Source organism: Equus caballus, chromosome X (genome assembly GCF_041296265.1).
Source record: "Equus caballus isolate H_3958 breed thoroughbred chromosome X, TB-T2T, whole genome shotgun sequence".
Lineage (NCBI taxonomy): Eukaryota > Metazoa > Chordata > Mammalia > Perissodactyla > Equidae > Equus > Equus caballus.
The window spans coordinates 100,772,862-100,839,573 of NC_091715.1; the positions used below are offsets into that span (position 1 = coordinate 100,772,862).

Here is a 66,712-nt window from a genome sequence, read left to right on the forward strand (position 1 = left end):
TTAAGGTGTTGGTGGAGGTTTTTTTCACTTTTGACAAAATATTAATTTTGAAATGTTGAGATTTTTTTAAGGAATAGAGGTTATCAAATGGGGTATTTTTCATTTTTGAGACTCGGTGACATTATAGTTTACTGAATACAAATATCCTTAAAATGGTTGATTTTGAATGATGGAGAAAAAATAAAGCGGCATATTCATGGTCAATTTCTGGATCTGGGTGAGTAAATAAGAAAAACGCTGAGGACATTTCCGCCTGTAGACAGCAAACTTCAGCTCTGAATATCATTCCTAAAAAAAGAAAATACATGCTTACGTTAAAAATTATTTAAAACATGCCTTTTCAAATCTACAAAACCCAAAGAAAATGAAGGCCTTAATGTATGTTTAATGGTATTTATACAAATGAGTGTTTAAAGCCTTCAGAATTTAAAAGATGATTGAAAACACAGAAGGCTAAGCTTATCAGTAAGCCTTGTGTATACTATCAAGTAAATGAAAAAGACAAGAGTATGTTGAGATTTTTTCCTAATTGCTAAATGACTCTTGTGAAAAAATTTTATCATTGCCATATGTTGTTTCATATTGTGTGGCAAAAGAGAAAATGGCATAACAGCTGCTGGAATATATGTGTTGCCAGTAGATTTGGATATGGTGCATAGAATTTTTGGTTAAAAAAGGCAAATAAGTTAAAATGATCATAACATGTAACACAATATCTCATTGAATTTATTTTGTTATAGAATACATTTATAGTCTGGTATATATTTTAAAACCCCAGTTGATGAAAGTTCTGATAGTGCATGTTGTATGACACCTTCAGTTTATGTTTTATATCTATGGTGAGATAATTTTATGTATGATTTGCTTGCTAATTAAAATGTAAATTCACACATAAATATATTAGATATTCTTACAAGATTGGAATAATGCATCATTGATCAATATAAACTGAAAAACACTGAAGGAATCATAAATAGTAAAGCAACCATATAACAGGAATTTTACCTCAGTTATTAAAAAGTTATGAGGTAATACAACAACCGTGAAAATGTACCACTCCAATCTCCTGTGGTAGAGAGAATTGTTTACTGATGGCCCCAGCTGCTGACCCTCTGAATCCACCAACACATTTGTGCTGAGGCTATGCATCCCATTGGCTGATCCCTGCCAAGAATTGGTACTAATGCAGTTGCATTTCTGTGAGATGTGAGACTTCTCTAACCAGACTCTTTGGCTCCAGGACTCCCCTTCAGCCTAGCTGAAACCCCAGAATGGCACTACAGTCTAAGTCTCCACGTTAAATCTTCCTTCCTTTCCTCCTTTCCTTCACCAATATCAGACCTGCATTGCCATCTGAAGGCTCTCCCCACCTTCTCCCACTCTTTCCCTTTTATACTTGACAGTGTACCCCAATTAATCTCTTGCACATATACTCTCAGTTGGGTGGCTACTTCTCAGAGGACCACTGTTAACACAAGTGGTGTTGGAATTGTCCAAGAAAACTGGTGGTAAGGTGGGGTTTGAGGACTGGCTCACTTACCACCCAACAGGCAAATACAACAATACCCTGAGTGCATGGGGACACAGAGAGTCCCTGGCACAAAGTTGTGGCCAAATGGCTAGAGATTTCACCTGTCTTGAGCAGGAAAAAAAGTCCTGTATGAGGAGAACACCCTTGCTGGTGTACAGGCATTTAAAAGATCGGGGAGGGATAATGCCTATCAAGACAGTGGATTTGGCTAGTTACTAGTTGGCTGTTTTATTGATGTTCTGTGGAAGGATAATGAGAAACTGAAAGTTATCAACAAGCAAATAATGCTAAGTATGAGAATCTGAGAGCCTTTCTGGTAGCTTTTAAAGAAGCTCTTATCTTTTCAGTGAAAGAGCAGAAAGAGCTGAGTAGCAGGCTTGGGACCTTACAGAGTTGCAGAGCTTTGGAGACATTTAAGTAGCCAGCCAAGGCAGGTATGTTATATTAATGTCAGGACTCTGGTTGAAAAAATCTGGGATCTGGAAACAGGGAGTGAGGACATCTGGATGGATGCCCCTGAGGACATCTCTGAGGATGTTGATTCTGCAGGTTACTCTGAACTCTTAGAAGTTTCAGAAATGGCCCATGATTATCTAGTAAGCATAAACACCTCCCCTATACTACAGAGGCCTCGCCCTAGCAATGCAACAGGTACTGCCCTCAGGAGCTGCCCCTTCTTCCTCACAAGACTACCAGACCATTAATTAGTGTTAAGGCATAGCAGGACCCAGCTGGAGACATTCTGAACCTGATAAGGAAGTGAAGAATTTATACATCAAACTTGCTGCCTGTAAGAATTACCAGGCACATGCAAGCAGGAATCAGGGAAATACTTTCAGGATTGGATTTTTCTGGTACGTAATGAAGGTGACCAGAATATAAGACTGAACAAGCAAGAATTCATTGATGTGTGAACACTTTCTGGAGACATGAGATTTGACACTAGCAAGAATTTCAGTAGATGGGGAAAATTTGTGCTAGTGGGGTTTTTAGAAGCCTGGAGAAAGCAATGGCCCATGATAAATGTATAAATGCCTGAGGTACCCTGGTATACAAGAGAGAAAGAAATACAAAGTCTCAGAGAGGTGGCCAGGATGGAATGACTATTTTATGGGAGACTAGAAGACTCAGCTGAGGATAGTGTTCCATGGGAGGGCCCAGAGGACACACCATTCATGTAGGCCATCAGAAATGTGCTGGTAAGAGGGGCACCAGCATCACTAAGAAGTTCAGTGGTGGCTGCCTTCTGTAGATCATGAATGATGGTAGGAGAGGCAATCACAGAGCTGGGCCCTTTAATATCCATGAGGATGAAGGCACGTCCTAACTGCCTAAAGCCAGGAGGCCATAATTATCATAACAACCAGCAACAGTAGTGGGACAGCCAAGGTAGCTTTACCCACAGGGAGTTGTGGAGATAGTTAATGGAACATGGTGTCCCTAAAAGGAACATAGCTAAACAGCCAAAAAAGGGTGTTACTCAATATCTACAAGCAGAAAAAGACAAGAGCACAGGAGAAGGAGGCTGAGGAAGTTTTCCCCAATAAAACATCATAACGTTTTGCTCAGTTTCTGGATCTAACCTAATTTTCAGACCCAGAGCACATTTATTAAAGAGGGAGCCAACTCTCTAGAAGGAAGAACCCTGCAGCATCACACTAAGTATATCCTATAATGATTTTGCTAGTCCTGCACCAAAGGGAACTATAGCTATTCACTCCCATGATTGTATACAAGGAAATGAGAATACCTAGACATTTCAACAACTATTGAACACAGAACCTGAGTTTGACATTGATATCTAGATACCTAAAGCATCATTATGGCCCAACTGTTAGAGTGGGGACATACAGGAACCATGTAATAAGTCAACTCCTGTGTAAAATCTGACTCACAGTGGGTCCACAACTTCCATGGTCTTTTCCCCCACTCCCTGATTGTATAATTGCAATTTATATATTTGCTATTTGGAATAACAGCCTATTGAGTCATTGGCCTGTGGACTATGAGCTCTCATAGTGGAGATAGTCAAGAAGAAACTTATGAAAATGCCCTTCTCCCTGGCCAAGATAGTAAATCATTAATATAGTATCCTTGAGATAAAGAAGAAAATTAGTGCCACTGTTAAAGACCCTAATGGATTCAGGGGCTATGGTCTCTATCATATTTCCACTTACTTTACTAGTCTCATGCTTGCAGAAACTTATTGAATCCTAGAGAAGAACAGCATAATACCACAAGTTCTACCAAGAGGTAGCCCCAATCAGAACTGCTGTGCTGGATGTAGTATTATCATTAGAGCAGATAGGCCTAAGGTACATGGTACATAGCTATTGATTTGGTGGATGTGTTCTTTGTATCCACTTAGAAAAGAGGATCAGAGACAGTTTAAATTTGCAGAATGACATCACAAAAATGGTGAAATAGGAGTGTTCTATTGTCTTCTCCCCAAAGAACACTGATTTTGACAATCACTCATGGACAAGAGTGCCTTTGTGGAAGTCCAGGAGTCCAGCAGGCATGTTCCAATGTATTGTTGGAGCAAAAACAAAAAAAATACACCAGGATTTGATTCAATGAAGAGGGTAAGAAGAACAGTTTCACTTTGCCCACATAATCCCTCCCCAACGCAGCACAGCTCAGTGCCAAGAGAGACTTTCTGGGCTCCTGATTTCACTCAGGGGGAAAAGTAAGTGTGTGAGTGAGCACTCAGTTTCCCCAGCTGTGTGGGTTGCTGCCAAAGGACCTACTTCTTTCTCATCCCATCCAGAAAACTGAGCATACTGCATGACTAGGGGGCAAGGAACAGCTCGGGGAACAGCAGCCAGGGCTCTCAAAGTTCATCAAAGGGATGCAAATCCTACTAACCATTTCATGGACTCCATCAGGAAGCCTGCTCACAAGCTGCTGGGGATGCCTCACCTGCAGATCCCCACAACTGGTCTATGGGAATCACTAGTGCTCCATGTACCTCATCCATACCCCCCTCCACACATTGGCTGGCTCCCTGTTCATGCCCCCACAGGGCAGTGAGAGTGAGTCTTTGCAGGTGGGGAGTGAGCATGTGCAGGAAGCTGCCCAGACCCTGTGGGATTAGGAGAAAGCACAAAAACTTGAACATTCAGTGTCACCACAAGGAAAGCAAGCAAATAGGAAGTTACAGCATCTGGCTTGGAATTGTAGGATCAAGAGAAGGCATACAATCTTAAGAATTCCCCCTGAGGAGAGAAAAAGTGTAGAGAAGACATATCCATAGAAAAGTTCTGAGAAACCCTCAGAATTCATAACAAAACTGATGGAAGGTATTTCTCTCCTGATACCAGTCACTAAAGTCTGGAAGAGGTGACTCCTCCTTCAAATGTGAAGACAGCAATCCTAGACATCAAGGAACATGAAACATGAAGGAAACATGACACAATGAAAGGAATACAATAATTTTCCAGTAACTAACGCCCCAAAAATGGAGATTTGAAATTTGACCAATAAAAAATTCAATATAGTTGTTATAAGGAAGTTCAGGGAGTTACAAGAAAACACAGAAAGACAATGCAATGAAATCAGGAAAATTATACACGAAAAAAACCCAAAAATTTAACAGAAATAGAAATCATAAAAAACAACCAAACAGAAATTCTGGAGCTGAAGATTACAATGAATGAAGTGAAAAATGCAATAGAGAGCATTAACAGCAGACTGTGCCAAGCATAAGAAAGAATCTGTGAAGTAGAAGATAGGACCTTTGAAATTATCCTGTCAGAGAAAAAAGAAAAAAGAATGATAAAAGAGTGAAGAAAGCCTACACAAAATATGGGAACCATTAAAAGAAATAATCTATGCATTATTGTAGACCCAGAAGGATAAGAGAGGGAAAAGGGGACAGAATGCTTATTTTAAAAGAATAATGGCTGACAACTTCCCAAATCTGGGGAAAGAATTTGACATCCAAGTTCACGAGGTTAATAGGTCAAAATTTCAACTTTTAACCCCAAAATAATCACCTTTAGTACACATTATAATAAAATTACTGAAAACCAAACACAACAAGACAATTTTAAAAGGAGCAGGAGAAAAATATTCCTCACCTATAAGGGAAGCCTCATAAGGCTGCTAGTGGATGTCTCAGCTAAAGCCTCGCAGGCCAAGAGAGAGTGGAGTGATATATTTATCATGATGAAAGAAAGAAATTTGCCAACCAAGAATACTTAACCAGCAAAGTTATCTTTCAGAAATAAAGACGAGAAAAAAACTTGGCCAAACAAACAAAAGCTGAGTTCATTATCACTAGACCTACCTTACAAGAAATGCTGAAAGGATTTTAAGCTGAAAGGAAACTAATTAGTGATATGAAAACATATGAAAATATAAAACACAAAGCTAAAGGGAAGTATATAGTCAAAATCAGAATACTCTAATACCGTAATATGGTGATATGTTAACCAATTAATTCTAGTATGAAGGGTAAAGGACAAAAGTATTAAAAACAACTATAGCAACAATAATTTGTTAATGGATACACAATATAAAAAGATAAGTTATGACATCAAAACATAAAGTGTGTTGGAGGGATAAATTGATAGAACTTTTGTATGTGATTGAAGTTGTTATCAGTTTAATACATACTATTATATCTATAAGATGTTTTATGTAAGCCTCATGGTAACTACAAAACAAAAACCTCCAGTAGGTACACAAAAGATAAAGAGAAGGGAATGAAAGCATACCACTATGGAAAATCATCAATTCACAAAGGAAGACAATCATAGAGGAAGGAACAAGGAAACTACAAATTAGTCAGAAAAAAATAAGATGGCATTAACAAGTTCTTACCTACCAATAGTTACTTTTAAATGTGAATGGATTAAATTCCCTAATCAAGGCATAAAGCAGCTGAAAAGATAAAGAGACAAGACCTAACTATATGCTGCCTACAAGAGACTTACTTTATCTTTAAGGAAACATACAGGCTCAAAGTGAAGGGATATAAAAATATATTCTATGCAAATGGAAACCAAAACTAAGCAGGGATGGCTATACTAATATTAGACAAAATAGACTTTAAGTCAAAAAATGTAACAAGACACAAAGAAGATCATTATATAATGATAAAGAGGGCAAGTCATCAAGAGAATATAGCACTTGTAAATATATATGCACCCAACATCAAAGCACCAAAGTATATTAAGGAAATACTAACAGATCTGCAGGGAGAAATAAACAGCAATGCGATAATAGTAGGGGACATCAATACCCACTTTCAGCAATGGATAGATCATTCCAAACAGAAAAATCAATAAACACTGGACATGAACTATACTTTAGACCAAATGGACCTAATAGACATACAGTCATGCACCACATAATGATGTATTAGTCAATGATGAACCACATATGCAACGGTGGTCCCTTAAGATTACAGAGGAGCTTAAAAATTTCTATCACCTAATGATGTCATAGTCGTCTTAAAGTTGTAGTACAATGTATTACTCACGTATTGTGGTGGTGCCAGCATAAAAAAACCTACTGCACTGCCCTTCATATAAGAGTATAGCACATACGATTATGTACAGTACATAATACTCGGTAATGATAATAAACAACTATGTTACTGGTTTTTGTATTTACTATACTATACTTTTTATCATTATTTTAGAGTGTTATCTTTCCACTTAAAAAATTTACTGTAAAACACTATGCCATATTACGTTGGCAGCAGCCTCATACAACTTGTGTTTACCATGTCTCTTGATTGCATCATTTTCTCTTGTGCTTGATTTAATCACGTGTTGTTTTGTTCATCACGACCCCTAAGCATACAAAATCCCCTCTTAATGTTGCCAGCAAGAGACCATATTGAGTGATTGAGCTTGAAACAAAATTAAAAGTTATTAGCGACTATGAAGGTGGAAGACCAGTGATGGTTAATGCTTGCCAGTCAGGTATGCCTCATTCCACCATAGCTATGATCTTGAAGAACAAGAACAAAGTGATGGAAACCATTAAAGAATCTACTTCATTGAAGGCAATGAGACTAAAAAAATTTAAGAAGGGCCTACATCAGATAAGGAGAAACCTCTAATGACCTGGATTGAAGACCAGACACAGAAGCATATCCCTCTCAGCACCATGACAATCACAGCCAAAGCAAAAAGTTTTCTTGCAATGGTGAAGAAAATGCTGGACCCGACTATGATGTTGAATTTACTGCTAGCTCTGGGTGTTTTAAATGATTCAAGAATTGTTATTCATTACATAATGTGAAGGTGAGTGGTGAGTCTGCAAGTGCTGATGTGAAGGCAGCTGAAGAATTTTTGGAAACTCTAGATAAGCTGATTCTGAAAAAAAAATACTTGCAAGAGCAAATATTCAATATGGATGAAAAGTCTCTATTCTGGAAATGGATACCTGAACAAACTTTCATCCATAAGGAAGCCAAGTTAATGGCAGGTTTCAAGATTTTTAAAGACAGTATAACAATCTTGCTTGGGGGCAGTGTTGCAGACTACAAATTGAAACCCTTTGTGATCTGGCACAGTGAGAACCACAGGGTCTTGAAGCATATCAGTAAGCACACACTGCTAGTGTACTATGGGAGCAATAAGAAGTCGTGGATGACCCAGCTTCTCTTCCAAGATGTCCTCCTGAATTGCTATGCCAGCAAAATGGAGAAGTACTATTTGGAAAATAACATGCCTTTTGAAATTTTGCTTATTATTGATAATACTCCCAGGCATCCTCCTTTTATTGGTGATCTTCATCCCAATATCAATGTGATGTTTCTCCCTCCAAACACAGCCTCTTTGCTTCAATAAATGGATCAAGGAATTATAGCAGCTTTTAAGGCTGGCTACCTGATGAAGACCTTTGCCTAGGCTATTGCTGCGACTGAGAAGACACTGATGCAATTCTGGAAGGAGTACAGCATCTACGATTGCATTGAGAATCTTGCTTGGGCCTGAGGTGATGTTACGAAGGAGTGTATAGATGGCATCTAGAAGAAGACACTCAAAAGGTTTGTCCATGACTTCAATGTATTTGCGAAGAGTGGGAAGATTGCAAAAATTGACAAGGCTGTGGTTGGGATGGCAAACAACTTTAACCTCAGTGTGGGTGATGATAATATTGAGGAGATCGTAGAGATGATTCCTGAGGAATTGACTAATGAGGAGGTGTTGGGAACCCAAACAAGAACGCATAGCTGAAGAAGAGGCAAGAGAAAAGGAAACTGCAGGAGAAGAAAAAGAACCCCTTCAATAAAATTCACAGTGAAGGATTTAGTAGAAGCTTTTGCATACCTCAACAAGCTCCTTAAAAATTAAAAAACATGGACCCCAACACCTAAAGGTTTTAATTAATAGAGAGAAATGTTTATGGTGAACCATGCACTTACAAGTAAATCTATAATGAACAAAAGAAACAAACTGAGTAAACCACCATGGCCATATTTCTGACCAGAGTGACACCTCCTCAAGAAGATCCTCAGGTAGGTCCTTCAGGAGATATTCCAGAAGAAAGCATTATTATCATAGGCGAAGACAGCTCCATGCATGTTATTGACCCTGAAGATCTTCCAGTGGGACAATATGTGGAGGTGGAAGACAGTGATATTGATGATTCTTACCCCATGTAAGTCTAGGCTAACATGCGTGTTTGTCTCTTAGTATTTAATGAAAAAGTTTTAAAAAATTTAAAATAGAAAAATACTTATGGAATAAGGATATAAAAAAAGAAAATATGGTTGTATAGCTGTACAATGTGTTTATGTTTTAAGCATAATATTGTAAAAGAGTCAGAAAGTTAAAAAGTTTATAAGGTAAGAAAGTTACAGTAAGCTAAAGTTAATTTATTATTGAAGAAAAAAATACTTTTTATAAATTTAGTGTAGCCTAAGTATACAGTGTTTATAAAATCTACAGTAGTGTAATGTCCTAGGCCTTCACATGCAACTGATACCTCATTCACTGACTCACACACAGCAACTTCCAGTCCTACAAGCTCCATTCATGGTAAGTGCCCTATACAGGTGCACTATATATATATATATATATATATTTTTGAGGAAGACTGGCCCTGAGCTAACATCCATGCCAATCTTCCTCTACTTTATATGTGGGACTCCTGCCACAGCATGGCTTGACAAGTGGTGCCGTGTCCACACCCGGGATCCGAACCAGGGAACCCCAGGCCACCAAAGTGGAACGTGTGAACTTAACCACTGCGCCACTGGGCCAGCTCCCACACTACTTTTTTTAAGTATGCTTTTTAATTTTTTTTAGTGAAGAAAATTGTCCCTGAGCTAACATCTGCTGCCCATCTTCCTCTCTTTTTGTTCCCAAAGCCCCAGTACATAGTTATATATCCTAGTTGTAAGTATTTCTAGTTCTTCTATGTGGAAGGACACCACAGCATGGCTTTGATGAGTGGTGCATATGTCTGTGCCCAGGATCCCAACCGGGGAACCTCAGGATGCCAAAGCAGAGTGCACAAACCTAGCCACAGGGCCGGCCCCCAGGTACACCATTTTTAATGTTTTATACCATATTTTTACTGTGCCTTTCCTATGTTTAGATATGTTTAAATACACAAATACTTACCATTGTGTTACAATTGCCTGCAGTATTCAGTACAGTAATATGCTGTGCATGTTTGTAGCCTAGGAGCAATAGTCTATACCGTATAGCCTAGGTGTGTAGTAGGCTATACCATCTAGGTTTGTGTAAGTACCATTCTATGATGTTTGCACAATGACAAAATTGCCTAATGATGCATTTCTTAGAAACATATCCCCATCATTAAGCGGTGCATGACTGTATCAGAACATTCCATCCAATAGCAGCAGAATTTACACTCTTCTCAAGCACGCATGGAACATCCTCCAGGATAGATCATATGCTATATCCTAAAACAAGTCTTGGAAAATTAAAGAAAATTGATATCATACTGAGAATCTTTTCTGACCACAAAAGTATGAAAGTAGAAATCAATAACAGGAGGAAAACTGGAAAACTCACAAATGTGTGGAAAGTAAACAACACACTCCTGAAAAACCAATGGATAAAAGAAGAAATCAAAACGGAAATCAAAAAATATCTTGAAACAAATGAAAATGGAAACACACATATTATAACATATGGGATAAAGCAAAAGCATTTCTAACAGTGAAGTTCAGAGTGATTAACCCCTACCTTAAGAAAAAATAAAGATCTCAATTTAAAAAATCTGGATTTACACCTCAAAGAACTAGAAAAAGAACAAGCTAAGCCCAAAGTTAGCAAACAGAAGGAAATAAAGATCAGAGCAGAAATAAATGAAAAATAGACCAGATAAACAATAGAAGAGATCAATGAAAGTAAGAGCTGATTTTTTGAAAAGATAAAATCAACAAACCTTTAGCAAGACTAACTCAGAAAAAAAGAAAGAAGATCCAAATAAATAAAGTCAGAAATTAAAGAGGAGACATTGCAACTGATACTACAGAGATAGAAAGGATCAAGAGACAACTATAAAAAATTATACACCAACAGATTGGATAACCTAAAAGAAAATGGATAGATTCCTAAAAACATACAACTCACCAAGACTGAATCAGGAAGAAATAGAAAATATGAATAGACCAATAAAGAGTAAGGAGATGTGGTCAGTAAGCAAAATCCTCCCAAAAAAGAAAAGTCCAAGACCAAATGGTTTATTGCTGAATTCTATCAAACATTTAAAGAAGAATTAACGCCAATCTTTCTCAAACTCTTCCAAAAAATTGAAGAACAAGGAACACTCCTAAAATCATTTTATAAAGCCCACATTATCCTGATACCAAAGTCATGTAAGGGCATTATAAGAAAATAAAACTATAGGCCAATATCCCTGATGAATATAGATGCAAAAATTCTCAACAAAGTATTAGCAGACAGAATTCAACAGCACATATAAAGGATCATACACCATGGTCAAGTGGGATTTATCCCTGGAACACAAAGATGGTTCAAAATATGCAAATCAATAAATGTGATACACCGCTTTAATAGACTGAAAGATAAAAATCATACGATCATCTCAATAGACATAGAAAAAGTGCTTGAAAAAATACAACATCTTTTCATGGTAAAAACTCTCAACAAATTGGATGTAAAAGGAATGTACCTCAATATTATAAAGGACGTATATGAGAAGCTCACAGCTGACGTTATACAAAATGGTGAAAGGTTGAAAGCTTTTTCTCTAAGATCAGGAACAAGAGTGCTCATTCTCACCAGTCCTATTCAACATAGGACTGGAAGTCCTAGCCAGAGCAATTAGGCAAAAAAAGAAATAAAAGTCATCAAATCAGAAAGAGGTAAAATTATCCCTGTTTTCAGATGAAATGATGTTATATATAGAAAACCCTAAGGACTCCACAAAAAAAAAACCCTATTAGAACCAATAAACAAATTCAAGAAAGTTGCAGGATACAAAACCAATAAACAATAATCAGTTGCATTTCTGTACACTAGCAACAAAATATCTGAAAAAAGAAATAAAGAAAACAATCTCATTTATAATAGTATCAAAACAAATAACATACTTAGGGATAAATTTAACCATGGAGGTGAAAGATTTGTATACTAACAACTATATAATGTTGATGAATGAAATTGAAGAAGACACAGCTAAATGGAAAGATATCCCATGTTCATGTATCAGAAGAATTAATACTGTTAAAATGTCCATACTACCCAAAGCCATTTATACATTCAATTCAATCTGTAGCAATATTCAAATAGCATTTCTCACAGAAATTTTTAAAAATCCTAAAATTTCTACGGGACCACAAAAGATCCCAATCAGCCAAAGCAATCCTGAGAAAGAACAAAGCTGGAGGCATCACCCTCCTTGATTTCAAAATATATCACAAATCTATAGTAATCAAAACGGTATGACACTGGCATAGAAACAGACATATACACCAATGGAACAGAATAGAAAGCCCAGAAATAAAAGCTCATATATATGGTCAAGTAATTTTCAACAAAAGTTTCAAGAATACACAATGGGGAAGCATAGTCTCTTCAATAAGTAGTGTTGGGAAAACTGCATATCCACATGCAGAAGAATGAAATTGGACCCTTGTCATGCACCATGCACAAAAATCGACTAAAATGGATTAGAAACTTAAACATAAGCCCTCAAATGGTAAAATTCCTGGAAGAAACATACGGGAAAAGCTCCTTGACAGTGGTCTTGACAATGATTTTTTTGTATTTGACACCAAAAGCACAAGCAACAAATACAAAAATAAACAAGTAAAAATACGTTAAGTAAAAGTTTCTGCAGAACAAAGGAAGAAAATAAACAAAACAGAACGGCAACCTACGGAATGAGAGAAAATATTTGCAAACCATTTATCTGATAAGGGGTTAAAATATGAAATACATAAAGAACTCATACAACTCAATAGCAAAAAACCCCCAAATAAACTGATTTTAAAAATAGCCAAAGGATCCAAACAGACATATTTCCAAAGAAGATATACAAATAGCCAACAGATACGTGAAAAGGTACTCATCATCACTCATCATAAGGGAAATTCAAGTCAAAACCACAATGAGATATCACTTTACACCTATTACAATGGCTATTATCAAAATGACTGGAGATAAGTTTTGGTGAGGATGTGGAGAAAAGGGAGCCCTTTTACTTATTGATGATGATGTTCATTGGTACAGCCATTGTGGAAAACAGTATGGAGGTCTCTCAAATAAAAACAGAGCCACCATATGATCCAGCAATCCCACTTCTGCATATACATAGGCGAGTAATGAAATCAGTACCTCGAAAAAATATCTGCACTTCCATGTTCATTTAAGCATTTTTCATAGTAGCCAAGGTATGGAAACAACCGAGTGTCCATCAACAGATGAATGGATAAAGAAGTTGTGTTATATATGTACAATGGAATAGTATTCAGCCATAAATAGTAAGAAAATTTTGCCATTTGTAATAACATAGATGGACCTCGGCATTATGGCAAATGAAATAAGTCAGACAGAGAAAGGCAAACACTGTATCATCTCACTTATATGTGGAATCTAAAAAAGCCAAGCTCATAGAAACAGAGAGTAGAATGGTGGTTGCCAGGGGCTGGGAGATGGAGGAAATGTAGAAACATTGGTCAAAGCGTACAAACTTACAGTTATAAGATGAATAAGTTCTGGGGATCTGATGTACAGCATGATGCTGTAGTTAATGATACTGTATTATATATTTGAAAGTTGCTAACAGAATAGATCTTAAAAGTTCTCACCACACAAGAGGTAATTATGTGAGGTGATGGAGGTGTTAGCTAACCCTATGGTGGTAATCATTTGTCAATATATAGGTGTATCAAATCACCAAGTTGTATGCCTTAAACTCACACAATGGTATATGTCAATTGTATCTCAATAAATCGGGGGAAAAACAAACATTTCACATCTACCTGAAACAGATAACATATAGATTTTGCCTTAGGGCAAACAAAATCTGGACTGCCAAACCATCTCACAGAACATCACACTGATCCTTTGTATCTGTTACGTTATACTGATTGGGCAGGTAGAGAAGGAAGGAGTATTACGCTAGAGGCCTTGGTAAGATGCATGTGTTCTAGAGGGTAGCAGATAAACCCTATGAAGGTTTAGAGACTTATTACTTTATTAAAACTTTAAAAGTTACAGTGGTCAGGAGAATGCCAGGATATCTCCTCCAGAATGAAAGACAAGCTACTGCAGCTTGCATTCCCTCCCACAAAGAAGGAAGCACAGTGCTCAGGAGGCCTCTCTGGGTTTTGAAAGCAACACATTCACATCTAGGTATAGTGCTCTGGCCCATATTGGAGGTGACATGGAAGGTTTCCTGCTTTGAGTGGGGTCTTCTATGCAGGAAGGATCCCTGCAGTAGGTCCAGCCTATGGTGCAATCAGCTTTGCTTCTTGGGCCACAAGATTCATTAGGCTCTGTGGTGTGGGTAGAAAAAGATGCAGTGTGGAGCTTATGGGAAGTCCCAGGACTCTAGAGTAAAGCCATGCCATCCACAGCTGATAATTACATACCTTTTGAGAAACAGCTCGTGGTTTGATACCAAGCTCTGGTAGGGACAGAATGCTTGAACATGAGCACCAAGTGACCATATATCTGGAACTACCCATTAAGATGTGAATTCTCTCAGACCAACTAAGTCATAAAGGCAGGTGCGTTCAACAGTATTCCATCATAAGGTGGAAACAGAACATCCTGAATTAACATCCAGAAGGCACAGGTTAGGTGTATGAGCAAGTAGCCTAGATCCCCATGTTACGCATCACAATTTCACCAGTACCTCTCCCCTGGCTTGCTACCTTTAGTTGTATGGGGGATGGGGGTGTGGTCTCATAGAACCTGCTGAAGGAGGAGAGAAAACTTCAAGCTTTGTTTACAGGTGGATCAGCTTGGTATTTGGATACAAGTGAAAAATGAATGGTGATCACATTATAGCCACATTTAGGGGTGGTCCTGAAAAGCAGCAAGGAGGGAAAATCTCCCCAGTGGGTAGGGCTACAAGCAGTGCACCTGATCATCCACTTTGTGTAGAAGAAGGAGTGGCTTGAGATGAGAATCTATGGATGCCTGGGCAATGGTCAATGATCTGGCCGTCTGGTCAGGAGCCTGGAAGGATAAGATCAGAGAAAACATAGTCTGGAGGAGAGGCATATGGATGGACATGTGGAAGTGGGCATGAAATAGGATTTCTGTATCAATCCTATTTTAATGGCCACTTAAAATCATCCATGATGAAATCAAATTTTTTTTGTGAGGAAGATCGGCCCTGAGCTAACATCTGTGCCAATCTTCCTCTATTTTATGTGGGATGCTGCCAAAGCATGGCTTGATGAGCAGTGCTAGGTCAGTGCCCACGACCCAAACCTGTGAAGCCCAGGCCACCGAAGAAGAGTGCACGAACTTAACCACTACGCCACCGGGCAGGCCCCCATCCATCATAAAAGAGTGAGTGAACAACTAAGTAGACAAAGTGGCTTGGCTAACTAACACTAACCAACATCCATCTTGGTCACCTCAGGACTGGCCTGATGGGCACCTCAAAGGAGTGGCCATGGTGGCAGAAATGGAGCCTAGATATGGGCCCAATGTCGTAAAATTCTATATACCAAGACAATCTAGTTGCCTCCCCTTATGAATATCCAATCTGGGTCAACAGAGATCAAGGCTGTGTCCCAACTATGGCATTATTTATCAAGGAGACCAACAGGTCACTTAATGGCAAGTTGACTATGTTGGACCCCTTCTATCCTGCAAGAGTCAGTGGTTCATGCTCACAGGATTATATACCTATTCAGGGTATAAGTTTTCATTTTATGGTCATATCATATACTGCACTTTCCTGAAGGAGCTGATCTCAAAGAACACATTTAAAGGCACAGCTAAAGCACCAATCAAAGACAATACTGAAAAATTGTGTATCATCCTCCAGGATGCAGTATATGCATTAAATCAGAGACTGCTACGTTGGGCTTTGGCCTTAACTGGATCTGGAATCAGGGGTGGAAGTAGGAGTGTGTCTACTCGCCATCAAAATGGTCCACAGTGGGTCATAGCAAGGGTCCCATTGGCTGACAAGCGTTGGACTACTGATGTTCAGGGACCTGCAGGCAAGAAGAGAAATCACACTGTGGCATAGTAATTGACTATGATCAGTAGGAGGAGGTAGGGCTGCTTTTATACATTGGATCAGGGAGAAATACTTGTGGAACCAGGCGATCTACTTAGGTGCCTTCTGGTACTCTCTTGCCACATTGTAACTGAATTGATATGCAGCAACCCCAGTTTGTGGTGGATATTGTTGCCAAGGCTTCAGATCCCTCAGGAATGAAGGTTTAGTTCACACAATTAGGTAAGCCTTGGAGATGTGTTAAGACAATTATTGAGGGTGAGGGAAATTTAAAATGGATAGTGGAAAAGGAAGAGAATTATCACCAGTTATGTCCCAAAGACAAAAGGCAGCAATAGGGGCTGTAGTTTGTCCCACTAAGCTCTCACTTCAGAGTTTCCCTTTATGAAGGGAGGCCCACAGGAATGAGGAAGGAGGCATTCTCTAAACATGCATGGAGAAGTAGATCTGTGCAGTCCAAAGGTTAACTGTGGAGGCTATGAACGTGTGCCACTCAGACCTCCCACTATGGGGAGCATGGTTGACTGATGGCCTCAGCTGCCGCCCTTCTGGATCCACCATTGCATTCACAACAAAGCCATGCTTCCCTTGGACTACTCCCAAATAATCACTAAGTGGGAAATACTAGCATAAGTGAGGGCTACTAGTGCAGGTCCTTTATTTCCAGATGAAGACTCTTCTAACAGGCAAATTTGGCTCAAAGTATTCCCATCAGCCTATCAGAAACCTTAGAATAGCATGGCAGTCTGAAAGTCTTCCTACCTAATCCTTCTTCCTTACCCCTCTACTTTCACAGATGTCACTCCTGCATTGTGGTGTGAAGGATCTTCCTGCCCTCTTCTACTCCCTCCTCTTTTATCTTTTTCAAGTTTTTCCCCCAATTAATCTCTTTCACAGAAGTCTCATATTGGTGTCTGCTTGTTGGGCTACCTGGACTAACATAGGTACTAATAACAATATTGTTTGGAATCACATGATCATACAATGAGAAATGGCTGCATTCAAAGAAAATCCACTAAATATGGTTATATGAAATATAATGCAGTAATAGCTATCTATTTTATTAAAAATAAGGTTACTGAATGTGTTTTTTTAAAATTTATTTGTATCAAAATGTAGTTTACTATTTTTTGTTAGGCAAGTTCCAATCAGGATCCATGAACTCAGGAAGATAGTATTTTATTTTTCTAGCGGCAAGGCAATCTTATTTGAAAATATTTATGGATATAATAATTGGATGCCAAATGTGGTGTATTTGATATTTATGGCATATGTAGTTTACCAAGGTTAGAACTTGAGGGGTATGACAAGTATATTTCAATATGTCAATTTTTTTATAGGCTGTGGCCAACAAATCTATAAGTTAATGGCTCTAGCTAATATATTCCCAACCTTTTTGCAACATGTTGTATGAACTGTATTAATAAAGATAGCCTGAACAAAATAAAATTAAATATATGGTAACAACTCGTTTTTATATTTTACTTTTTATCTCAACAGACTTCCAAGACAGAAAGCCAGTCCGCTTCAGTGGTGCTGCCCAGCTCACCTCATTCACTTCGTGAAGTCAAGAAATAGAGACACTGTCTTTCTTGTCCTTTTTGGGCTCTTCTCTAATGCAGCTGAGACAAGTTATACAGGAATTCTTGGATTTAATTCATTGATTCATTTGTTCATCAAATATTGTCTGGGCATCTGCTATGTAGAACAGACCACACTTCTGTGCCAAGCACAGGCAAAATGTTAAATGAGCACATAAAATGTGGTAGGACCTGTGGCAGGCACTAGGGAGACAGAGACAGGCTTTGTTCTAAAACAGTTTATGACTGATCATAACCTGTAGTTAGGAGTGACCTCTGTGTCAGGGAAGCTTTTCCATTGTGCACAAGGGCAGGAGCAGGGGCAAGAAAATAACCCCTCGATCTTATTTGTGTGATCTGTTGACAATTCTAAACCTTCAGAGTTTCATTCTTCTGAATAATAAGATCTGACACCTGAATCTCAAAGGCTATAGACAAATCTCCTGATCAAATCCTTCTACCCTCCAAATTTACCCCAGTCTGAAGAGATTGCCTTCATTGCCTCTGCTCTGATTTCTCTGCCTGGAGCTACCATAACCATGTGTACATTTCCAGGTCCTCATGCCTGCTGACTCTCCTGAAACAGGGCAGAGGTATTTGACCTCTTTGCTCACTGTTGTATCCGCAGTATCTAGAAGTGACAGAAATGATAGCATGCTACTTCCAAGATTTGGTGATAAAAAGACTTGCAGCTTGCATCTTGGTTGTTCTCCCTCACTTTCTCTTGGATCATTCACTCTGGTGGAATCCATCTGCCCTGTCATGACAAACTCTATGGAGATGCCTATGCAGTGAGGAGATGAGGCCTCTGGCTAACAACCAGCAAAGAACTGTGGCCACTTCCAAAAGTCATGTGAGTGCACTTGAAAGCAGATCTTCCAGCCCATCGCACCTTCAGATGACTGCAGCCCTGGCAGACACGTTAACTGCAACCTCATGAAATGTTCTCAGCTGCTCCTGAATTCCTGAACCTTATAAACTGTGTAAGATAATGAATATTTATTGTTGAAGGCAGATACATTTTGAAGTAATTTACCAGGAAGTGATAGGCTCCTAACATATCAGCTCCACAAAGGCGTGGATCTTTGTTTTGTTTACCAATGTATCTCAAGTGCCTAGAACAGTGCCTGGCACATAGTAGGCATGCAACAAATATGTATTACACGAGTGAATGAAGTAACTCAAAACTGCTTCACTATCTCTGAAACAACTAATTCAAAGTTACCACTCTCTGGCCACACCTTTCCACCTTCCAACTGGCTTGCTTAAGTGGCTACTCATAATTATGTTTTAACGCCATTGGGACTTCTAGGCCATTGGCCTTTGCCTCCTCCACTTTCTTAATACCCTTTTAAAATATTTCTTCTTATATTCACACCTTGTTTCCACAATTTCATACTTTATCTTTGAAATATCTCAAACTTCCCTTCCATTTTTCAAAATAATTTTCTGTCTCCTTTGTCTCTAAGTTTTGTTTTGTTCAGTTTTGATGAAGAGATCTCAAATTTTAAGTTACGAAATGTATTTTTAATTTATTTTATTTTTTAGAACAGTTTTAGGTTCACAGAAAACTTGAGAAGAAAGTAGAGAGTTCCCATATAACTCCTCCCCAACACTCAGCGTCCTCCACTATCAACATCCCATATCAGAGTGGTACATTTGTTACAATAAATAAACCTATGTTGACACATCATTATTACCCAAGTCCATAGTTTACATTAAGGTTCACTCTGTGTTGTACATTCTGTGGGTTTGGATAAATGTATAAAGACAGATATCCACCAATATAGTGTCATACAAAATAATTTCACTGTTCTAAAAATCTGCTGTGCTCTCCGCATTCATCCCTCCATCTCTCCCAAGCCCTAGCAACCACTGATCTTTTTACTCTCTCCACAGTTTTGCTTTTGCTCGAGTATCATATAGTAGCATTCATACAGGATGTAGCCTTACAATATTGGCTTCTTTCACTTAGGAATATACATTTAGGGCTCCTCCACATATTGTCATGGTTTGATAGCTCACTTCTTTTTAGTGCTGAATAATATTCCATTGTCTGGATGTACCACAGTTTATTTATCCATTCACCAACTGAAGGACATCTTGATTGCTTCCAAGTTCTGGCAATTATGAATAAAGTACTATAAAATCCGTTTCCGGGATTTCGTATGGGGATAAGTTTTCAATTCATTTGGGTAAATACCAAAGAATGTGATTGCTGATTGCACAGTAATGTAAGTTTAGTTTTAAAAGATACAGCCAAACTAGTTTGCAAAGTGGCCATACCATTTTTCATCCCCAATAGCAATAAGTGAGTGTTCCTATTGCTCCACATCCTTGACAGCATTTGGTCAGGTCAGTGTTTTTCATTTTTGCCATTCTAAAATGTATGTAGTAGTATGTTATTGTTGTTTTAAATCACAATCCCCTAATGACATAACATGCTGAGGATCTTTTAATTAGCTTATTTTCCCTCTGTGTATCTTCTTTGGCAAAGTGTCTGTTCAGATATTTTATCACTTTTTAATCAGATTGTTTGTTTTCTTTTTGTTGAGTTTTAAGAGTTCTTTGTATATTTTCGATAACAGTCCTTCATCAGATATGTCTTTTGCAAACATTTTCTCCAAGCCCATGGCTTGTCTTCTCATTCTCTTGACAGTGTTTTTCGCAGGGCAGTAGTTTTTAATTGTATTGAAGTCCAATTTATTAATTATTTCTTTCATGGACTGTGCCTTTGGTGTTATATCTAAAAGGTCATTGCCAAATGTAAAGTCACCTAGATTTTCTCCTATGTTATACTCTAGGAATTTCACAGTTTTGCATTTTACATTTAGGTCTGTGATCCATTTTGAGTTAATATTTGTGAAGGGTGTAAAGTCTGTCTAGATTCGTTTTTTTCATGTGGGGCTGTCCAGGCGTTTCAGCACCATTTGTTGAAAAGATTATCCTTGCTCTAATATATAGCCCTTGCTACTTACCAAAGAGCAGTTGACTCTATTTATGTGGATCTGCTTCTGAACTCTCTATTCTGTTCCATTGATCTGTCTGTTCTTTTACAAATACCACACTGTCTGGTTTACTGTAGCTTTATAATAAGTATTAAAGTCAGGGATTGTCAGTTCTCCAACTTTGTTCTTCTCCTTCAATATCGTGTTGGCTATTCTGGGTCTTTTGCAGCTCCATATAAACTTTATGATTTGTTTGTTGGTATCCACAAAATAACTTGCTGGGATTTTGATTGGGATTGTGCTGAGTTTATCGATCAAGTTTGGAAGAACTGATGCCTTGATAACATTGAGTCTTCCTATCCAAGAACATGGAATATCTTCATTTATTTAGTTTCGATTTCATTCTTCAGAGTTTTGTAGTTTTCCTAATATAGATCTAGTAGATATTTTGTTAAATTTATACCTACACATTTCATTTTTTGGGATGCTCAATATAAATGTTATTGTGTTTTTACTTTCAAATTTCAATTGTTCATTGCTGGTATATAGGGGAGCAAATGACTTTTATATATTAACCTTTGCATCCTGAAACCTTGTTATTATTGTTTATTAGAGCCAGGAGTTTTTTGTTGGTTCTTTCATATTTGTCACACAGACAATTATATCATCTGTGAGCAAAGAAAGTTTTACTTCCTCTTTTCCAAACTGTATACCTTTTATTCCCTTTTCTTGTTTTACTGCATCAGCTATGACTTCCAGTACACAGTTGAAAAGGAGTGGTGAGTGGAGGCATCCTTGCCTTGCTCCTCACATTAGCAGGGAAACTTCTAGTTTCTCACCATCGGGTATGATGTTATCTGTAGGGGTTTTGTAGATTTTCTTTATCAAGATGAGGAAATTCCTCCCTATTCCTTGTCTGCTGAAAGCTTTTATCAGGAATGAATGTTGGATTTTGTCAAATACTTTTTCTGCATCTATTAATATCATGCAATTTTTCTTCTTTAGGCAGTTGATGCGAGGCATTACATTAATTGGTATTCAAATGTTGAATCAGCCTTGCATACACGGAATAAATCCCACGTGGTTGTGGTATATAATTCCTTTTATACATTATTGGATTCACTTTGATAATATTTTATTGAGGATTTGCATCTATATTCAAGAGAAATATTGACCTGTAGTTTTCTTTTCTTGTAATGTCGTTATGCTGTTTTGGTATTAGGACACTGTTGGCCTCATAGAATGAGTTAGGAAGTACTCCCTCTGCTTCTATCTTCTGGAAGAGATTATAGAGAATTAGTATAAATTCTTCCCTAATTGTTTTGGTATGATTCACCAATTAAGCCATCTGGGCTTGCTGCTTCCTGTTTTGGAAGGTTGTTCGTTATTGATCCAACGTCTGTAATAGATAAAGGCTTATAAAGATTGTCTATTTGAAATATATTTTAAGTTGTGAAATGTATAGATTTATGTGTTTGTTTTGTATATTTAACTGCTTTTGCGAGTTATAATTCACATATCATACAGTTCACCCAAACTGTACAATTGAATTGTTTTTAGTATATTCACAGATATGTGCAACTACCACCATAATCAATTTTAGGACATTTTCATCATTTTGAGAAGAAAGGCCCAACACTTGAGCCATTAACCCTTATAATTCCCATCTCCTAAGCCTTAAGCAACTGCTATTCTACTTTGTCTCTGTAGACTTCCCTATATTGGACATTTTATGTGAGCAAAATAATATAACGTGGTCTTTTGTGACTGGCTTCTTTCATTTAGCATGATGTTTTCAATGTTATCCATGTTGTAAAATATATCAGTAAATCACTCGTTTTTATTTCTGGATAGTATTCCACAGTATGGATATACTTCAATTTGCTTATCTGTTAGTCAGTTGGACTATTGGATTGTTTCCACTTTTGGCTATTGTGAATAATACTTCTATAAACATCCAAGATGTCCTGATTTTGTATCCTGCAACTTGACTGTATTCATTTATTATTTCTAAAAGTTTTTTAGAGGATTCTTTAGGGTTTTCTCTATATAAAATCATGTCATCTGCAAATAGTGAGTTTCACTTCATCCTTTCCAATTTGGACCCCTTTTATTTCTTTTTCCTGCCTGATTGCTCTGGCTAAGACTTCTAATACTATGTTAAATAAGAGTGGTGAAAGTGGACATCCTTGTCTGGTTACTGTTCTTGGAGGGATAGCTTTCAGTTTTTATCCATTGAGAATGATATTAGCTGTGGGTTTGTCATATATGGCGTTTATTATATTGTGGCACTTTCCTTCTATACCTTTTTCTTTCAGAATTTTTATCATAAAGGGTAAAAATAATGGATAAAGGATGCTGTATCTTGTCAAATGCTTTCTCCGCCTCTATTGAGATGATCATGTGTTTTTATTCTTCATTTTGTTAATGTGGTGTATCACATTGATTGCTTTGCAGTTGTCAATGGACCCCTGCATCCCTGGAATAAAGCCCACTTGATCATGGTGTATGATCTTTTTAATGTATTGTTGTATTCAATTTGCTAGTATTTTGTTGAGGATTTTTGCATCTATGTTCATCAGTGATATTGTCCTGTAATTTTCTCTTCTTGTGTTGTCCTTGTCTGGTTGTGGTATTGGGGTAATGTTGGTTTCATAGAACAAGTTGGGAATCTTCCCCTCCTCTTAAAATTTGTGGAAGAGTTTGAGAAGGAAAGGTATTAAATTTTCTTTGAATGTTTGGGAGAATTCACCAGGGAAGCAATCTGGTCCTGGACTTTTACTTTTGGGAGAATTTGATTACAGTTTCAATCTCCTTATTGGTGATTGGTCTATTGAAATTCTCTATTTCTTCTTGATTCAGTTTTGTAAGGTTGTATGATTCCAAGAATTTATCCATTTCTTCTAGATTATCCAATTTGTTGTCATATAGCTTTTCATAGAATTCTCTTATAATCTTGTATATTTCTGAAGTGACTGTTCTAATTTCTCCTCTTCCATTTCTGATTTATTTATTTGAGCTTTCTCTTTTTTTCTTGGTGAGTTAGAGGTTTGTCAATTTTGTTTATCTTTTTATAGAATTATCTCTGGGTTTTATTGATTTTTTCTATTGTTTTTTTTAGTCTCTATATGATTTATTTCTGCTCTGATTTTTATTATTTCCTTCCTTCTACTGTTTTGGGGCTTTGTTTGTTCATGGTTTTCTGCTTCCTTTAGGTGCACTGTTAGATTGTTTATTTGAGATTGTTCTTGTTTGTGGAGATAGGCTTGTATTGTTATAAGCTTCCCTCTTAGAACCACTTTTTCTGTATCCCAGAGATTTTGGTGTGTCATATTTTCATTTTTATTTGTCTCCAGGTACTTTTTTGGTATCTCCTTTGATTTATTCACTGACCCAATCGTTGTTCAGTAGTATTTTGTTTAATCTCCACATATTTGTGGCTTTTCTGATTTTCGTGCTGTAGTTGATTTCCAGTTTCATACCTTTGTGGTCAGAACAGATGGCTGGAATTATTTCAATCTTCTTAAATTTATTGAGACTTGTTTTGTGGCCTAATATGTGATCAATCCTGGAGAATGTTCCATGTGCATTTGAAAAGAACATGTATTCTGTGGTTTTTGAATAGAATGTTCTGTGTATATCGACTAAGTCATCTGGTCTAATGTGTCTAAGGTCAATGTTTCCTTATTGATCTTCTGTTTGCATGATCTATCCATTGGTGTAAGTGGAATGTTAACGTCCCCTACTAGTATTGTGTTACTGTCTATTTCTCCTTTTATGTCTGTTAATAATTGCTTTATATATTTAGGTGCTCCTGTGTTGGGTGCATAGATATTTACAAGTGTTATATCCTCTTAATGGATTGCCCCATTATTCATTATATAGCGCACTTCTTTGTCTCTTGTTACAGTTTTTGTTTTAAAGTCTATTTTGTATGATATCAGTATTGCTACTCCATCTCTCTTTTCATTGCCATTTGCATGATGTATCTTTTTCCATACCTTCGCTTTCAGTTTGTGAGTGTCCTTAGGTCTGAAGTGTGCCTCTTGTATGCAGCATATATATGGGTCTTGTTTTTTTATCCTATTGGTCACCCTATCCCTTTTGATTGGAGCATTTAGTCCATTGACATTTAAAGTACTATTGATATGTATGTACTTATTGCCATTTTGTTACTTTTTTCTGGGTGTTTTAGTAGCTCTTCTCTGTTCCTTTCTTCTTCTCTTGCTCTCTTCCTTTGTGGTTTGATGACTTTCTTTAGTATTATATTTGAGTTCCTTTCTCTTAATTATTCATGTATTTGTTATAGGTTTCTGGGTTGTGATTACCATGAGGTTTACATATAATAACCAACGTATATAGCAATCTATTTTGAGTTGATTTTCTCTTACTTTGACCTCTTTCTAAAAGCTGTACTCTTTACTCCCCTACTCCCACATTTTATGTTTTTGATGTCATATGTAACCTCTTTTTTTGGTGTGTGTGTATCCATTACCCTCTTATCATTGGAATAGGTAATTTTAGTACTTTGTCTTTTGACCTTCATATTATCTTCATAGATGGTTGTTCTGCTACCTTTACTTTATTTTGCCTTTACCAGTAATTTTATGACTTTCTTTTGGATAATTTTCTTATTCTTATTTGTGACCTTCTCTTTCACACTTAAATAAGTTCCTTTAGTATTTCTCATAGAACTGGTTTCTTGGTGATGTAGTCCTTTAATTTTTGCTTGTTTCAGAATCTCTTTATCTTTCCTCCATTCCGAATGATAACCTTGCTGGATAGAGTGTTCTTGGCTATAGGGTTTTTCTTTCAGCACTTTAAGTATATCGTGCCACTCCCTCATATCCTGTAAGGCTTCTGCTGAGAAGTCGGCCGATTGCCTTATGGGGTTTCCTTTGTATGTCACTTGTTACCTTTCTCTTGCAACTTTTAGGATCCTCTCTTTGTCTTTAATTTTGGACTTTTTAATTATAATGTGTCTTGGTGTGTGCCTCTTTGGGTTTATCTTACTTGGTGCTTTCTGTGCTTCCTGTACCTGGATGTCTGTTTCCTTCCTTAGGTTAGGAAAGTTTTCAGTTATTATTCTTCAAATAGATTCTCTTCCCCTTTGTCTCTCTCTTCTCCTTCTGAGGCATCTATAGTATGAATTGTTAGTGCACTTGATATTGTCCCGGAGTTCCCTTAGACTGTTCTTGTCCTTTTCAATTCTTCTTGCTTTATCTGTTCAGCTTGGTTGATTTCCTCTGGCATTTTGTCGAGTTTGTTGATCCCTTCTCCCATATCATCTACTCTGCCATTGAGTCCCTCTAGTGAATTTTTCATGTCCAGTATTGTATTCTTCATTTCTTTTTTTTTTATATTTTCCAATTCTCTGTTGATGTTCTGAGTTTATCCATTTTTCTCCCAAGATCAGTGAGCATCCTTATGATTTTTTGTTTAAACTATTTCTCAGGTAGATTGTTTATTTCTGTTTCACTTAGTTCTTTTTCTGGGGTTTTGCCCTGTTCCCCTGCTTGGAACACATTCCTTTGCCTCCTCATTTTGCCTCTTTCTCTGTGTTTGTATGTGTATTAAGTGGGTCTGCCATATCTCCTGATCTTGGAGAGATGGCCTTATGTAACAGATGCCTTATGAGGCCCAGTAGCATGCTTCCCTCCTGTCACCAGTTCCAAATGTTCCATGAGTGACCCCTGTGTGGGCTACAGGTGTCCTTCTGTTGTGACAGGGTTGCTCTTGCTGCAGGGGCCCAGGGTGGCTAGGCTGTCCTCCTGGCTAGCTGGTTGTAATTCTCAGCTTTGTGTGGCAGAGACCCTTTACTCTTGACCCTTCAGTCACTTTATCAGGTTTGGGGAGCCCCAGTTCAGTTGACTGCAAGGTCTAATAGCACATTCCTGCTGTAGTTTTTCTGTTAAGTGAGTAGATTCCCAGCATGGCTGGTTGTGAGCCTCAGGGGCTTACAATTGCTGTAGGTTTCTGGCCTGCAACTCTCTTGTTAGCTCCCTCAGGATTGCAGCAGAGTGGGGCTAGCCTTAACCATGGGAGCTTCAAATTTTTTCAGGTTTTGGAAGGTGGGCTGTTCTCCTATGTGGCTATTTGAGAAGCATAAGACTTTTTAAGCTGACAAGCCCCATGGCCCACAGGTCCACTCCCACTGTCAACACAGTCCTGGCCCATGGGAATGTCTCTACCCCCCGAAGTGGACCCCATCACCCCACTGCAGAGGCCCTGATACACTCCACCAACGCCCCCCTTTTCCCCCTGCTCCTTTTGCATGCCCTACCCTACAGAGGCTGACCCACTTGCCTGTCTGCAGAGGATCCAGGCACTCAGTCTATGCAGACCCACAAGTTACCCAAAGGCTTGCTGTTTGGTGGGACTGGTCCCTAGGGCAGGCTACCTGTCCTGGCTAAGCAGTATTAAATCAGCACTCTAGTTGATGAGGCAGACCCTGGGCTAATGGGCCAAAGAAAGATTTCCAATGGTGTCTGCCAGCATCTGTGTCAGTACACCTGTATTAGGTCACAATAACAGCAGCTACCAATGTCTCAGTCCCAGAGATTTTTCACCTCTCACCAAGATGCACCCAGAACCTATCAGGTGAGTCTCTTTTCACCAAAGGACTGTACACCTTTCTTTCTGGTGATTTTAGGTTGCTTTTTGCAATGAGTGAATTTGTACATGGGCCCTTTAAGAGCTGGATTTTCTCTGCTCATGTCTGATAGCTTTCCTGGGGGTATTCCTTGTTGTAGTTACTAGCCAGCAAAGACAGATGTTATGACACTCATATCAGTTGTGCTGAGTCTGAAGGATGCTTATAGCAATAATGCTCCCTTATTCAGGTCCCTGACTCCTCCAGGGAAGGCTGTGTTCCTTAGGATTTTTCCAACCTGGTTGTGAAGCTCCACAGCTTACAAAGGTGGCTTTTCTCTCTCCAGATCAGAATTTCTGCCTCTTTCACCTCAGTCAGGCCTGTTCCTTCTTGTGGGGGTTCTTTTTATCCAGTTTTCAGTTCTCTCTCAGGGGTAATTGTTCCAAAAATAGTTGTAATTTGGTTGTGTTTGTGGGAGGAAGTGAGTTCAGAGTCTGCCTACACTACCATCTTGCTATCTGTCCTACTAAGAATTTTTGTCAGGATTGTATGTTGGAGTTTCTTGAATGGTTTTACTGATTCTGTTGAAATAATTATATGACTTTTGTTTTTTGGTCTGCTGATATGGTGAATTACATTGATTGGTTGTTTTCTTTTTTCCTTTCTTTTTTTTTAAAGATTGGCACCTGTGCTAACATCTGTTGCCAATCTGTCTTTTTTTTTCTTCTTCTTCTCCCCAAAGCCCCCTAGTACATACTTGTATATTCCAGTTACAGGTCCTTCCAGTTGTGCTATGTGGGACACAACCCCAGCATGGCCTGACGAGCGGTGCTAAGTCCACACCCAGGATCCAAACAATGAAACCCTGGGCCACTGAACTGGAACGCATGAACTTGATCACTTACCACAGGGCTGGCCCGCTTGCTTTTCTTTTCTTTTTTTTTTTTTTTGCTGAGGAAGATTTGTTCTTAGCTAACATCCATTGCTAATATTCCTCTTTCTTTGCATGAGGAAAATTAGCCCTGAGCTAGCATCTGTGCCAATCTTCCTCTAGTTTGTATGTGTGATTCATCCACAGCATGGCTGACAAGTGGAGTAGGTCCATGCCTGGGATCTGAATCCATGAAACCAGGCCACCGAATCAGAGTGTGGGGAATTTTAACTACTCAGCTACAGGCCAGCCCCCTACAATAATTGATAATTGACTGTCAAACCAGCCTTACATTCTTGGACCGGATGTTTTATCCTTTTTATATATATGGATTTGATTTGCTAACATTTTGCTAAGAATTTTTGTATCTATGTCCATGGGAGATATTTGTAGTTTTAATTTCTTGTAATATTTCCATCTGGTTTTTGGTATTAGAGTAATCTTAGCCTCATAGAATTACGTGGAAAGCATTCTCTTCTGCTCCATTTTCTGAAAGAGTTTGTATTGAAATTCCTGCTATTTCTTCCTTAAATATTTGGGAGAATTTCAGAGTGAACCCACTTGGACTCAAACTGTTCTTTGTGGGAATTTTTTTAGCTACAAATTCAATTACTTTAATAGGTATAAAAGCTATACAGAGTATCAATTTTTCTTGAGTAAAATTCAATGGTTTGTGTCTTTCCATAATTTTCTACACTTCCTCTAAATTGTTGAATTTATTGGCATAAAGTAGTTCACAATATCTCCCTAATTATTCTTTTTAATACCCATAGAATCTGTAGTAATATCACCTCTGTAATTCTTGATACTGTTAATTTGTCTTTTCTTTCTTTTCTGATCAGTCTGGCTAGAAGTTGACTGGTTTAATTTATCTTCTAAAAGAATAGTTTTTGGTTTCATTAATTTTATTTATTGCTTTTATTTTCTGTTCTGTTGATTTTTCCTCTGATCCTTAATTTTTCTTTTTTTCTACTTACTTTGAGTGTAATTTGCTCCTATTTTCTAGTTTCTTAACATGGAAGTTGAGATCAAAGATATGAAAACTTTCTGCAGTTTTAATATAGGCATGTAGTTCTATAAATGTATCTTTAGGTGGCACTTCAGTAGCATACAACAAATTTGGTATTTGTGTTTTCATTTTTAGTTAGTTTAAAATGCTTGCCAATTTCTCTTTTGATGTCTTATGTGAACCAAAGTATTATTTAAAAGTTTTCTGTTTGGGGCCAGCCCTGTGGCGTAATGATCAAGTTTGGTGCACTCTGCTTTGGTGGCCTGGATTCATGGGTTCAGATCCTGGGTATGAATCTACACCACTCATCAGGCATACTGTGGCAGCGACCCACATACAAAATAGAGGAGGATTGGCACAGATGTTAGCTCAGGGCCAATCTTCCTCAAGCAAAAAGAAGAAGATTGGCCACAGATGTGAGCTCAGGGTGAATCTTCTTCTTCAAAAAAGTTTTCTGTTTAGTTTCTATATATTTGGGAATTTTTCAGGTGCTTTTCTGTTACATATTAACAATTTAATTCCTTTGTGGTTGGAGAACATGCTTTGTATAAATTCCATACTTTTAAATGTATTGAGACCTGTTTGTGGCCTAGAGTATGGTCTGGTTTGATAAATGTTTCGTGTGCATTTAAGAAGAATGTGTATTCTGCTATGGTTAGATGAAAAATTCTGTAAAAGCCAATATGTCAAGTTGGTTGATAGTGTTTTTCAAGGCTTCTATATCCTTAATGACTTTCTGCCTGCTTATCCTGTCAATTATTGAGAGAAGTATGTTTAAGTCTCCAATTCTAACTGTGGGTTTACCTATTTTCCCTTGTTGCAATGCTATTAGTTTTACCTCATGTATTTTGGAGCTATTTTATGACTTGCAAAATATTTAGATCTATTTTGTCTTGCTATATTGACTCCTTTCCCATTACAGAATTGCCTTCTTTATCCTTATCAGTAATTTTTGCTCTGACATCTGCTTTGTTTTAAATTAACATAGCCACTCCAGATTTCTTTTGGAGAGTGTTTTTATCCTTTTTTTTAACCCCTTGTGGCTTTATATAAATATGCGTTTCATGAGGGCAGAATTTACTTGGGGCTTGCTTTTTTATCCAAGTTGACAAGGTCTGTCTTTTAATTGGGATATGTAGACGATTTATTTTAATTAATGTGATTAATAGTATGTTTGGACTTAAAGATACCAGCATGCTTTTTGTTTTCTAGTTACACCATCTGTTTCTCTTACTTCTTTCATTTTTACTTTATTTGCCAACTTTTGGATTGAATATTTATGATAATTGAGATAAAACTGATGGAAAATAAAATTTGCCATTTTAATCATTTTAGGACATGAAATTCGGTGGTCTTTAGTGCATTTGTGATGTCGTGCAACCATTACAACTATGTTTCACAACATTTTTATCAACCCCCAAAGGAAACTCTGTATCCATTAAATAGTCATTCCTCCTTATGCCTCCCTCCTTCCTCCCCTTAGACCCTGATAATCAATAATCTGCCTTCTGTCTTTATGGATTTTTCTATTCTGAACATTTCGTTTAAATTCAATCATACAATATGTGTCCTCTTATGTTTGACTTCAGCCACGTCATATGTTCTCAAGTTTCTTCCATGCTGTAGCATATATTAGTACTTCATTCCTTATTATGGCTGAATAATAGTCCATTGTATGGACATATCATGTTTTGTTTATCTATTCATTAGTTGATGGGCATGTGGCTTTTTCCACGTTTTGGTCGTTATGAACATTGGTGCTATGAATATTTGTGTGCAAGTTTCTGTTTGAACAATGTTTTTCAATTCTCTTTGGTACATACACAAGAGTGGAATTTCTTGGCCAAACAGTTATTCTAACTTTAACTTTATGAAGACCCAAAAAAAAGTCTTCCACAGTAACTGCAATGTTTTCGATTCCAGTCAGCAATATTTGAGGCTTATAATTTCTCCACATTCTTACCAATATTTATTATTTTCATTTTTCTTCAATGGTCTTGATAGTGGGTGTGAAATGGTAATCTGATTATAGTTTTGATTTTGCATTTTCCTAATGACTACTGATGTCTTAAGTATGTTTCTATGTGCTTGTTGGCCATTTGTGTATCTTCTTTGGAGAAATGTCTGTTCAACTTCTTTGTCTATTATTTAATTGGGCGATATTATTTTTGTTGTTGTTAAGTACTAAGAATTCTTTACGTATATTCTGGAAACTAGTCCTTTACCAGATTAAGATCTGCAAATATTTTCTCTCATTCTCTAGGTTGTCTTCTCACTTTCTTTATAGTATTCTTTCATGTGCAATTTTTTTTAATTTGATGAAGCCTAATTTATCTATTTTTTTGTTGATGCCTTTGGTGTTATATTTAAGAATCCATCACCTAACTCAAGATCATGAAGATTTACCTCTATATTTTCTTACAAGAGTTTTATAGTTTTAGCTCTTATATTTAGGTATATGATCCATTTTGAGTTAATTTTTGTATGGCATCAAGAATGAATCCAAACTCACTCTTTTGCATGTTATTCAGTTGTCTCACCCAGGTTGTTGAAAAGACTATTTTTTTCATTGGATGGTTAGAAAGCCTTGTCAAAAATCAATTGACTGTAGATGCATGAGTCTATTTTTAGATTCTCAATTCTTTTCCATTGATCTATGTCTGTCTTTAGGCCACTAACCCACTGTCTTGATTTCTGTAACTCTGTATTAAGTGTGAATTCTCCAACATTGCTTTTCTTTTTCAAGATTCTTTTTGCTACTTTGCATCCTTTAAATTTCCATGTGAATTTCAGAATCAGTTTGCTAATATATGCAAAAAAAGCCATCTAGGATTTTAATAAAGATTGTGCTGAACTGCAAATACATTTGGGGAATGTTCAGAGATTGAGAATGTTAATTTTTGACTCCATGAACACGAATGTCTTTTCATTTATGTTTTCTACAATTATTAGAAGCTACAAGAGAACACAGATAGACAACTAAACAAAATCAGAAAAACATTACATGAAAAAAATGAGAGTTTCAACAAAGAGATAAAAAATCATTAAAAAAAGACCAAACAGAAATTTTGGAGCTGAAGAATACAAGGAATAAAATAAAAACTTCAATAAAGAATGTCAACAGCAGACTTGGCCAAACAGAAGAAAGAATCTGCATCTCAAAAACAGGTCATTTGAAATTATCCAGTCAGAGGGGAAAAAAGAAGAAAGAATGAAAAGAAATAAAGAAAGCCTACAGGATTTATGGAATACCATCAAGAGAACTAATATATGAATTATGGAGCCTTCAGAAGGAGAAGAGAGAGAGAGAGAGAAAGGGGCAGAAAATTTATATAAAGAAAATTCACAAATATGTAAAAATCAAAAAAAGCACCCTTGAACAACCAATGGATCAAAAGAGAAATATAAAAATAAATCTTGAAAGAAAGAAAAGTGGAAACACAACATACCAAAACTTATGAGATGCAGCAAAGCAGTTCTAAGAGGGAAATTTATAGTGATGAATGCCTACATCAAGAAAAAAGAAAGATTTCAAATAAACAGCCTTACTTTACACTTCAAGAAACTAGGAAAAGAAGGACAAACTAAACCCAAAGTTAGCAGAAGGAAGAAAACAACAAAGATTGGAACAGAACTAAATGAAATAGAGAATAGAGAAACAGTCATTGAAACTAAGAGTTGGCTTTTTTGAAAAGATAAAAAAAATTGACAAACCTTTAGCTAGACTGAAAAAAAATAGAGGACTCAAATACATAAAATCAGAAATGAGAGAGGAGACAATAAAAGTGATACCACAGAAATACAAAGGATCATACGAAACTACTATGAACCACTAAATGTCAACAAATAGGATAACCTAGAAGAATAGGTAAATTTCTAGAAACACACAACCCACCAAGGCTGAATCATGAAGAAGTAGAAAATATGCAAAGAGCAATAATAAGTAAGGAGGTTGAATCAGTAATCAAAAGCTCCCAACAAAGAAAAGCCCAGGACCAGCTGGCTTTATAGGTGAATTCTACCACACATTTAAAGAAGAATTAATGCCAATCTTTCTCAAATTCTTTCAAAAATTTTAAGAAGAAGGACACTTGTACACTCATTTTATGAGGCCGGCATTACCCTGATCTCAAAGCCAGACAAGGACACTGCAATAAATGGAAGTTACAGACCTATATTCTTCATGAGCATAGATGCAAAAACCCTCAACAAAACACTTGCAAACTGAATTTGACAGCACGTTAAAAGGATTGTACACCATGATAAAAGAGGATTTATCCCTGGGATGCAAGTAAGGGTCAACATACAAAAATCAACATGTGATACACCACATCAACAAAATGAAGGATAAAAATCATATGATCATCTAAATAGATGCATAAGAAGCATTTGAAAAATTTAAATCTTTTCAATATAAAACCTCTCAACAAGTTAAGTATAGAAGGAACTTACCACAACAGAATAAATGCCATATTTGACAAGCCCACAGCTAACATCATACTCAACAGTGAAAAGCTGAAAGTTTTTCTTCTAAGATATAAAACAAGACAAGGCTGCCCCCTCTCATCAGTATACTAGAAGCTATAGCTAACACCTAAGACATAAAAGGAAATAGAAGGTACACAGATTGGAAAGGAAGACATAAAACTGTCCCTGTTTGCAAATGACATTAAAGTCTATGTAGAAAATCCTAAATAATCAACAAACTCCTGGAATTAATAAGCGATTATAGCAAGGTTGCAGGATACAAAGTTAATACAGTCATGAGTCGCTTGATGATAGAGATACGTTCTGAGAAATGCATCGTTAGGTGATTTTATGATTGTGCAAACATCAAGGAGTGTACTTACACAAACCTAGACGGTATAGCCTACTACAAACCTAGGCTATATGATACTAATCTTGTGGGACCACCGTCGTATATGCAGTCTGTCTTTGATGAAAACATGGTTAGACATCACTTGACCGTCTACAAAACTCAACTGATTTACTATATACCAGCAATGAACAAGTGAAATTTAAAATTAAAAAACACGATACCATCTATATTGGTACCGAAAATATGAAATAATTAGGTATAAATCTAGCAAACTATATGCAGTACCTATATGAGTAAAACTACAATTCACTGATGAACAAAATCAAAGAACAAATAAATTGATGGAGAGATGTTCCATATTCAAAGATAGGAAGACTCAATATCATGAGGATGTCAGTTCTTCCCAAATTGATGTATTGAGTCAGGGCAATCCAAATCAAAATCGCAGCAAGTTATTTTGTGGGTACTAGCAAAATGATTTTAAAGTTTATATGGAGAGACGAAAGGCCTAGAAAAGCCAACACAATATTGAAGGAGAAGAACAAAGTTGGAGGACTGACACTACCCAACTTCAAGACGTATTATAAAACTACAATAATCTAGACAGTGTGGTATTCACAAAAGAAGAGAAAAGTGGAATAAACAGAGAGCCCCAAATAAATATAGTCAACTGATCTTTGAGACAGAAGCCACAGATAAAGAAACAACTGCCTTTGACAAAAAAGGCAATAGAATGGAGAAGATCATCTCCACAATAAATGGTACTGGGGATAACTGGACAACCATATGCCAAAAAAGGAATAGAGACACAGACCTCACACAGTTCATAAAAGTTGTGAAAATGGATCACAGACCTAAATGTAAAATGCAGAACTATAAAACTCCTATGAGATAACATAGGAGAAACTCTAGGTGACCTTGGATTTGGCAATGAGGTTTTAGTTGCAATATCAACGACATAATCAATGAAAGAAAGAATTGATAAGCTGGACTTCATGAAAATTAAAAATTTCCACTCCGCAAAAGATACTGTCAAGAGAATAAAATGATAAGCCACAGACTGGGAGAAAATATTTGCAAAAGATATCAGATAATGGACTCTTAGCTGAAATAAACAAAGAAGACTTAAAACAACGCAGCAATAAGGACACAGACAACCTGATTAAAGAAGAAGCCCAAGACCTTAACAGACACCTTTCCAAAGAATATACCCAGAAGGAAAATAAGCATGTGAAAAGATTCGACACTTCATATGTCATGAGGGAAATGCAAACTGAAACAATGAGATATCACTACACACCTATTAGAATGGCCAAAATCCAGAACCGCGACAACAGCAAATGCTGGCAAGGATGTGGAACAAGAGGACCTCTCATTCATGGCTGGTGGGAATGCAAAATAGCACAGCCACTTTGGAAGACAGTTTGGCAATTTCTTTTAAAACGAAATATGCTCACACCATATGATCCAGCAATCACACTCCTTCGTATTTACCCCGAAGAGTGGAAAACTGATGCCTGCACAAAAATCTGTACATGGATGTTTATAGCAGTTTTATTCACAAGTGCCAAAACTCAAAACTTGGAAGCAACCTTGATGTCCTTGAGTAGGTAAATGGATAAATAAACTGTGGTATATCTGGACAATGGTATATCATTCAGAGCTAAAAAGTAATGATCTAGCAAGCCATGAAAAGAATTGGAGGAAACTTGAATGCATGTGGCTAAGTGAAAGAAGCCAATCTGAAAAGACTATTTAACGGATAATTCCAACTATATGACATTTGGAAAAGGCAAACCTATGGAGATAGTAAAAACATCAAGGGCTGCCAGGGGCCAAGTGGAAGAGGGAGATGACTAGGAGAAACACAGAAGATTTTTAGGGTTGCGGAAATGATGCGGGGTTGGTGAGCCGAGGAGTCGAAAGAAAGATTTCTTAGACTCTTAAGATCTAGCAGTAGTGCTCTTTTATTTAGAGAATAGTGTAGCATGGGGACAGGACCCATGGGCAGGCAGAGCTTCTGCTGCCACCGCTTCTGCTGCCCCCGCTGGCATGGGGACAGGGCCCATGGACAGGCAGAGCTGGTGCGTGGGGACAGGACCCACGGGCAGTCAGAGCTCCTGCTGCTGCCCCGAGTTGAGGGTTAGGGCTAAATTTAAGGCATAGGTATGTGAGTCATCTCTTTACGAGACAAAGAAAAAAAGTTAAAATGGTACCAGTGCCGGTAGGGTCCGGCCATTGGGCGGTCCCACAACTTTTAGATAAGAATCAAACCGGATTGAGTAAATGGCAGAAGTCACCGCTCAAATATTATCTTCAACTAAAGACAAAGGAGGATTTTGGGGGGGGGGGGGTCAGTTGCATGAGGTTGCCAGACAGTAAACAACTTAAGTTCTTGCCTTCCCCATTAAGAGTTTCCAGAGATAAGGCCACCCCCCATTCCTCCTGGCGCAGAGAGGGAGGCGTGGAGATTTCCTTCCCAAATGCAACTGTCTCTGATCAAAGGGCAAACAAATTCCACTCCTCGGAGCCTGCTTCTTATCTGTAGTTTTAAAACTAACCAGCCTAAAAGTCCTCATCATAAACCGTTTTAAAATTAAGCAGCCTAAAAATCCTCATCAAAACTACTGTGTATGATACTACATTGTTGGGTACACGTTGTTATACTTTTGTCCAAAACCACAGGCGTACACCACCAAGAGCAAATCCCAATGTAAACTATGGACTCTGAGTGATAACGGTTCATCAGTTGTAGCAAATGTCCCACTCAGGTGGTACACGTTGATAATTGGTGGAGGAAGGCTATGCAAGTATGGGGGCTGGGAGCACATAGGAAATTTCTGTACCTTCTGTTCAATTTTGCTGCAAACCTAAAACTGCTCTATAAAATATGTCTACTAAAAAAAGACAGTTTAACTTATGTAAATTTAGTGCTAATAGAATTTCAGGCATCACTGGGGAGACTCTTTTAAACAAAGCAACTTTTCATGAGGAAACAAACTAGTGTCATTCTGGGTACTTTTTCTCAGAAACAAACCAAGTAGAAATCTGATTTTTTAAAAAGGGAGAACAATTTCTGGTATAGAGAAACATACACTTCATGAATGTACAATTTGATGTTCAAATCAAGAAAAATATACCTAACCATTTCTCTTCAGTTTTGTGTGACAGCATTTTGTTTCACAGTTGTGATTACTGAGGCAAATATCAGGAGAGGATGAGGAAGGTATCCAGAATTACTATTTATTAGTTTTATACACTCTTCAGCTAAGCCGTGACTTTACTGGCCAAGACCCCTAATTTCCTCTTGGACCTGGAGGGTGGGGTGAAGTTTCCTTAGGCTGGAAAGTTCTTGGACCTCTAATCCACAGCTTCCTTTCTCAACATCCACATGCTGTGCCAGATTGTTATACACAGTTCACGATTGACACTAACAAGGCAAAGTTTGGGGTGAGAATTTGATCAAATTATAGTCTTGTTTTATGAAAAAATGTTAACGGGTTAAAAAATTAAGTCAAGATAAAAGAGCAGGATGGAATAGTATAGTGTAGAAACATCTTTTCAAACATAACATGTTTTTCCAAAATTTGGAAGTGGGCCAATCCAGGGTCCTCACATCAGTGTGGTAATTGGCAGGTGGAGTGAAAAACTAGGAGGAAAGAGTGGACAACATGAGTGCCCTTAGAGTCATCTATTCCAGAATCCTCAGGTTCTAGACGCTCTCCAAGGCTCAGAATTGGATTGTAATGAGGAACATGCCCGGAATTCAGTTGGAAGAACTAAACCAAAACCTAGGCTCCCTCTCAGACTAACGGTCTTGCTCCTTCGCCACGCAACTTCTATGATCAGCCATTTTAAATGACTCTTGGTTTGCATATTCGTAAATAAGAGTTTAACAGCCTACTTTGTCTCCTTCACATTGTGTGGAGGATTCACTTAAACAGAAGAAAAAAGTCATCAAACACAATTCTGTAACCCTTTGGTTCTTCATTTCTAAGGCTACACGTGCAGCAGGAGGTGAAACAAGCAAAATGGTCATTTAAAGGTTTTTTCCCCCCATGGGGAGAAAGGATGACAGGTGGACGGTTCCTGGCGTGTGGGGGTGGAACAGGACTGGAGAAGTTTAACTCCAAGCTCCTGAGGGGCTTCGAGCCTACGAAGAAGGGTATGAGCCCAAGGCGTCCTCAAGGGAGATCTTTGCCTCCCTCCTCTATCATCTGATGATGCGTCCCTGCTGGCCTTTCCTGCTCTCTTGGTTCCCACCATACCCTGCACACATGGCCTGGCCTGCTACCCAGGAGACTGGCCAGCCTTTGTTTTCAGGTGTTGGACTCTTCTATCTAGCAGCCTTGGCAGGGGTGCGCTCCAGGTAGGTCTCATCAACTCCATGGTTCTGTCCAACCCCTTCCTGTTGATTCCCCCCTCTTGCCTTCTCCGCCATGGTATGCCCCAGGACAAGATTAGACCGGCAGAGGGGCTTCACTAACAGACGCAGCCGCGGGGCAGCCAGTCAAGGACTGGAAAGGAGGTTAGGAATCAGGGTCCTGGGAGCCGCGGGGTCCTCTTACTGCCAGAATCCAGCCGCCAGCTCTCTTTATAGCGTAAGGCGGGTCTGGGGTGGAAGTTAAGGAGGAAGAGGATCATTTCCCGACTAGTTGAAGACGCCTAGTTTTGAGGAAGTTTCCTCTTCCAGTTTGGTCAGTCATGTGCAGGGTGCCTTCTGGCAAGTCGTCCATCTCTCGGCCTTGATTTTCTCTGCTACTTGCCCAATGCTAAACTTCTTTGATTTCAGGAAAGGCAGCCCCGTTAGTCCCAAGTTATCTTTGCCCCAAGGCTGTTTGAAGACCCTAGCTGTTCCGGTGAGAGGCCCCTTGAACCTTTGTCATTAACCTCCTCAACTGGGAGCAGCAGCATCAGTCATGAAGGCACACAGTGGCCGTTGAAGAGCCTTCCTCCCCCTCATCCCTGGGTTACAGCCAGATCTTACACCACCAACAGCTTGCTTTTTTCCCCCTCAGTTCCAGATAACATCAAGATGCCCAACATTGAGGAAACTGTGCTCCAGAGTGATTCCAGTGAAGCAGAGGGTGAGGCCCAGAAGCCTAAAACACCAGGGCAGAGCCAGGAAAACAAGAGCTTCTGTTCAGATGGCCACCGTCCTGGTAGGTCTAGAATTCTACCATCACTTCCTTGGGTAGTGCTTGATACCAGTTAGGTTAAAGGAATAGACAGCCTGTGGGTTAAGTGCCTTTAAAGAGCACAGAAGGCTCATTTTTCCTTTCTCATCCTTCTGCTATTCCTCTTTTGGATTGTTCTTTTCCTTGTCTTTTTTCCCCTCTAATTTTTACATATGGGACCTAGGCCCCTGATTGGCAAGTACGATTAAAAGACATTTTGGCTCTTGAGAAAGAGGGTAACAAAGCACAATTACTTGTGTTTGACAAGACTTGGGAGTATTTGAGTTAGTTCAAAACACGGAAAATAGATTACGTTCTTGTATTTTGATTTTGTAGATTGCAAATGGTAGATCTAGGATAGATTTGAGAGAATCCAAATTATCTAGTGCTGGAATTGTGTTCTGTCCTTTTCTGGGAGTATTTTGTTGACATAAAAATTATCACTGGTCTAGGGTAAAATTCTTCAGATCTGTAATAACTGTTTTTCTGAATACATAAGGGCATGAGGTCTCTTCCACGCCTTACGGTAGGCATTTATTTGAGGTTTTGGTTTGACTAGCCCAACCTCATGGGAACTCAAATTGCAGTTCTCTTACAATAATCTCCAGTGCACTTAACCAAACATCAATCTGAAGATCTGTCAAAGTGTAGTGACTTGATCTAAACTCTTGAAGACAGACGGGAAAAATAGTTGGAAACCACGATACTAAGTTGAATCACGTATGTTCCTCTGGTGGCCACTAAGGGTCACTGCTAGTTCATAGAATAGCACAAGTCTTGGTTCACAGTGTCTCTGAAATAAATGGTTTAGTGACTTGATATAGCTGGTATATTTTAACATATGTAGCTTTTCAGTTAGGGTAGAAAGGAGGTGTCGATTGATGGTACTAACGTTTGTTGAAAGACTTTTTTAACGAGAAGTAAATGTACATAAGTAGACCATCTCCTTGGTGAGTTTTAGGATCCTTATATGTGAGTTTTATTATGTCTTGGGGATAAATAGTTCTCTCTGAACAAATTATGGAACTATATTGAAAGTGAGTGAGGAAATAGTTTTCTTGCATGTTTTGGTCGTATACCAAGTAAATAATTATAACTACTCTATGTGCTTACGATGTATCGCTCCTGTAAGTAATCTGCATAATGACCTCAGAACAGTGATTACCAAATTCCAAGCTAGTGTATGGAAAAGTTCTTACCAATCTTGAGTGAAATAAAACAAAGATATTGTAATAAGTTTTTAAAAATAAAGTTAAATCGATCCAATTTAAAGGATTACTGTATACCGACTTTATTTACTGACTTTCTGCCTTTTGGGATGTTAAAATCTACTTTTAAAATTAAATGATTATTTTGGTGATGGTAAGGCGGATGTTCTCTTTGTTTGCCTTAATATCAATATGTGGGAAAATAAAAATCAGCAAATCATTGTCAGTAACTCTTCTTTTTTGGACATTTTATTAGTCTGTGGAATCCCCAGATTTGAGAACCATGCTTCAAGCATGGTTCAACTTTAGAGCCCTCCAGGGGGATTTGTGGTGTTATCTGTAAAGAGACTCTCTTCTTGTGTATCTTCCTGTCTCATCAGAGGTAGGAAGAGGATAGCGGAAACAGTAACTTTTTGCTAAATTTTTATTTTATAAGCCACAACTTATTCATGGTTTCTTTGCTGTGTTTTACTTATGGCTTTGACAGTCCAAAAAATGGTTCTGAAATCATTTTCACATTTTCCTTTTCGTAAACTAACTTCTCTTCTCCTCATGCCTGACTTCTCTAACTTTCTAGTGCTGTTGAAGGGCAAAGAATTCAGAAAACCTCAAATACCGGAATGACTGAGTGAGTCTGAGTAAGATCTGTTTGATGAATCTAAATTCGGGGGCCTTAATTGGCTGAGTGAATCTCTGAATAAAAGAAAAATTCTATTTGTGTGGGTTCCCTGTTGACGATTGCTATACTTTTTTCTAGAGCGCCAACCTGAAGTGCTTTCTGTCACAGAGCTGATAGAGACAATTAGCAAAGTTTCCAAGCTTAGCATTGCTCATGAAATCGTGGTAAACAAAGATTTCTATTTGGAAGAGAGTGTTTTACCTCCCAACAGGTACAGACTCTTGCCTTTTTTTTTCCATTTTACTCCTCCTGACATAGGCACATAGCACAAATGACTTTTAATCATGTTTGAAGCATTTTCATTAATACAATTAATGTTTGAGTATGTCTTAACTGGTACCAACAAATAAAACAGAGGAGTAATCAGTGTAATTATTAGTTCCAAAGAGTCAGAGCAGAAAAATTATATTTACACAGGAAATAAACCAAAGTAATTATCGTCAGAATGTTCCTCTTGATATCCCAGTTAACAATGGAAGACAGAGTGAATTTCAGGTCTTCTTTGACAGCTTTGGAGGAAATAGCTCCTAGCAGTTACTCTTTTAATCGTCTACAAGTTATACAGGTACAGATGAAAAGATTACTTTTCTAATAGTGATATTGCCAACTCCTCACGGGATGAGATTTCAGGGAGCATTTCTGCTTCATAATCAGCTTAATAAAGATCCTGCAAACGAAGATCAGAACCTCATTAATAAATAATGCCCCTCTAAAGTCAGACTTTACTCTGGTTCTTCTTAATTGTATTGATATTGCAATGCTTAAATAAGAGTCATTCAGTGAGTACGAAATGACTGCTTCTAATGGTTTGTTAATAGTTAACTGGGTAAATTTCTCTGTTGAAACCTATATTGTATTGCATTTCTAGTTTCCCACCTTACATGCTTCTATTTTGCCATTTAGGGATTCTATTGCTAAAGCACCTTGCTCTGTCAGTGTTTCTTTTGTTCTTCACACTCCTTAGTTTGCCCTTGCCTGTTGCCAACGGGTACTCATACCAGGCACAGCTTCCCTGAAGAAGGTTCTCACCAAAACACAGGTCTCCTAGCATCTTCCTCACCACCTTTGCTGTCCTTGGACGCCGAGTTAGATTTATTTTTCTGCTGGCAGGGGTGCAGAGAAAGTGAAGCTTGGAGAGTGAAGGTCTGTTGAAGTGGCAGGGGGTCGTGGTGGCGATGAGAGGCAGATAAATGAAGCAGAGGAAATAATACTATTTAGAGCTTAGTTTTCATTGTTTTCTTATTAACAGCCTTATTCTAGTGTAGTAGTGCAAAAAGGATACTGGGAAAGAGGTTGAAACAGAATTTGAGGTTATGTCTTATCTATAGATAATCAATGATTGGTTTTCCCCTTGGGCTTATAAAATGACACTAATTACAGCTAGAGATTCCTAAGAGAAATCTGATCTTCGTATCATTATTCAACAAATATTTATTGAGTACTTACTAGGAGGAGGGCAGAATTTTGAAGGCTGGAGACGTATAGATGAGTAAGATGCTGGCTTTGCTATCAAGAAGCTTCTGTAGGGGAGATTGTCAAATAGTAGATAGCTACTGTGCAATGATAAATTCTCTCACATCTAGTATATGGAGTTCTGGGTTTGTGCTCAGCATTCAGGAAGGCTTTCCTGATAAGACAACACTTGAGTCTTGGAGTATGAGTAGGTGCTTTTCAAGTGGTCTAGCGAGGAAAGGATTCTCCTGGAAATGGAAATGATGTATCAGAGGCATAGAATGGTGGACGGTGATTATATATTCATTATAAGCAGATCGCTATTTTTGGAACACAGAGTGCTGGAAGGAGGAAGGCAATAAGGTAGGAGAAGTGGCAGAATAGGGTTATGAAGGATCTTGGAGGCCGTGTATCCTGCTGGTGATGGGGAGCCCCTAAAGGATTTTAAATGGGCGTGCCATCAGATTTGTATCTTAGAAAAAGAATTGATTTCAGTAAGAATATGTGGCATTGTGGGAGTAAAACTTTGTCAGGGCAGGCAGGCCATTTAATAGCATATTGCAATAGTCCAGGTGCGAGGTGATCGTAGATGGGGATGGATTCCAGAGATGTTTAAGAAGCAAAATCTCTGGAAGTTGGAGACCAAGTGGATAAAAGGAATGAGGGAAAGTGATTAAGAAGGTCTCCAGTGCACACGAGATAAATAACAGTTGGTGACATCTCACAGGTGGGATTGGTGTGTTGAGGGAGGAACTTTGATGTTTTTTCCGTTTATCTTTGTATTGCTTGTAAAATGTTTAACAAAGGCATACATTACTATAGTATTTTTTTATTGAGATTATGATAGTTTACAACCTTGTGAAATGTCACTTGTGCATTATTGTTTGTCAGCCGTGTTGTAGTGCACCGCTTCTCACTTTGTGCCCACCCCCCACTGCCCCTTTCCCCTGGTAGCCACTAATCTGTTCTCTTTGTCTACGTGATTAACTTCAACATATGAGTGGAGTCATACAGAGGTTGTCTTTCTCTATCTGGCTTATTTCACTGAACATAATACCCTCAAAGTCCATCCATGTTGTCGTGAATGGGATGATTTTATCCTTTTTTATGGCTGAGTAGTATTCCATTGTATATATATACACCATATCTTCTTTATCCAATCATCAGTTGATGAGCACTTAGGTTGCTTCCACGTCTTGGCTATTGTAAATAATGCTGCGATGAACATAGGGGTGCATGGGACTTTTGGAATTGCTGATTTCAAGTTCTTTGGATAGATACCCAGTAGTGGGATGGCTGGGTCATATGGTATTTCCCTTTTTAATGTTTTGAGAAATCTCCATACTGTTTTGCATAGGGGCTGCATGAGTTTGCATTCCCACCAGCAGTGTATGAGGGTTCCTCTTTATCTGCAAGCTCTCCAACATTTGTTCCTTTTTGTTTTGGTTATTTTTGCATTCTAATGGGTGTAAGGTGCTATCTTAGTGTAGTTTTGATTTGCATTTCCCTGATGATCAGTGATGATGGACATCTTTTCATGTGCCTGTTGGCTATCCGTATATCTTCTTTGGAGAAATGTCTGTTCATGTCTCCTGCCCATTTTTTGATCCAGTGGTTTGGTTTTTCGTTGTTGAGTTGTGTGAGCTTTTTATATATTATGGAGATTAACCCTTTGTCAGATATACGACTTGAAAATATCTTTTCCCAATTAGTGGGATGTTTTTCTGTTTCCATCCTGTTTTCCCTTACCTTGAAGAAGTTCTTTAGTCTGATGAAGTCCCATTTGTTTATTCTTTCTATTGTTTCCCTTGTCTGAGAAGACATGGTGTCTGAAAAGATCCTTTTAATACTGATGTCAAAGAGTGTACTCCCTGTGTTTTCTTCTAGAAGCCTTATGGTTTCAGGTCTTACCTTTAGGTCTTTGATCCATTTTGAGTTTATTCTTGTGAATGGTAAAAAAGAATGGTCAATTTTCATTCTTTTACATGTGGCTGTCCAGTTTTCCCAGCACCCTTTGTTGAAGAGACTTTCTCTTCTCCATTGTAGGCCCTCAGCTCCTTTGTCGAAGATTAGCTGTCTATAGATGTGTGGTTTTATTTCTGGGCTTTCAATTCTGTTCCATTGATCTGTGCACCTGTTTTTGTACCAATACCATGCTGTTTTGATTACAGTAGCTTTGTAGTATGTTTTGAAGTCAGGGATTGTGATGCCTCCAGCTTTGTCCTTTTTTCTGAGGATTGCTGTAGCAATTCGGGGTCATTTGTTGCCCCATATGAATTTTAGGATTCTTTGTTCTATTTCTGTAAAGAATGTCATTGGGAATCTTATTGGGTAGCATTGAATCTGTAGGTTGCTTTAGGTAGAAGGGACATTTTAACTATGTTTATTCTTCCAATCCACCTGCATGGAATGTCTTTCCATCTCTTTAGGTCGTCATCAATTTCTTTCAGGAAAGTCTTGTAGTTTTTGTAGTATAGGTCTTTCACTTCCTTAGTTAAATTCACCCCAAGGTATTTTATTCTTTTTGTTGTGATTTTGAATGGTTTTGTGTTCCTGAGTTCTTTTTCTGTTAGTTCGTTATTAGAGTACAGAAATGCTACTGATTTATGTAAGTTGATTTTATACCCTGCAACTCTGCTGTAGTTGTTGATTATTTCTAATCGTTTTCCAATGGATTTTTTGTGGTTTTCCAAATATATAAGATCATGTCATCTGCAAACAGTGAGAGTTTCACTTCTTCGCTCCCTATTTGCATTCCTTTTATTCCTTTTTCTTGCCTAATTGCTCTGGCCCAAACCTCCAGTACTATGTTGAATAAGAGTGGTGATAGAGGGCATCCTTGTCTCATTCCTGTTCTCAGGGGGATGGCACTCAGTTTTAGCCCATTGAGTATGATGTTGGCTGTGGGTTTGTCATATATGGCCTTTATTATGTTGAGGTAATTTCCTTCTATCCCCATTTTGTTAAGACTTTTTATCATAAATGGCTGTTGGATCTTGTCAAATGCTTTCTCTGCTTCTATTGAGATGATCATGTGGTTTTTAATCCTCAATTTGTTGATGTGGTGTATCACACGGATTGATTTGCAGATGTTGAACCATCCCTGTGTCCCTGGTATGAATCCCACTTGATCATGATGTATGATCCTTTGACGTATTGCTGAATTCAGGTTGCCAAAATTTTGTTGAGAATTTTTGCATCTGTGTTCATCAGTGATATTGGCCTGTAGTCCTCCTTTTTTGTGCTGTCCTTGTCAGGCTTTGGTATCAGCGTGATGTTGGTTTCGTAAAATGTGTTAGGACGTGTTCCATCCTCCCTAATTTTTTGGAATAGCTTGAAAAGGATAGGTATTAAATCCTCTCTGAAAGTTTGGTAGAATTCCCCAGGAAAGCCATCTGGTCATGGGGTTTTATTCTTTGGGATGCTTTTGATTGCTGTTTCAATCTCTTTCCTTGTGATTGGTCTGTTCAGGTTGTCTGTTTTCTTCTTGGCTTAGCTTTGGGAGGTTGTAAGAGTTTAAGAATTTATCCATTTCCTCTAGGTTATCCATTTTGTTGGCATATAGCTTTTCATAGTATTCTCTTATAATCCGTTGTATTTCTGTGGAGTCTTGTTATTTCTCCTCTTTCATTTCTGATTTTGTTTATTTGAGCTTTCTCTCTTTTTTTCTTTGTTAGTCTGGCTAGGGGTTTGTCAATTTTATTTATCTTCTCAAAGAACCAGCTCTTTGTTTCATTGATCCTTTCTACTGCCTTTTTTGTTTCAATAGCATTTGTTTCTGCTCTGTGTTTTACTATTTCTCATCTGCTGACTTTGGGCTATGTTGGTTCTTCTTTTTCTAATTCAGTTAGGTGTAATTTGAGATTGCTTATTTGGGATTTTTCTTGTTTGTTAAGGTGTGCTTGTATTGTGATGAATTTCTCTCTTAATACAGCTTTTGCTGCATCCCATATGAGTTGGTATGGCATGCTATCGTTTTCATTTGTCTCCAGATATTTTTTGATTTCTTCTTTAATTTGTTCAATGATCCATTGCTTGTTCAATAGCATATTGTTTAGTCTCCACATCTTTGTCCTTTTCTCAGCTTTTTTCTTGTAATTAACTTGTAGCTTTATAGTATTATGATCAGAGAAGATGCTTGTTATTATTTCAATTTTTTTAAATTTGTAGTGGCTTGCCTTGTTTCCCAACATATGGTCTGTCCTTGAGAATGTTCCGTGTGCACTGGAGAAGAATGTGTATTCTGCTGTTTTTGGATGGAGTGTTCTATATATGTCCATTATGTTCAACTGTTTTAGCTTTTTGTTTAATTCCACTGTTTCCTTGTTGATTTTCTGTCTGGATGATCTGTCCAACAGTGTGAGTGAGGTGTTGAGGTCCTCTACTATTATTGTGTTATTTTTGATATCTTCTTTTAGGTTTGTTAATAGCTGCTTTATGAACTTTGGTGCTCCTGTGTTGGGTGCATAGATATTTGTAAGCATTATTTCTTCTTGATGTAGTGTCCCTTTGGCATACTACTCAGCCATAAGAAATGATGAAATCCGGCCATTTGTGACAACATGGATGGTCCTTAAGGGTATTATGCTGAGTGAAATTATTCAGCGGGAGAAAGTCAAATACCTTACGATCTCACTCATAAGTAGAAGATAAAAACAATGAGAAAGAAAGACATAGCAATGGAGATTGGATTGGTAGTTCCCTTTGATCATTATATGTTGCCCCTCTTTGTCTCTCTTTACCTGCCTTATCTTGTAATCTACTTTTTCTGATATAAGCATTACAACACCTGCTTTCTTTTGTTTGCCACTAGCTGGGAGTATCATCTTCCACCCCTTCACTCTGAGCCTGTATTTGTCATTGGAGCTGAGATGTGTTTCCTGGAGGCAACAAATTATTGGATCTTGTTCTTTACTCCATCTTTCCGCTCTGTGTCTTTTTACTGGAGAGTTCGATCCTTTTACGTTGAGGGTGATTATTGATGTATGAGGACTTAATGCTGTCATTCTGTCACTCGTTCTCTGGTTTTCCTGCATTTCCTTTGTTTCTTGTCCTGTGTGTTTTGGTGTACCCATTGATTTCTGCAGTTTCTTATTCTGTGTTTCTTAGTTTTTTCCTTATTTACTTTTTGTGTCTCTGTTCTGCTTTTTAGTTAAGTGGCTACCCTGAAGTTTGTATTCAGAATGTCATGCATACCATAGTCCATTTTCTGATGCCTTCTTATTTCCTTACTCTCAACTTACTCAGTTCCTTTCCTCCTCCCCTCCTAAGTTAGAATTCTCCTATCTTATTTCAACTTGTGTTGTGAGTTGGTGATTAAAGTGACAAGGTTGTCTTTGTTTTTGGTGTTTTCCTTCCCTTTATCCTAATGCTATAGTTGAATATTTGCTATCCTATTCTGATTCTATGTGTCTCCCTACTCTGTGTTTTGTGACCCCTTTCTCCCTTTTTTTCTGTTTTCAGGTATGAGGACCTTCTTGAGAATTTCTTGTGGGGGAGGGGGGGTCTCATGGCAATGAAGTCCCATAGCTTTTGTTTGTCTGGGAAAGTTTTAATTTCTCCCTCATATCTGAAGGATATTTTTGCTGGATAGAGTATTCTTGGCTGAAGATTATCTTTTAAAGTTTTGAATATGTCATTCCATTCTCTCCTAGCTTGTAAGGTTTCTGCAGAGAAATCTGCTGAAAGTCGGAGAGAGGTTCCTTTGTAGGTTATTTTCTTCTGCCTTGCTGCCCTGAGTATTCTTTCTTTGTCATTCATTTTTGCCAGTTTTACTACTATATGCCTTGCAGTAAGTCTTTTTACATTGATAAATCTAGGAGGGCTGAAAGCTTCCTCCACACATATTTCTCTCTGATTCCCTAGATTTGGGAAGTTCTCTGCTATTATTTCTTTGAGCATGCTTTCTGCTCCATTTTCTTCTCTTCACCTTCTGGGAATACCTGTAATTCTTATGTTGCATTTCCTCATTGAGTCAGATATTTCTCAGAGACTTTCTTCATTTCTTTTCAGTCTCAGTTCTCTCTCCTCCTCTGTCTGGAGCAATTCAAGATGTCTGTCTTCGATTGTGCTGACTCGCTCCTCTATGGCGTCCACATCAGCATTCAGCGAATCTGTATCTTGTTTTATCGCTTCTGTTTTGTCTTTCATCTCTAGTATTTCTGATTGATTCTTCTTTACAGTTTCAATCTCTTTTGTGAAGTAGCTCCTGAACTCATTGAATTGTTTCTCTGTATTCACTTTTACCTCATTGAGTTTTTTGACGATAGCTCTTCTGAATTCATTGTCGTTTAGTTTACTCATTTCTGAGTCTTCAGGACAGAATTCTGTGTGTGTATTTTCTCTCTGGTCTGGAGTTTTGATGAACCTTGATGCTAGAGCTACGTGTTTTTCCCATTGTGATATTATGTGGTTGCCATTACAGCCTATCGCCACTGGGTGGGGGTCGAGAGTCATATATTTTGAGCCCCCCCTCCCTTCAGGTGAGATGGCGTGGCACAGCGTGGGCGAGGGGAGGGGGCCATTTTCTCTAGCAGGCAGTGCCCGGTTTCTGGATCAGCTCGCCCTGTCTGGTCTGGTCTCCTGGCTTCCTGGCTTGATGAGGTCACCCCACATGAAGGCTTTTGCCCAATAGAGGGCTTCCCTCTAGGCTGCAAGGGCGCTAGGGAGTCCTGGGTGATCCTACGGTCACACAACCCATCCCCCACTCCTTCCCTCATGGATCCTCCCGCGGCAGCAATCCCAGTCTTTAGAGGAGGAAGAAAAGTTCTCTCTTACCCCATTCCAGCTCCTCCGAGGGGGATTCCAGCCTCTCTGCCCTCCGTCGTTTGGCTGCTGTGACTCTCCGAGGATTCCTGTGCTATTACGATATTTCCTGTTGGAATGTGGCTGCTCCTTTTTGTTATATGTTAGAGGGGAGAGAGTCCCAGGAAAGCTCACTCCACCATGATGCTGACATCACCCTTCACTGTTGTATTTTTTAAGAGGAAAAGGGCTAAGCTTTCTGGTTTGCAAGAACAAGGAACAAGTTTAAAAGGGGAAGATTTTATGAATTCAGTTTCAGCTTGCTGAGTTTAAGGTCCACGTAAAACTTTTAAGATGGGTGCACGTTACCAAAAAGAAAAATCCTTTCCTGGATTTCAAGACTGAAGGGAAAAGATCACCTAGTTCAAAAGTCTAAGTCTATGGACTAAAGGCACACGTTTAGGTAGGGTGCAGAACCAAGGCTAGGACTCAGGGGCTCAACCCCTAGTTCATGGTTCTTCCTACTGCAGGAGGAGAGCTTCTCTGGAACCATGAGGTACCCTTCTGAGAAGATTTGGCCAATGCCTTCGTATCCGAGACTAAACTCAGTTTATTCAACTCTGCTCATGTTTAAACACAGCTCCTGGCTTGTCAATCTAATGGTCTTTGATGATCTTAAATGCTGTTCGGGATTTAGGGGATTATGATCCTATATCAGTTCTCATGATAAAGAGCAATTTGCTCATTTAACCTTCTTATAGTCTGGAAGGCAGGTTCGTGGACACAGTGTACAAAGCTTTTTGGGACCATCTGAAAGAGCAGCTATTGAGTACTCCCCCTGACTTCACGTGTGCTCTTAAACTTCTAAAAGAAGTTAAGGAGGTGAGTAACCAACCTCCCGTTTGTAGATGGTGTTTCTGGGCATCTCAGACCTTTGGGTTCTTGATGGCTACCAATATCCTAAGTAGCATACTTCCTTTCTGAACATGGCCCACTCCTTAAATAGATAATATGGAGAAGCTTCCGTTTTATTTGTATGAGAAGAAGCTTGAAAGTTGGGATCTTGTTATAACAACATGGTTTATCATTCAATTAAATATTTTCACTGAACCCTCACTATGTTTCATGTGTTTCAGAAGCACATAGATGCATAAGAGAGCCCTTGCCCACAAGGAACTTATACTTTCGAGTCAAAAGGCTGTTTTAAGTGACCCTTAATGGTTGCTTTTCCTATTTCATCATTTCCCTTTGAAGTAAAAGTCTAAAGATGTCCTTATCCCTTATTAAGCTTGTCTCATCACCTTGTGGTGGTGTCTTTTATATTTTATATATTGTGTTAATTTTATGTTTTTATATCCTCCACTTCCTTTATCACACTCTTGTTTTTATTCATACCTTTATCTCATTCTGCTCAGAAAATAATACGGCACTACTGTTATTACTGATTCCAATGAAGCCTTGAATTATATTTGGCCCCTAAACCGAGAGAGATAATAAATATTCTCTGTAAGAAATTTAGAGACCTAGTTTCTGGACCCCCAGAAAGACACAGGCTGGGATACCTTTGTCTTAAGAGGGTTGTTTATTGGGGAATGTTTGAGGTTCTAAACAGCTTGGCTCTATTGATTTTCTTTTCTGGGAAGATCTTGCTATCACTGCTATTACCACGCCAGAACCGCCTAAGAAATGAGGTGGAAGAAGCTCTGGACATGGATCTCCTCAAGCAGGAAGCAGAACATGGGGCCCTGGATGTCCCTCATCTCTCTAACTACATTCTTAATTTGATGGCCCTGCTATGTGCACCAGCCCGAGATGAAGCAGTGCGCAAACTAAAGAGCATAACAGATCCTGTGCAGTTACTGAGGTGAGAAACTAAATGTACTGTCCCTGAAATCTGCCTTAGACATGGTGCCAAAAAACTCGGGGCCAGATACTGTGTTAGAGCCCCTGCCTTGTCTAGCTCTTCTGTGCTGAAAAACTGACTAATACCTCTTTTCTTCCTCCCTGGACTAGTGGCTTTTATTTTCTGAGGACAGTCTCTCAGGGCCTGTCTGATGATCTTTAGGTCATTCGGACCCCTATTAAGAAATGCTGTTAAGACATTAGAGCACAGTAATTCTTTCTTCTAGAGATTCCAAACAGCCCTTTTCCAGATGTTCTCCTACGTGTCCTAACTCAAACCCTGTGAGGGGACATGAATGAGGATTATCTCTGTTTCCCAGTTAGAAGAACCAAGACCCAGAAAGGTAAAGTGATATGCCCAATGATTTAGAAATTCAGTCACCATCATTCCCACTACCTACAGATAGTTGTTGGGACTTTGGTCATTTTCCTTCCACTGACTACCCTTTTTGCTGAGAAGACAGAGTGGCTACGGTGGAAAGAGCTCTGGACTGGTAACTAAAAAGGCAGAAGATGTCTCTGTCCGTAGCTTTGCCAGCAGCTCACTCTGTGGCCTTGGGTCCCTGGCTACTGTGTCTTTATCTGTAAATCGAAGTAGGGTTGTTGTTTTTAAGGCCCCTTTTCACTCTAAAGTCAACAATTTTAGGACTCCTCGCTTGGCTTCCACCCCTCTGCACCGGCTTTCCTTTCATAGTGTAAATATTTGATTTCTCTCTATGACAGGGGTATCTTCCGTGTTCTGGGCCTGATGAAAATGGACATGGTAAACTATACCATCCGGAGTCTTCGACCTTACCTGAAGGAACATTCCGTCCAGTATGAACGAGCTAAATTCCAGGAGCTCCTCGACAGGCAGCCCAGTAGGTTTAAAATTTAAAGGCAGGAGAGGGAAGATTTGACCTTGGATCTGCCCTCTTACAGTGATAGAGTATTTTGTATTTTCTGCTTAGAAAATTTCTTCCTTGGGTAAGGGATAGGGAGAAGGAGCGTTTCTCTAAGACAGAAAGACCTAGAAAATCACTTCTTTATTGACCTAGAGAGTATCTTAAAGCCTTCCTCTTGGAGTCTTGGAGTTTGAAGATACTCACATGTTCCCTTCTATGTCATAGATCTCCTTGAATGCACCACAAAATGGCTAACCAAAGCAGCAGCAGACATCACTCCACCATCTTCGAGTTCTCCTGACTCTCCCGGCTCCTCCACTATGGCCTGTGCACTTCCAAATTGGGCAGCTGACAACTCGGAGCTCCCCAGTCCCACAATGGTGCTATACCAGGGTTACCTGAACCTTCTTCTCTCGGATTCTGACAAGGAAGAATTCCCTGAGGTAGGAATGTGTGTTAGAGCATTGCCTTTTGGTTTTGTTTTCAACAACTTCACTAGAACCCTTTTCTCCTGGCAACCTGCTCTTCCGTGCTTCACCAGACTTTGCTGATGGACAGAATCCGGCTGCAGGAGATGGAGTCCCAGTTGCGCCAGTTAACCATCCTGACCTCAGTCTTGCTAGTGGCCAGAAGTTTCTCTGGTAATGTTTTATTCAACTCACCTGAATTTCTGGATAAACTGAAATGCATAACCAAGGCCCTGACAGAGGAATTTAACTCCAGGTAAGCTTCATAGATCTTTCTTAAAGTTGAAACTAGTATGTGGTCTTTGGCACACAGGCAGGTAATGTAGTATGGCTTCTACTTCATCACAAACCACACAAAGGACTTTGGGAACGATCTGCAAAGATTGCTGATGTCTTGTGATAAGTTCTATTGAGGCTTGGGATAGAAAAAATAAAACTTCTTTCCAAAGAGCAGAGTGTGGCTAGTTTGCTACAAACGATTCATTATGTTTGCTAAGAATGGGTCCTTATGTACTTGAATGGGTGACTGATTTGTGTATGTATAACTGGAAAGTGATCCGTTGGTCGGTAACCGATTGATCATTCGCTGTATGCAGGGCACCATAACCAAAGTAAAAAGAGGATTTAGAAGTCCAAGTCTCTATGTATTTTCAATTTAATTGGCAAGGTAGGAAAAAAAGCCATGGAAAATACCAAAGGAAATCTTAAAACAATATTTAGATCAAATTTATGGGACTAAAGAGTACTGAATGGGTCCAAGGATGGAGCTGAACCCTTGTCCAGTTTGTCTTGTGTTCTTTGAAGCAGAATATAGTACTGTATGCACGAATTAGCTGGAACCTTGAGGGTAGCTATGAAGGTATTTCACCTACACACTGGGTCCTGTTGTTTAATCATGGTGGGGAGCTGAAATTCGCCTTTGAGTGGATCTGGCTTCTGCTCCGGGGCTCTCTGGCTTTGCCCTTCTGCCAGGGCCACTTTGCTTTCTGTCCTTCATTTCCAGGCCTGAAGAGGCTATGCTGAGTGTGAGTGAACAAGTGTCTCTGGAAATCCAACAAGGCCTCAAAAGCATGGGTCTCTCTGCCCTGAGCAGCAAAAACACAGCATCTCTTACAGGCCAACTCCAGAACATTGCCAAGAAGGAGAACCGTGTTCGTACCATCATTGGTAAGAGTCTCATGGTGGTGGTGGGGAGGGATGGCAAGAATTTGGAGGGTGCGCAGGTAGCCTCAACCCTGAAAGTCAGTTACAGAACCATTTAAAAATGGAAAAGCATGATCATTGGGAAAATGTTTTGGCTTTAGTTTCCTTATCTATAACGTGCAGGGTTGAAGTAGATTTCTTCCAGTTTGAAGAGTGAATGTATGGTTTTAAGGTGGATCTGCAGCTAGGATATATAACTTGCAGGTGTGAGATACTGTCCCACCAACCCTACTGAGTCACCCCTGATCATTCTCTACTTGTAGTCCAAGACCTATGTTGGGAAACCCTGTCTCTATGCCATGCTTTAAGTTACCACGCAGGCCCCTACTCCTCTCCGAGGAACTGATGCTGTCTTAGACTGTAGAACATGTTCCATGCTGGAGGGGAAGCAGTGAACTTGGCCAGCTTGCTTCTAACTTTTGCATCTTAACATGGTCAGATTTGGGTGTGTGGGCCTGAACTTGGCATACTGGCTGCAATGTGTGCCCTTGGAATTTCAGGTACAGTGTCTAGGATCCTCTTGTTAGGTCAGATGCACACCAGGAGCTCACTTGGAGCCACGTAATCTTATGAACAGCCAGAAATTTACTAGCTCAACATCTTTTGATCGTGCACTGTCTTTGGGAGCTTGACAGCATTCGCTCTTCCAAAACACAAGGAACAAATCTCATTTATACGATTTACCCAAATGAGTGGGTTGGTCAGTGAGTATCTCAGTTAACTTAAACTTTGATGAGCAGAGAGTGCAAAGGGCAATGTGAATTTCTCCTGAAACCTCTTTGATCTTCCTCTTTTCATTGTTTTTGCTTGCTCACAGATCAGCGGATCCGTTTGTTTCTCAAATGCTGTTTAGTCCGTGGCATGCAGGAATCTCTGCTAGACTTCCCTGGAGGCCTTATTCTCATCAAGGGGGAGTTGGCAGACCTGGGCTGGAAGTTTGTCAATCTGATGCGTCACAATCAGCAGGTATATAGCCCCTACTATGCTGAAATCCTAAAAAATATCATCCCTCCGGCTCAGGCAGGAGAAACAGAAGTGGAATGTCTCTGATAATGCTGGACCCCAGCTGTGGCAACAAGGACCCAGGAGAGAGGGCTCAGCCTGTTCCTGGGATGACGTCACCTATGGCCAGCAGAGCAACCAGTCCTCTTCCTAACTACAGCCAGAACACATGGCTTCAGCGTTCAAGCATGTAAACACCAACTGGCCCAATCCCCTTCGTTAATAAACTTCTGAGCTGCAAGCAAACCTCAGTTCCTTCTGTGCTGCAACTGAATCCAGCTTCTGTGGCATTATCCTTAACTAGCTGTGAAGCCCGTGAGCCCTCAGTTTTCACTTCCCTGGCTGATCATTCTTCAGTATTCTGGCTTGGGCAGGCATCAGGTGCTAGCATTATTTTCCCCAATGGAAAATCATTTCCGTGAGGCCTATAAAAACTTTGTAGTGTTACCCAGAGCGTGAGCATGAGGGCTTCTGGAAGTCAGAAATTCACTGAGTTATAGATCAAGAGAAGACACAGAATCCAACTTCCTGTACCAAATCTTTCCGTAATTTTGGAGGATGCAGCAGTAGTAAGAGGCCCCATCTCCTTTGCTGGTGTGTGGCATAAACAGTATGAAAACTGGGGACCGGATGAAAGTCCACATTGTCTGCTAACAAGCACTGAGTTGAGAACAGTTCTCAGCCTCCATGGGATTGTTTTCCCTCTCCCTCTCAAGTGATCTTGGGGGTCAGGGTTGGAGTCCCTGATAGTGACACCAAATCCAAGCCGTTAGGTCAGTGGCCGACTCATGTCAAGTTCATCCTTGGTCCTGTTCTATAGCTGAACGATTCTCTGTTTTCATATTTCTAGGTTTAGAGCATCCCGTGATTCTTGACAGAAGTTATGTAGGTGTTCAAGGGTGGGGCAGCCACCATGCTTCTTCCCACTTGCAGTCTGGAATTCTAACTGCCAGATTATGATTTTCAGCTCTGTCGGCATCACAAATGACAGATGTTCTGGGTACACGAGAACCTGGGCTTGTTTTCTGAGACTGTAGAGATTCTTCCACTCCTTCTCAAGCCAACTGCAATAGACCAACCACAACCTAAGAAATTAGGGAAAATGTCAGTTTGGATTTGAACTTGTTTGGAATGGACAGGAGAAAAGAGAAATTTACTTAAGGAATATTATAACTGGGTGAAAAAAAATGTCCTCACCATTTCAGGGGATGAGAAGAGCTAAGTATAATTTACTTAACCCAAGAAGAGTAACAGATTGGATTTGAGTTTCCTTTGTCCCAGGACAATTTCTTTAGAGGGTGGATCCCAGGTGGTTGACACAGCTAGGTGAATAGAGTGATACTTTTACTTTGGCCGGATGTAGGGTACACAGAGAAACTGGGGAATGGATCATTCAAGGGTTTTAATCTTGTGATTTAGATAGTTTCAGGAAAGAGACCAAGGCTGGTGAATGTGGTGTATTGAATAAACAGGCAGCGAAATTTGTCTAGTTGAATTTTCTAATCTGATTGCCAATATTAACACAATTTTTTTTTAAACCTTAATTTTGGAAGCCTGATTATCTTATAGAAAAATGTGCTCTGAAGGAACCCCTGTGGAGATGACTGAGCAGGTGGTGGATACAGACATTGGACGAAATGAAAATTTACTTTCTACTTTATAATTGAAGTTTGGCATGATTGATTTCTTCGAGATTCTGAGTTGGCTCTCTATCTCCACATAGAGACGATAGTGATGAGGATTTTTAGGCTGCTTAATGTTAAAACGGTTTATGATGAGGATTTTTAGGCTGGTTACTTTTAAAACTGCAGATGAGAAGCAGGCTCTGAGGACTGGAATTTTGCTTGCCCTTTTGAGAGACATTTGCGTTTGTGAAGGAAGGGGGGATGACCTTGTAGGGACCTGAAATTGGCCACCCCAGGATGTGTCTCTTTGGCATCGGGACTGTTTGGGGCTGATTGCTTTTGATAACAGGGACAGGGAAGGAGGCTCTGGGGAATGGAACTTGCCCTTGTTGGGACACATTTACATTTGTAAGGTAAATATCTGTAAAAGGTGCCTCCCTCTCTGTACCAGGAAGAAGAAGAGAGATGACCTGATCCCTAGAAACTCTTAATGGGGAAGGCAAGAACTTAAGTTGGTTGCTGTCTGGCAAGCTCATGTAACTGACTTAGGGTGGTGGCTTCTGACCTTTACTTAATCCGATTTGATTCTTGTCTAAAAGTCATGGGATCAGCCAACAACCAGACCCCACCTGCACTGATACCATTTTAACTTTTTTTCATGTTCTTTCCTTTGTCTTGTAAAGAAATGATTCACATACCCATGCCTTATAAAATTAGCCCTAACCCTCAACTCGGGGCAGCAGCAGGAGCTCTGACTGCCCGTGGGTCCTGTCCCCACGCACCAGCTCTGCCTGCCCATGGGTCCTGTCCCCATGCCAGCGGGGGCAGCAGCAGCAGCGGCAGCAGAAGCTCTGACTGCCCATGGGTCCTGTCCCCATGCTATTCTATTCTCTAAATAAAAGAGCACTACTGCCAGATCTTGAGAGTCCAAGAAATCTTTCTTTCGACTCCTCGGCTCACCGACCCCGCATCAGATAGGAATCTTAATCCTAAACAAGGAAAAGCAGCTCCATTCAGTCCTGCTCACCGTTTAGGGGGAAAAAAAGAATATATATAAATTGGTAGTACATGCACATGATTAAAAAAGATATATGGTGAAAAGTCAATTTCTTCCCTACCCCTATGTCTCATTTCCCTACCCAGAGGAAAGCAGTGTTGCTAGATTTTTGTGTATCCTTCCAAAGATAGTCTATGCAAACGCAAGGACGTATTATAATAATAGATAACGTTTATGAGCACATGTGTGCCAGGCACTCTTTTAATCTCTCTCTCTATATGATTTCATTTATTCCTCCACAGTTTATCTCCAGTGTTAGTGCACTGTGGCACAAGAAGCTCTAATTGGGAGTTAAACCTGTTTTCTGTTTGTCTTCTCTGGCTGAGTAAGGGAAAATCTTTTCACTTTTCTGGGATTTTATTTTTCATCTGTAAAATTGTGTATTGGAATAAATCAGTGATTTTATTGTTTAATCCTGTCCAGTCATTTTTTTTAAAAAATGAAATATTTCCATAAGGCCATGAGTGAGATAAAAACTGAACAGCTTCGGTTAAAGCAGAGCTGGAACAAGTAGTTTTGAGGATTGTTTGAAAACCACTGGACTAGATGATCTCTAAAGATACCTCTGTTGTTTTCTTATGGCTGCTGTAACAAATGGCCTCAAACTTGGTGGCTTAAAACAACCTGCTTTTATTCTCTTGTAGTCCTGGAAGTCAAGTTCAAAATCACCTTTACTGGGTCAAAACAAAGGTATTGGCAGGGCCACCCTCCCTCTGGCAGCTCTAGGGGAAAATTGGTTGACTTGCCTTTTCTACTTCGAGTGCTGCATTCTTGTATTCCTTGGCTCCTCCATCCTCCAAACCAGCAGCATAGCTTCTTGCTTCAGTCATTGTGTTGCCTTTTTCTTCTGCGTGAAATCTCCCTCTTCCTTTCTCTTAATAAGAACACTTATTATTTCATTTACTGCCCACCGGGATAATCTCCCCTTCTCAAGACCCTTAACCTAATCCCATCTGCAAAGTCCTTTTTGCCAAGTAAGATTACATTCACAGGTTCCAGGGACCAGGACATGAATATCCTTGGAGGCCATTTGTCAGCTTACTATAGTCTGCCTTCTGACCCCCAAGGATTTATATCCATCCTACACGCAAAATACACTCACCCCGTCTCAGTAGTCCCCAAATCTCAACACGTGGCATATCAATTCAAGCCCAAAATCTCATCTGTAAATCATTTTATCAGGTCTGCAAGAAACCGGGTAGGATCCTCCCTGGGGCAGAATTTCTCTCCATAAGTAGACCTGTGGACTAGAAAAAAAATTAGTTCCTCCCAAATTGCAGTGGTGGAATAAGCAAAGGATAATAGTTACTGACATTCCCACTGCAAATGGGAGAAAATGAAGAAAAGAGTTTCAGCTCCAAGTAATCTTGAAATCCAACCAGGCAAATTCCATTAGGCTTCAAGGCCTGGGAATAATCCTCTGTGGCTGGAGGTTTTGCCCTCTGCACCTGAGGCTCCACCCTTTACACCCAAAACTCTGTCCGCAGAGTCACCCTCCATTTTTCCTGGAGGATGGTGAATGTTTGCGGCTGAGTACTTTTATCAGCCTGTGTCCTACCTGTAGAATTTTAGGAGTCCCACAGCCGCCTTTTATTTGATTTTCTCTCTGTCTCATTCACTTGAAGTTGGCAGTGTTCCTGCTGATAGAACATTCTCGAAATGCTTGTGAGTCTACTGTGTATGAGTCAAGGACCCCATTTGACTGGAGGATCTTTCACAGATCTTCCCTGGATAATCCTATCTCTATTCCTGGATTCTGCTGAGATGGTCGAGGGGATCCATGAGTCACATGTTTAATCTCCTCAAAGAGCCCTCTGTGTGAGTGAATATTCTGATCTTTTCATCCTCCCGAAGCTCTAGCAAAAGGGTGTCCAGCCACACCCTTGGCTTTCCCTTTAGGGCATACTGTATCTCTTGATTTTAGCATCTTTTGTAATCTGAATAGGCTGAAAATTTCCCAAATTATGAAGTCCTGGTTCCTTTATGTCTAATAGTTCTTTCCTCAAATTATGTCTTTCCTCTTGTCTTTTTACTAAAAGCAGCAAGAAGAAATCAAGTCACACCTTCAGCAGTTTTACTTGGAATCCTCCTCAAATAAATTATCAAGTTCATCCCTTACAAGTTCTGCTTTCTACACAAATATCGGACACAACTGAGCTAAGCTTTCTGCCACTTTATAACAAGTTGACCCTTTCCTCTAGTTTCCAAAAACATATTCCCTGTTTCCTTCTGAGCCCTCACCAGCAGTGCCTTTAACATCCATACTTCTACCAAAAGTCTGTGACAATTGAGGTATTCTCTAAAATGATGCAGGCTTTCTCTGCTGTGCAAGTCAATCCCTCCTGTTATATTTTTCACTGAGATATACTTCACAAACATAAAATTCTCCATTTTGAAACATACAATTCAAAGGTCATCAGTATAGTCATTATGTTGTACAATCATCACCACAATCTAATTCAAGAACATCTCCATTATCCTGAAGAGAAACCCAGTACCTATTAGCTGTCAGTCCCAATTCCCTGTTGCCCTCATCCTTGGCAACTACTAATCTGCATTTGCAGGGGCTCCTCTGTGAGCTGTGTTCCCTATGGCCCCATCGTGGCTTAGCCCTGGGATAAGCCTAGCAAGCAAAGGGAGTACAGCACTGTGGCTGACAATTGTCTATCTTATGCTGGAGTGGCAGTTGTCTTCCCAAGGCAAGAAACTCAGCAGTGGGGTAAGTAGTTAGAGGACAGTTTATCTGAAAGGCAAGCTGTCTGGAAGTGTGAGAAGACTTACTTTGCATGCAACCTCACCCCAAGACCTTGAATCCCAGAGCTAGAGGGAAGATAGAAAGTCTTGGTGACTGGAGTCTACGTATTGCAGGTTTCTTCATGCAAACTTGAGTGTTCAGCACTGGTTTGGAAGATTTGGTTGCAAGTCTCCAGCTGCAGAGTGCTCATTGCCCTGGACTTCTGGGCCTTCAGGGCTAGCTGACAAGCCACCTTAAATGTGAAAGTCAGCATGATCTTCCAAGTCAGATCCTGGGAGGAAACATCACAACCAAAAACTTCTGGGATTTAGGAGCTACTTCTCTTTCTCTACCACCTTTCCTGTCTTCCATAACCCTACAAAGAGCGCAGGTGCGGGCATCATCTAGATGAGAAATTACACTGACAATATGAGCTACAGTTACATGATCTGTAACTAAATTACCCCATTTAATCTTCAGAACACTTCCATGAGATTGAATCTGTGTATGTGTCAAAGACTCCATTTTTTTTTTTAAAGATTGGCACCTGAGCTAACAAGTGTTGCCAGTCTTTTTTGGGTTCTTTTTGCTTTTTCTCCCAAAATCCCCCCAGTACATAGTTGTATATTCCAGTTGTGGGTCCTTCTGGTTGTAGCATGTGGGATGCCGCCTCAACATGGCCTGATGAACAGTGCCATGTCCGTGCCCAGGATCCGAACCGGCAAAACCCTGGGCCACCGAAGTGGAGCATGCGAACTTAACCACTCGGCCACAGGGGCGGCCCCCTCAAAGACTCCATTTGATCGGTTATATTACGTCCTCCTTTTTACAGATGAGGAATAAGGCACAGTGTGAAATTAAGTTGCGTAAGATCATAGAGCTAGAGAGTGCTAGAATCTGGAATCAAACGGGCAGTCTGTTACCAAAGCCTGTACTCTTAACCTCACTGACACAAGGCAAGTGGTAAGGTTTGGGAATACAAATAGAAGTTTGTTGTCTCACGGTTCTGGAACCTAGATGTCTGAAATCAAGGTGTCAGCAGGGTTCATTCCTTCTGAGAGCTGTGGGCGAAGGATCTGTTCCAGTCCTCTCTTCTTGGCTTGTCTTATCCTGTGGTTCTTCACATCCTCTTCACTATATGTGTCTCTCTGTACAAATTTCTCCCTTTTATAAGGACACTAGTCATACTTGATAGGGATCCACCCTACTACAGTGTGACTTCATCTTGACTACACCCGCAACAAATCTATTTCCAAATAAGGTCACATTCTGAGGTACTGGGGAGTTAGGATTTCAATATATGAATTTTGGGAGGGGACACAATTTAACCCATAACAGAGGACATCCTCGCTTCATGGACTCTGTCATTATATCTCTTCCATCTTGTTATGGGGTGTAAGGATGTGCCCCCACTTCAGAGAGGCCAGTGGCATTCATAAACAAGCTGGAGCAGAAATTTGAGGAAAGAAAACCTGTGGCCAGGAAAGGCATAGGTGCCCTCAAGAGGACAATGTGGAGGCATTTCAGATAAACTGTCAGACTGGAGGTTTGGTAAATAGAGGCAGCATGTTGACAAAGAGGAAGTCTGGGCAAGATCAAGGCTTTGCCTGACCTAGGAAATACTTTACTAAAAGTTGGAAAACCTTCTGCCACTAGAACGTTGGGCAAGCCCCTTCCTCCTTCTGTGATTTAGTGTTGTTACTTGTCATGTACTGAATTGTGTTTTCCACAAATTCATATGTTGAAGCCTTAACCCCTAGTGTCTAAGAATGTGACTATATTTGAATATAGGGCCTTTAAAAAGGGAATTAACTTAAGGTGAGTCCGTTAGGGTGTGCCCTAATCCAATTTGGTGTCCTTATATGAGGAGGAGACTAGGACATACAGACACCATGGCTATATGAGTATGAAGGGATGACCAGGTGAAGAGGCAGCAAGAGGGCAGCCGTCTGCAAGCCAAGGAGACAGGCCTCAGAAGAAACCAAACTTGCCTCGTATTTTGTATCCATCATTAACTGATGAGTATTTGGGTTGTTTCTACTTTTTGGCTGTTATGAACAATGCTGCTGTGAACATTTGTGTACAGGTTTTTGTGTGGATGTATGTTTCCATTTCTCTTGAGATTTAGCATTTTGAGGAACAGCCAAACTCTTCCAAAGTGGCTGTGCCATTTTGCAATCTCGAAAGCAATGTATGAGGGTTCCACTTTCTCCACTCCCCTAGTCCCTTACCTCTGCTCCCTGGGATCACTTCCCAAATAAACTACTGCATGCAAGCATTCATTTCAGGTTCTGCCTTTGGGGGACCCCAGGCTAAGATATCTAGGAAATATTGCTCATAATAGTAATCACAGATATAGTTAACCTTTTCGTGAGGACCTGCTATCAACTGGCTACTTCATGTTCAAAGGATAAACAGCCCTAGAACAGACAAGTGAATTGGCACTGGGAGAGGTTACGTGGAAGAGGTGGTGGAGGTCAAGATTTAAACCTAGACTTGTTGGCGCTCTCACTGCCTCTCAACACTGCCTTGTATGAAGCACTGTCCAGTAATACTCTGAAGACATTCAGTGTTTAGAAACCACAACACATTGCATTTCAAATTAATCTTACATCAAGGCTGTCAAGGTGTTTCCTGATGATAAGAAAACTACTGTATATTGACGGTATACTATGTGCCAGCCTCTATATACTTCTGCAATGTCATTTTAGCTTTACAACAGGACTGTGAGATAAGCCAGGCACTATTTTCCCAATTCTGTAGACAAAATGTCTGCTTCTAACACAGTGCCTGCCAAATTAAAAGACACTTACTACACATTGAATTGAATTAGTTGGGTTGAGTTGACTTGACTTGAATTGAAATAAATTTGGGAGATCACAGATCTGTTCCATTTTCCCGCTTCCCTGCAGAAAAATGAAGTAGACTCACAAGTCTCCTGAGAAAGTGGATTTCATATTTTTTTTAGGTAACACATTCCAATGCCTCAAAAGAAAAGAAAAACATTTTTCAAAGACCAGGGCATTAGTATCTTCTAACAGAGAACAAAACCATTTCATTCATTCAAGGAGATTAAAATCATGGAAATACAAAGTTACAGGCAACCTTGGCAAGTTTGCTCCTTCATAACTTTGCCATGAGGTGGAACTTCAACAAGGTTACCATGAATATACTTCTGTCTGCATCTACCTGTCAAATCTCATTACAACTCCTGATAATTCAGATCTCCATATGATAAAATGATCCCCCTGATGTAAAGACAGACCAGTTTGTTACAATCAGTGTTTGATAAGGAGCTATTCTAAGACAGCAAACAGTTTAATGGGCCAGAAAATGAAAAATACAACAAGAGGAGAATTTTTTAAAAAAAAGATATGTCAAGGCCAAAGATGCTGGGAGGGTTAATTTTGCGCCAATATGTTCTTCTGTCTTCTTGTACCTGCAAAGAATGGACTCCAAGAAAAAATAAGGAAAAATAAATTGTGAAATTATAAAACTTCATTACACTAATAAGACCTATTTCTGAAAGGTGAAGTAAACAGTCATCATTACATGTGCATGTTTATTGCATTAATAAACATGGCATTGTTCAAGAGCCCTCAGATGTACAACAAAATGTACACCAAAAAAAAGAGAAGGATAATTCACTGAAGCACCTTCTAACCCAACCAGTGGGGTTTTTTATACACTTTTTTTCCATTAGAAAACATGAAGATGATGTAGAAAAATAGGATAACATGGGATTTAAAGTGTATGCATCAAAACTCCACTATATTTCAGCTCATTACTAGATAGGTTTGCATATGTCATGGGTCAAGTTCTTTCCTTTGAACCACCTCAGCTACATCCAGCAAAAACACCTCATGCCATTTCCCACTGAAGCAGATGTATTCAAGTAGAAAATCAAGTGTCTTCCTTTACTGTCAGTGAACATTTTAACCAAATGGAATTCAACTAAATGAAGTATAATACATGTAACTAAACTAGTTAATTCTAAGAAGAATCACTTTGCTGTCTGTTATAGATAAAGAGGCTGCTTTTGCTGGTAGTCAATCATATAATGGCGATGTAAATTGGATTCTCCATGATGTGTAAGCATGAATATAGGGCATTAGTTTCTTGCCATCCCACCATGCCTGGGACCCACCAGACTTCCAACTCTGACTCACTTGCCTCGTTTCTCAGACCAAAGTATTGGTGAATTCAATGGTATGTTTTCCGTGTGCCCTTAGACTCTGCCCATTCTCTTTGTGGTCATCTCTACTTGAACCACAGACCCCACCAATGGTCAATTCAAGCTTCAGGAATAATCCTCACTATTGTAAACTCCTAGGAAATCCTCTTCTGGGATAATTAACCAAAGCTTTTCTTTTCTTTTCTTTTTTTAAAAAATATTAACCATAACATATTTCTGTATCAGGAGACGGCATTAGTTTTGCATTGCTGCATAGCAAATTACCACAAAGTTCTGTAGGCCAGAATTCCAGCATATGGCTGGGCTCTCTGCTCAAGGTATCACAAGTCTGAAATCAAGGTGCCAACTGGACTGAGTTCTCACTGGAACCTCTGAGGAAAAATGTGCTTCCAAACTCATTCATTTTTGTTGTATTGGCAAAATTCACTTCCTTGTGGCTGTAGGGTTGAGGTCCCCATTTCCTTGTTGACTGTCAGTCAGGGGCCACTCTCAGCATCTAGAGGTGACTAATTGCTCCTTACCACTTAAAACACTCCATATTCAATGCCACACCAACGTGCCAAATCCTTCTCGTGCTTCCAAACTCTGAATCTTCTGTCTCGGACCTCTAGACACAGGTTTAAGGGGCTTACGTGATTAGGTCAGGATCACCTAGATCATATTCCTTTCTTAAAGTCAGCTGTGCCATCTAACATAACCTAATCATGTGAGTAAAATCCATCAGATTTATAGTCCTGGGGAGTATGCAGGGTGCGTACACCAGGAGACAGGGATATTGGGGTCATCTTATAATTCTACCTGCCAAATGCCTAATACAAATAAGGTTTACTTCCCACTGAAGTCCCTGGTTTAATTTTCACTCATGTCACGGTCCGATGCAGCCTTCCATGCAGTGGTTCTGAGACCCAGACTCCTTGGATCTAGGGACTTAATTCTCTGTGGTTTTGGAGTTCTCTTCTGTGTCCTTGTCATCCAGGCATGTGACAAAGAGAGGGAAGAAAATATGTCTGTGGGATATTGCAGCTTTTAGGATCCAGGTCTAAAAGATGCACATACTATTTATACTCTCATTCCATTGGTCAGAAAAACTCAGTCATAAGGTCCCACCCAGCTCCCCATAAATTTGTGAAATATCTGTGTGACAATGACAAAAAGAGATTGGGTGAAGACATGACATTGTCTCTGCAACAACACTTCACCTCTTCTTAATTCCTCAGGCTCGTCATTGAAAACACATAATAGATTCCCACTAATTGTTGTTCACTGCATGAATGGATGAATATGTCAATCAACTATTATACAGTTACTCTGTTCAATGTATGATAACACAGTGACGTTACCTGGGCTTTTCGAGGTTAGAAAAATTGTTTCATAACATACAATTGTAGTCTATTTTCCCTTTGATCATGATGCTTAGTTGTTACTTCTCAACCTGCTAGTATTTTCCTGAGTAAACTGATCCTTCTTGTCAGTCTTGCTTAACTCATGGTGTGAGTTGTGAAGAGATAATTAAGATTTAGAACTCTGTGTTAGGTAAGACAAAATCTTTTCCAGGTTACGGCTTGACGAATTCTTCTGTGAGAGAATCCCTTGAGATTTAGTTGATGCAGAAATGAGGAGAAAGAGTAACTACAAAATATGAAGCCTATACTATGTGTAAGGGAATTTGCATTTGGTAGCTCATTGTATCCTTTGTACTTACAATGTGTTTATGACCCTGTTAGGTACTTTGAATAACATTACAAATGGGGGAAAAAGACTCAAAATGGTTTTTTTTTTTTGGTATTTGTAACAAACAATATCTGTAAAATCCCAAAATATTTGAAAACTAAACAACATAGTTCTAATTATTCTATGGGTTAAACAATAAATCAGAAAAAGTGAAAATGAAAATACAGCTTGTCAAAATTTGTGAGACAGAGAAAAATCAGTGCTTAGATAGAAATTTATAGTTTTAAATGCTTACACTTGAAAAGAAGAAAAGATAAAAATCAATGACCTAAGCTTCCGGCTTACCAAACTAGGGAAAAAAATGAAAATTATATGCAAGGTAAGTAGAAGAAAGGAAATACTAAATTGTAAATACGAGAGCATAAATCAGTGAAATAGTAATTGGACAAACAGTAGGAAAATATCAATGAATAAAGAAAGCTGGATCTTTGAAATTATTGACAAAATTGATAAACCACAAGATAGGCTGATGAAGAAAAAAGAGAGAGAAAGAAGGCACAAATTGCCACTATCGGAAATAAAAGAAAGTCATCATGAAGGACTAGCATCATGGAAATAGTGGTGCAGAA

The 66,712-nt window shown here is 39.1% G+C and overlaps 1 protein-coding gene across 1 annotated transcript; it reads left to right on the forward strand.

Moving 5' to 3' along the window:
- The first annotated feature begins 38,519 nt into the window (after window positions 1-38,519).
- Window positions 38,520-55,047, forward strand: LOC138921747 (T-complex protein 11-like X-linked protein 2). The gene is made up of 10 exons (XM_070256909.1): window positions 38,520-38,611; window positions 39,102-39,245; window positions 41,226-41,358; window positions 50,105-50,225; window positions 50,987-51,207; window positions 51,969-52,105; window positions 52,355-52,572; window positions 52,671-52,852; window positions 53,600-53,763; window positions 54,617-55,047. Exons 2-10 carry the CDS (start codon window positions 39,119-39,121, stop codon window positions 54,847-54,849), a joined length of 1,536 nt encoding a protein of 511 aa, XP_070113010.1. The 5' UTR covers window positions 38,520-38,611; window positions 39,102-39,118; the 3' UTR covers window positions 54,850-55,047.
- The last annotated feature ends 11,665 nt before the right edge of the window (window positions 55,048-66,712 follow it).

Bases quoted from the DNA above. Each gene is read 5' to 3' on its own strand.
- LOC138921747 (XM_070256909.1), top strand. From the start codon at position 39,119: ATGCCCAACATTGAGGAAACTGTGCTCCAGAGTGATTCCAGTGAAGCA. The intron at 50,226-50,986 runs GTGAGTAACCAA...TTTTCTGGGAAG, and splicing joins TTCTAAAAGAAGTTAAGGAG to ATCTTGCTATCACTGCTATT. The intron at 52,106-52,354 runs GTAGGTTTAAAA...TCTATGTCATAG, and splicing joins GCTCCTCGACAGGCAGCCCA to ATCTCCTTGAATGCACCACA.